The sequence below is a fragment of the Elaeis guineensis genome, chromosome 13 (genome assembly GCF_000442705.2).
Source record: "Elaeis guineensis isolate ETL-2024a chromosome 13, EG11, whole genome shotgun sequence".
In the NCBI taxonomy this organism is placed as follows: Eukaryota; Viridiplantae; Streptophyta; class Magnoliopsida; order Arecales; family Arecaceae; genus Elaeis; species Elaeis guineensis.
In genome coordinates, this window is record NC_026005.2 from 70,221,567 (window position 1) to 70,289,391 (window position 67,825).

At 36.5% G+C, this 67,825-nt stretch overlaps 2 protein-coding genes and 1 long non-coding RNA gene across 3 annotated transcripts; 1 reads left to right on the plus strand and 2 right to left on the minus strand.

Annotated features, from left to right (window-relative positions):
- The first annotated feature begins 32,258 nt into the window (after positions 1-32,258).
- LOC140853431 (methionine--tRNA ligase, chloroplastic/mitochondrial-like) lies at positions 32,259-36,448 on the plus strand. Its single transcript, XM_073248080.1, has 3 exons — positions 32,259-32,337; positions 35,623-35,751; positions 36,098-36,448. The coding sequence occupies exons 1-3, from the start codon at positions 32,272-32,274 to the stop codon at positions 36,260-36,262; spliced, it is 360 nt and encodes a 119-aa protein (XP_073104181.1). The 5' UTR covers positions 32,259-32,271; the 3' UTR covers positions 36,263-36,448.
- Positions 36,449-37,431: 983 nt separating this feature from the next.
- Positions 37,432-55,060, minus strand: LOC140853170 (receptor kinase-like protein Xa21). The gene is made up of 9 exons (XM_073247256.1): positions 54,653-55,060; positions 54,494-54,549; positions 54,100-54,372; positions 53,511-53,860; positions 53,161-53,296; positions 52,838-53,018; positions 42,878-43,204; positions 38,121-40,899; positions 37,432-37,974 (listed from the first exon to the last, which is right to left on the minus strand). The coding sequence occupies exons 1-9, from the start codon at positions 54,998-55,000 to the stop codon at positions 37,628-37,630; spliced, it is 4,797 nt and encodes a 1,598-aa protein (XP_073103357.1). The 5' UTR covers positions 55,001-55,060; the 3' UTR covers positions 37,432-37,627.
- LOC140853442 (uncharacterized) lies at positions 51,781-52,623 on the minus strand. The gene is made up of 2 exons (XR_012136497.1): positions 52,421-52,623; positions 51,781-52,262 (listed from the first exon to the last, which is right to left on the minus strand). It is a non-coding gene; the product is annotated as an uncharacterized lncRNA (long non-coding RNA).
- Positions 55,061-67,825: the final 12,765 nt, after the last annotated feature.

Sequence of the window (67,825 nt, forward strand, 5' to 3'; positions counted from 1 at the left end):
AAGAAGAAGGAAAAGAAAGAAAAGAAATAAAAAAGAAAAAATAGAAAAATAAAAAAGAAAAATAGGGAAGAAAAATAAGAGAGAGTTTTCTCTCTCTTTCCTCTTCTCTCTCTATTTTCTCTCTTTGCCAGCTTCTCTTTATTTTCTCTCTCTAAAAATTTTCTCTTTCTAGATTCTCTCTATTTTTCTCTCTAGACCTTTTCTTTCTCTTTATGGATTTTATCTCTCTGGGATCATTCTCTCTCTCTGGTCACATCATGGACCCTAGGATAAGCTTGAGATGAAAATATGATGATATGAGTTGCTTCGAAATTCATACAATAGATGGATCTCGATCCGATCTTTATTCAAAATTATAACATCGATCATGGTTAATCTATTTTGAGTCATTTTGATAGGACCTCTGATGATCTCGATCATGATTGCTTTATTTGGAGGGTATGAAAATTTTTTTATTTTCTCTCTCTACTTTTTCTCTCTAAAATTTTCTCTCTCTTCATAGATTTTCTCTTTTTAAAAGTCTTATAGATTAATGGAGGGTCTAGACACTAAGACAAATCTTAATTTTGGTTAATCCTAGGAGAGGTCCTGGATTTGTGTTATTAGAATCGATTATCAGTAATTTTTCCATATATGATTTGTATATTTGATCAGGATCATGAAGAGATACGATTGATTACATAAGATTTCAAGTGGAATATCTTGTTTGTGAAATTCATAAATTAAAGAAGAACATTGATTTCTATGTTTGAATCAGTCATCGATAAAGATAAGAATCCCTATACATGATCCCATTATATATATGCTATTTTACTGTTAGTTTTGCATCATTGGATTTGAGATTGATGAATTTGTTATATCTGAGATACTGCTATTTGTTTATATGATTTTGAGCATGAGTATGTTATGTCAATACATATATATCAGTGATTGATGGCATGATTATATGGGTATGACATATCTGTTTTGATTACACTACAAAAATGAAGTCAAATATTATAATTCCATGAAAATGAAAAGAAAGAGAAATATGGTTTGGACTGGCCTTGTCATGTAAAATAGCCTGTCAGGAGCTTATACCTAGGACAGCCCCCACAGGCTTATATATGAAAGAATTTGATCCAAGAAAAATCATGAATGATTTGATCCGAGAAAGATCATAGCCACTTTGATCCGAGAAAGATCATGAATATTTCGATCCGAGGAAGATCACAGAAATCGATCCGATAAAAGATCATCGCATGATCCTGATAGTCCAAAGTCAAAAAGAAAAAGATTAAAGATTATGTGATAATGAAAAAAGAATAGAAAGACAAGACATGAAACAATCCTTGAATAAAATTGTTTCATCCATTAACATATAATGATGCATTTCTTTTGATAAGACAGATAATTTATAAATATTTACTGAATATTGAACATCGAATTTTATATTTTATTGCTTATCCTTATTTTTAGATTATATTATTATATTGATGTGATATGAAAATTTTTATCGAACCGTAAAGCTCACACCTCTTCATTTTTTTTTCTTCTTAGAGTTACAAGTTGTGCATAGTTGGCTATGGTATAGATTTGTGAGTGAACGGATGCATAGATAGAGTACCATTGATACCTGATCGAAAGATTGAAAGAATTTAATTTATAATTATATAAATTTTATAAATTATTATTGAAATTAAATATTATGGTTGTTAAGGTTGTAATGATTTAATTTTGGCCTTGCATATTCTTTAGAGCTTGCTCTAAGGGATGTGCGGCTATCACGTATCCGATCCGGATGTTGAGTTCGAAGCGTGACAGATAATAAAAGGAATGATTTTATTGATAATAAAAGGATGTTAGAGATCTTGATCTAATCTGATCATAGCCAGATAATTTTTGCTTGTAGGCTATTTTATTGCAGATAATGTCAAGAAATCTTAAATATCTCAAGTATATTGTTGATAGTTTGATAGTTCTGTTATTAGTCCAAAATATTACGATTCTTCAAAAAAGTGGAGAAATCAATAAGAAAGGATGAGTTTGAGATTTCAAATAATTTTTATTATAGCAAGATCATGAGAAATAAATAATATGCAAGATATTATTGGAAGTGTGAGAATGACATGATGAGTGTATATTTTTATGTATGTATCTCAAATAATATAACTTAATTTCGAGGATGAAATTATCTGAAGGGGGAGAATGTAACATCTGGTCCTTTTAGGCCTTGGACCAGGCCCATATAAAAGCAAGCCCATATAAAAAAAAAAGAGGGGAACGGGAAGAAGACTCCCGATGGGAGTCTTCTTCTCTGATGAATCCCGGATGGAAAAGAATTCTAGGACCCTTAGAGCTCCAGGACCCTCTATAAACAAAACTTCCCCCTCCCTCACGAGCCTCCACCGGTGATTGTTAAGCCCGATTCCTCCCTTTTCTTCGTGGAAGCCACGGCAATCTCTTCTCATGTTCGTCAGAAATCAAAGGTCGAAGAGGCCACCGGAGCTCAGGTAAGGTTTCAATTTTTCTTCCTCTCCCTCTTTCCTTTCTCCCCATGGCTTTAGACCCCTCGTCGGCCATCGAGATCGTCGGAAAACCCATGAAGCGTGAAACTCCTGTTCGGCTGGCCACTTTTCTCTCTTTTTCGGCCATCGACACTGTTGATTGCGGCATCTCATCCTCAGGATCGGATCCCCATATCTCTCTCTCTCTTCCCTAAGAGTGCTTGGCTGCCGGCGACCAGCCAATGGCCGAAAATCATGAAGAAAGGGGTGGGTCCCCAATTTTTTGAGAAAAAAAAAGAGGAGGAAATCTCATCGGCCGAACCTCGCCGCTGGTCGGCCTTGCTCTGTCACCGTCGACCAGATGCTGCCCACCTCATCGGAGCCCAAGCCACTGAGGGGGACCTCACGGTCTTCCCCTGTTTCGGCCCAAGGGAGGCCACGAGAAGAAGAAGAAAAAGAAAGAAAAAGAAAAGAAAAAAAAAGAAAAAAAGGGAAAAATAAAAAAAATAGGGGAAAAAAATAAGAGAGAGTTTTTTCTCTCTCTCTTTCCTCTTCTCTCTTTATTTTTTCTCTTTGCCAGCTTCTCTTTATTTTTTCTCTCTAAAAATTTTCTCTTTCTAGATTCTCTCTCTATTTTTCTCTCTAGACCTTTTCTCTCTCTTTATGGATTTTATCTCTCTGGGGTCATTTTCTCTCTGATCACATCATGGACCCTAGGATAAGCTTGGGATGAAAATATGATGATCTGAGTTGCTCTGAAATTCATACAGTAGATTGGATCTCGATCCGATCTTTATTCAAAATTATAATATCGATCATGGCTAATCCATTTTGAGTCATTTTGATAGGATCTCTGATGATCTCGATCATGATTGCCTCATCTGGAGGATACGAAAATTTTCTCTCCATTTTTTCTCTCTACTTTTTCTCTCTAAATTTTTTCTCTTTTTATGGATTTTCTCTCTTTAGAAGTCTTATGGATCAATGGAGGGTCTAGATACTTAGACAAATCCTAATTTTGATTGATCCTAAGAGAGGTCCTGGATTTGTGTTATTAGAATCGATTATTGATAATTTTTTTATATATGATTTGTATATTTGATCAGGGTCATGAAGAGATACGATTGATTGTATAAGATGTCCAGTGGAATAACTTGTTTGTGAAATTCATAAATAAAAGAAGAACATTGATTTCTATGCTTGAATTAGTCATCGGTAAATGTAAGAATTTCTGTACATGATCATCATTATATATATGCTATTTTACTGTTGATTTTGCATCGTTGGATTTGAGATTGATGAATTTGTTATATCTGAGATACTGTTATTTGTTTATATAATTTTGAACATGAGTATGTTATGTCAATACAAATGTATCAGTGATTGATGGCATGATTATATGGGTATGACATATCTGTTTTGATTACACTACAAAAATGAAGTCAAATATTATAATTCCATGAAAATGAAAAGAAAGAGAAATATGGTTTGGACTGGCCTTGTCATGTAAAATAGCCTGTCAGGAGCTTATGCCTGGGACAGCCCCCACAGGCTTATATATGAAAGAATTTGATCCGAGAAAAATCATGAATGATTTGATCCGAGAAAGATCATGAATATTTCGATTCGAGGAAGATCATAAAAATCGATCCGATAAAAGATCGTCGCATGATCCTGGTAGTCCAAAGTCAAAAAGAAAAAGGTTAAAGATTATGTGATAATGAAAAGAGAATGGAAAGACAAGACATAAAATAATCATTGAATAAAATTGTTTCATCCACTAACATATAATGATGCATTTCTTTTGATAAGACAGATAATTTATAAATATTTGCTAGACATTGAACATCGAATTTTATATTTTATTGCTTATCTTTATTTTTAAATTATATTATTATATTGGTGTGATATGAAAATTTTTACTGGACTGTAAAGCTCACACCTCTTCATTTTTTTTCTTTTCAGAGTTACAAGGTGTGCATAGTTGGCTATGGTATGGATTTACGAGTGAACGGATGCATAAATAGAGTGCCATTGATACCTGATCGGAGGATTGAAAGAATTTAATTTGTAATTATGTAAGTTTTATGAATTATTATTGAAATTAAATATTATGGTTGTTAAGGTTGTAATGATGTAATTTTGACCTTGCATATTCTTTAGGGCTTGCTCTAAGGGGTGTGTGGCCATCACGTATCCGATCCAGATGTTGGATTCGGAGCGTGACAAGAATGCTTTGCTTTACGAGAGAGGTTGAATAGTTGTGGATAAACATCTTTTAAGTGGTGCTACTCCAAACCAATGAATAATACCTATTGTCCATTTCCGACTGTGAAATGCACACTTTGTCTAAAAAATGTGGAGACTTTCACTACACTTTTCCATGCCTCTGAAGCAAATTTAAGGCTCTCTGGTTTCTCCTGACAAGGCAACTTTTTCTTGTAATGCAGATTAATAATTAACTTCCTCCTGGAAACTCCACTGTTACATGGACAGCAGACCAATCATGATCCACCGATGACCGAAGATGCTGTATTGAAGCTAACTGATGAAGGGCTCAAGCTCCTCCTACAACACTCTGAAGGGAGACTTATATCCAACATTTTTTTTTTGAGACTGACTCATCTCCAACATTTCCACAGCCACCGATACTTCCTCTGCTTTCGGGTTCGATTCCGGGAACTTCGTCATCTATGACTTCAACTTTGACGTCATATGGCAAACCTTCAACCGTCCAACTGACACAATCATGGCAGGTCAAGTGCTACTTGCTGGATCTGAGCTCGTTTCTGGCGTATGAGGAACCAACCACTCGAGTGGGAAGTTTCAGCTAAACATGCAGATTGATGGGAATCTCGTTCTCTATCCTGTGGCATCACCAGATAGTCCACGGGATGCTTACTGGGCCTCCGGAACAAACAGAGATGGCTACCTGAGCTTATATCTCGATGATAAAGGTTGGTTCTACCTACACCACGGCAATGTTACATACAATCTAACCAACTTCCTGGTCTTAGCATTCAGGGATTTCCTGGTCCATGCTTGTAAAGTTGAAATCTTCCTATCTTTTCATCTTTGAACTGATTGTCATGTAGAGCAGACATTTCATTAAAGAGATCATTCGAGACTAGGCAAATTGGCTTCTCAATAGATAAAATTGTTGAAAATAAATAAACTTAATTGTGCATTGGATCAAGAGATGCTGGTCGAAGATATTTTTTGTGTTCTCAAGACACCTTGTTTCAAGGGAAGGTATTGGAATTAGTAAACTAAATTAATGTTATCTTGTTATTAGCAATGACTCTTGGTATTTTCTATGAAATACACTTAGAATTCCTCTCTTTGTATAAAATCAAAGTGTCATTCATAAATATGACTCTTGGTATTTTGCGTAGAGGATTGTTGAAGAGTTGTAAAATCATCTATGTAAAGGGATATACTTGAGTCACTTTGAGTCAAGAGAGTTGAAGGAATATCAAAACAAAGCTAAAATTCTCGTCTTGCAAAGAGCTCTATCCTCTTCATTCCTTGTGAGAAATACTTCAATACTCCTCTCTTCCTCTATCCACCATAACAAAGTGGTATCAGAGCTATGGCTAATGTATGGGGACTTTCACAATTTCCTCTTCCTCGTCTTACCAACACCAACTATGAGAATTGGAGTATCCATATGAAGGCGTTGCTTGGATCTCAAGATATTTGGGACATAGTTGAAAGAGGCTATGAAAAAGTCAGAGAAGAGGATACTCTTACGGTGCAACAACGAGAGGTCCTGCAGGACAAGAGGAAGAAAGATAAGAAGGCTCTCTACTTCATCTATCAAGCCGTAGATGAGTCAGCTTTTGAGATGATTACGGCGGCCACCACCTCTAAAGAAGTATGGGAGATTCTTCAAAATGCATATAAAGGAATTGAGAAAATGAAGAAAATTTGCCTTTAAACTCTTAGAGGCAAATCTGAAGCCCTACAAATGAAAGAGTCCGAATCCATCTCGAATTTCTTTACAAAAGTCTTGACCATTGTAAACCAATTGAGGAGAAATGGTGAGACACTTGATGACAATCGGGTCATGGAGAAAATCCTACGATCTTTGGACCATAAATTTGATTATGTTGTGGTGGCCATTGAAGAGTCCAAAGATTTGGACACTATGACGGTGGATGAGCTTATGGGTTCGCTTCAAGCCTATGAGCAAAGAATACTAAAGAGAAGACAAGAACCATTGGAACAAGTTCTACAAAGCAAGCTCTCCGTCAATGACAAGAAGGATGAGTCAAGAAGCAAAGTAGCCAAAGAAGCTGCGATCGTGGTCGAGGATGTGGTCGTGGTAGAGGGTGAGGTGGAGCCTATGGTCATGGTAGAGGCCGTGGTGACCACAACAATATTGAGGAAGTTAACCAAAATCATGGAGGAAGAGGACAAAAAGGTAGAGGCCGAAGGTATGACAAAGGTCAAGTTCAATATTACAATTGCAATAAGTTTGGATATTACTCTTTTGAGTGCTACTCTAATCAATCTAATCAAGTTTATGAGAAAGCAAATTATGTCAAAAAAGATGATGATGAAGATGACGTGCTTCTACTAGCACGAAAAGGAGGAGATGCTACCAATCAAAATATGTGGTATTTGGACTCCGATGCAAGTAACCACATGTCCGGGCATAAAAAAATTTTCATGGAGCTTGATGACTCAGTGAATGGCCACGTTTCATTTGGAGATGCTTCTAACATAAAGGTGAAGGGCATTGGTAAGATACTTATTCTACTCAAAGATGGAAGCCAATAATTTATTTTCAATGTCTATTATGTGCCGGATATAAAAACCAACATTCTTAGTGTTGGGTAACTCTTGGAGAAAGGATTTGATATGCAACTGAAGGAAAGAAGTTTTTATCTAAAAAAATAAAATAAATTGATTGCTCAAGTTTCTATGTCAAATAACTGCATGTTTATGCTAAATATAAATCATGTTATTGCTAAATTTTTAAGTGCATGTATGAAGGATGTTTCTTGGCTTTGGCATTTGCGGTTCGGATATATAAACTTCGGTGCTCTAAAACTCCTTTCAAGTAAGAGAATGGTGAAGGGGCTGCCCTATATTGATGCCCCTAATAATATATGTGAGGGGTGTATTCTTGGCAAACATCCAAGGAGGATCTTTCCAAAGGAGTCTTACAATAAAGCAAAAACACCACTTCAACTCATCCACACTGATATTTGCGGACTGATTACTCCTAGCTCATTTGGAGGTCATCGTTATTTTCTAACTTTTATTGATGATTTTAGCAGAAAAATATGGGTGTACCTCTTGAAAGAAAAGTCAGAAGCATTTCAAGCTTTTAAAGAGTTTAAAGCTTTGGTGAAGAATCAAAGTGGCTATAGCATCAAGGCGTTGTGGTCAGATCGTGGAGAAAAATTCACATCCAAAGAGTTTGAAGCTTTTTATAAATCTCATGGTATTTGAAGACCCTTGACCGCACCATACTCACCTCAGCAAAATGATGTCGTAGAAAGAAAAAATCGGACTATACTTGACATGGTCCAAAGTATGCTTAAAACAAAAGAGATGCCAAAGGAGTTTTGGGATGAGGCTGTCAATTGTGCCGTCTACTTACTTAATAGATGTCCTACAAAAAATTTGAAAAAGATAACACCACAAGAAGCATGGAGTGGTTACAAGCCCAATATGTCTCATTTGAAGGTGTTTGGGTGCATAGATTATGCACATATTCCATATCAAAAGAGAAGCAAGTAAGATGATAAAAGCTTGTCATGCATCTTCATCGGATATGATCTAAAATCCAAGGCCTACAAATTCTATGAACCAAAGAAGAAAAAAGTCATTATAAGCCAAGATGTAGAGTTTCAAGAAGACGGCATTTGGAATTGGAACACTAACATGGTGATAATACAAGATGAAGAGCAAATCAAGGAGCAAACTAAAGAACCAACACCACCTTCATCTCCTACTTCATCGGATAAAGAAGGTTCAACACCATTAAAGACAAGAAGCATTCAAGATTTATATGAGGTGACAACTCTCCTAAATCTTATTTATCTTTTTGCTAATGAAGAAATAATTTTTTTTGAAGATGCTATCAAAGATGAGAAGTGGAGGAAAGCCATGAATGAGGAGATAAAAACCATAGAGAAGAATGAGACATGAGAACTCACTTCTCTACCAGAAGGGCTTGAACCGATTGGAGTAAAATGGGTTTTTAAAGTCAAAAAGAATGCACAAGGTGAAGTAGAGAAATACAAAGTATGACTTGTGGCTAAAGGCTACAAGCAAAATGTCAGGATTGATTACGAGGAGGTTTTTGCTTCTGTTGCTCGAATGAAAACCGTTCGTTTGGTGATTTCTTTGGCAGCTCAAAATAAATAAAAGATTTTTCAACTTGATGTCAAATCAGCCTTTCTTAATGGCTACTTGAATGAAGAGGTATACATTGATCAACCTAAAGGTTATGTCAGTAGTGGGCAAAAAAACAAAGTGGTGAAATTAAAAAAGATGCTCTACGGTTTGAAGCAAGCACCTAGAGCTTGGAACTCAAGAAGTGATACATATTTCAAAACTAATGGCTTTATTCAATACCCCTATGAACAAACTCTCTATGTCAAAAAAAAGGATGGGAATATATTACTTGTCTCATTATATGCTGATGATCTTATCTTCACCGGCAATCCTACACAATTGATCAAAGAATTCAAACAAGCAATGGCGAAGGAGTTTGAAATGACTGACATGGGACTTATGTCCTATTTTCTTGGCTTAGAGGTGAATCAATTAGAAAATAAATTTTTTTTTTCCAAGAGCACCATGCAAAGAAAGTGGTTAAAAGGTTCAAGATAGAAGAATGTAATCCTATTAGCACACCAGCGGATTGTGGTGCAAAATTGTCCAAGAATGATGAAGGCAAGGTAATTGATTCTACACTCTACAGAAGCTTGGTAAGATGTTTGAGGTACTTGACATGTACAAGATCAGATATACTATATGGTATTGGTCTGGTGAGTTGATTCATGGAGGAACCAAAATCAACCTATTGGAAGGCGGCTAAGAGAATCCCACGTTACATTCAAGGTACTCTAAGCCTTGGTTTATTCTATTCTTATTCTAATAACTTTCAACTTGAAGGCTATTCTGATAGTGATTGGGGTGGAGATATAGATGATCGAAAAAGTACTTTCGAATTTGTATTTTTCATGGGTGATACGGCATTCTCATGGATGTCAAAGAAGCAATTGATTGTTACTCTCTCAACTTGTGAAGCCGAATATATTGCAGCATCTACATGTATTAGTCATGCAATATGGCTAAGAAACTTGCTAAAAGAAATTAATTTTGATCAAAATGAAGCTACACAAATTTATAGTGATAGCAAGTCGGCAATTGCTTTGGAAAAAAATCCGGTTTATCATCAAAAGAGCAAACATATAGATGTTTGCTTTCATTCAATCTGGGAGCATATGAAGAACAAAGATGTGGAGCTTATTTATGTAAAGACTCATGATCAAATTGCAGACATTTTTACTAAACCACTTGGAGTTGATCTCTTCAACAAATTCAAAGGTCTACTTGGTATGAAGGATGGAAGATAATTAAGTTTAAAGGGAGGTGTTGAAAATAAATAAACTTAATTGTGCGTTGGATCAAGAGATGCTGGTCAAAGAAACATTTTGTGCTCCCAAGACGCCTTGTTTCAAGAGAAGGTATTGAAATTAGTAAACTAAATTAATGTTATCTTGTTATTAGCAATGACTCTTGGTGTTTTCTATGAAATGCACTTAGAATTCCTCTCTTTGTATAAAACCAAAGTGTCATTCATAAATATGACTCTTGGTTTGAAGGGTTGTAAAATCATCTATATAAAGGGATGTACTTGAGTCACTTTGAGTCAAGAGAGTTGAAGGAATATCAAAATAAAGATAAAGTTTTCTTCTTATAAAGAGCTCTATCCTCTTCATTTCTTAGTGAGAAATACTTCAATACTCTTCTCTTCCTCTATCCACCATAACAGAAATATCATTGAGAGCTTTTTTTTTTTTGAGGTTGAAAGGAGGCTGAGAGAACCAGCCACCTATATTTATTAAGGAGAGCCTATTTACAGAAAGAGAAATAGAGCTGGAATTGGGGAGGAGAAACATTGGACTAAAGCTCAAAAACTTCATCGCAGGTACAATGATACAGCAGAAACAATAACAAAACTACAAAAAAGGAGCTGACCGTCCTTCCTCGATAGATAAGTGTATAAAAAGAATAGAACATAAGATTGGAGAAAGCAAATGGCCAAAACCCAAGGAAAGAGTAAAAAATAGACAAGAGGTATAACCATGCACCACTTAGTTTGCCATTGATTGGAGTGGTAGGGCTCTGATCTTAACCTATAACTTGTCATGCTGAGAAGAGAGTTTTTCTTTGCAAAGATGCACCCAATCTTTGAAGAAGAGAATAACTTCATTGGTCAAGGTAAATGGAGAACAATATTTGTTGAGGAAAATTCGTAAGTTCTTTTTTTTTCCGCAACCCAAGCGTTGGGATAAATTCGCACACAAACACAAATAATAATGCTACTGGCACGAACGGACATCAGAATCACACCTCCAACACAGAACGAAAAAAAATTTTAGGAAGAAGAAGAACACACAGATTTACGTGGTTCGAAGATCAAAATGATACTCCTACATCTACGGACGGAGGCGAAAAATTTTTACTATGTGAGAATCAATAGTACATCAAAGAGAAGCTCTCAATCTCTCTATTTTTCTGATTCTCTCTCATGAAATTTTTTTTTTTCAGCAGAACAAGAGGAAGAAGATCTTAAAAAAAAATTCCGCGTGTGGGGGGTTTGCATAACCGCCCCCACCACATTCGTGGAAAAAATCCCACGTGTGGGGGGGGTTTCATAACCGCCCCCACCACATTCATGGACGGAAACAGAAAGGGGAGAGTCCCAGCACGAAAGGGGAGAGTCCCAACGGACTCTCCCTGCTCTGTTGACCGAGTCAACCTGACAAATCTCCACCTTTGGCTTGGTCAACATGAATGTTCTTCACAATCTTGATCTATCTCCTCAAACTTAAATTCTCACAAAAACAATAGTAGAAAATTCTCATCTCCTTCAAAACCCCGAAGGATATCCTCAAGTGCTGTAGACTTCAACCAAATCCAAGCAATGCTTGAACTTAGCCACTAGAAGAGGTTTTGTCAACATGTCAGCTGGATTATCTTTAGTACCAATTTTCTTCACAATAATATTGCCCTGTGCAATGACTTCTCGAATAAAATGGTACCTCACATCAATGTGCTTCGTTCTCTCATAAAACATCTGATCTTTTGTGAGATGAATAGCACTCTAACTATCACAGTATATAATAGTCTCTTTCTGTTCCAAACTAAGTTCTCCAAATAAGCCTCTTAACCACATAGCTTCCTTCACTGCCTCTGTTGCTGCCATAAACTCTACTTCTGTAGTAGATAATGCAACTGTAGACTAAAGTGTAGCTTTCCAACTAACAGCACAACCACCAACTGAGAAAACATAACCAGTAAGAGATCTCCTTCTATCAAGATCTCTTGCAAAGTCTGAATCAACATATCCAGACAAAAATCACCATTCCTGCCAAACTCCAAACAAGTGTCCAACGATCGTCGGAGTTCTTCTCTGATTTTTTCATTTGAAGCCGCGGCCCCTCGACTCGTGCTCGCCACGATTTCATGCTGGTGGGGGTCATTGGAGGCTGTGGTAAGTCCTTCGTCCTCTTCTTCCCTTCTCTTCTTTCTTTCCCGTGCCGATGGGCATGACTGCCGGTGACAGAAGTCATCGAATTTCGTCAGAAAAGGGAAGCTCTGTTCGGCCTCTCCCTTTTCCTGGTTTTTAAGGTGCCGACGGTCATGCTGACTGCCGGCTCTGGCCCCTCCAAACTCGGAAAGGTCGTCCCTTGCCGTCGGCCACCGTCAGGCAAGGTACGATCATGAACGGCCGATCTAAGGTACGGGGACCTCTAGGTCCCCTGTTTCGGCCAAAGAAGGCCATGGGAAAAAGAAAAGAAAAGGAAAAAGAAAAGAAAAGGAAAAAAAATATAAATATAAATAATAATAATAATAATAATAAATAATACACATGAGAGAAAATTTCTCTCATCCCTCTCTAAAGTCTTTCTCTCTCTAGAATTGGACTTTCTCTCTCTAAAAATTTTCTTCTCTAAGAAGCCCTATGAATCCCCTATTAGGCCATCTTCTCCACTCCTAGGGACTATGATCTTAAATCGGTTTAGAGTCGAAGAGAGAGATTTATTGGACTGATCATCAAATCGATCATCTCCTTATATTATGTAATTTTATTAAATATATGAAATAAAATTTATTGATGATTTAATATTTTAAATAGGACTGTCCGATTCTTTTAAGGAAGATTAAAAGGTCCAAGACGATTGAGGTAAGTAGATCTTATGCTCCTTATTTATTTTTAAATGATCATATTTTTATGCAAAGAATTGCTATTGATGAAATCATAATTTTTCATAAAATAAAGATCGGCATATGTGATATGAAAAAGTATATTTTATTATGAGCATTGATTTTATAAATATGTCTTATGAAAATAGCATGATTATGAAGCATGAATTTTATTATTTTTTTATCTATGTATATGTATGCTTTAAGAAAAAGATATAATGATTTCAAAGGCTCTCAAATGGCTGTGAATGAATTTCTTCGGGAAGGTCGACATCCGGAGCTAGCATCCACACGAAACATGATCCTGCCAGTAGGTATAAAGTTGGCACATGAATTAAGAACACTGTCGATTAAGAAACATGACCCTGTCACGGGTATAATAGTGATCTTAGCATGAATATCTGTGAGCAATATTTTGAAATATGACATGAATACATGATGAAAATGATTTACGATTCATAATTGTGAAATATACATGATTCATGTATGATGAGCTTATAACTTATTTTATTATATGTTCTATGAAATATTTATTTTTACAATAATTGTTATTTGCTAAATGATGCATTAACATAAAAACTTATACTTGATCCAGTAAGGAAGTGAAAGTCTACTTACTGAGCTGGTGTAGCTCATATTCTTTTTATTTTTTTTTTATGTACAGAGAAATAAGGCTAGGACTGATGGAAAAGCAATCCAGGCTTGAGGATCAGCAAAGCAAGCTTAAAAATTTTTGCACTAGGAATTTAGTTTATATTTATGGATTGCAGTCATTATGAATTTTAAGGTTTGGTTTATTTCATCTTTGGATTTAGATGCTCTGAACCAGTTTTGGTTTAATTAAATATTTGAATTGAACTTTATTATTATATTTATTTATGATACACCTGTTATTATATTTAAGAAGATGAATTTTGGCTTCGTATTCTCGTGGGTCCATCCCTCGGTAGCATGGCCGTGTTATGTACCGGATTTGGGGCGTGACATTTTATGGTATCAGAGCAATAGGTTTAATTAAGGGTAGAACTTAAAACCTAACAGTGGGTAGTTAGGTTATGCATAGTTAGACTCTGACTTAAATTATTAACTGTACTGCAACTCTGTTATAAAATAATATAATAATATTGGCATTTGAATAGGAAGCGATGAGCGATAGGGAGGGCGAGACCTTGGTAAATATGGCTGCTAGGACAAGAGGAGCAAGATTGACGTCGCGGGGAGCTACCAATCAACCAATTGAGCGGGCTCCTGACGCACCGGCCACTCAGACAGATATTGCTGGTGTATGTCAAGTGGTGGCTCAGCTTATCCAACAGCAGGCACAAACTGCTCCTCGACTGACATTATCTATGGAGTCATACTACGAGAGATTCAGAAGGCTCAACCCACCTCTATTTGAGGGTGGATCTGATCCTATGGCTGCAGAGACATGGATTCGAGAGATGAAAAAGATGTTTGATGTCCTGCAATACCCTGAGAATGTGAAGGTCCGATTAGCCATTCCTATGCTAAAAGGGAATGCTGAGTTTTGGTGGACTGCAATAAAAGCTGCCTATAGGAATAATGATGATCAGCTCACTTGGGAAGAATTCAAAGAGATATTTTATGATCAGTACTTCTCGGGGACAATGAGATTGATAAAAGAAAATAAGTTTCTAGCCTTAAAGCAAAAGGATGATATGATGGTGTTAAAATATGCTAACAAATTTAATGAGCTAGGCCGCTTCTGTCTCCAGTTTATGGAGTTCGAAAGGAGTAAAGCTAACTGTTGCTCCTAGATTGATTTTGATGATTACAAATCAGATTGAAGGGATACAAATACTTTTAAAATAAAAAAAGTCCTTATGATCTTCAAGGGCAAAATCATAATTTCACTCAAATCTTGATTTGATAGTATCATTTGGTAGAACAAGTGATTTGAAATCTATTGATGAAATTTCATTGTGTTTGGACTTATATTTTTGAAGTTATGAAGGTTTGAAGTGCATGAGTCGACTCATGAGTCAACTCATGGCACTGTGAGCTGATTGGCACGCAAAAATCCTCCTTGGCACGCTAGTTTTCTGGCTTGGCACGACCTGTGAGTCGACTCATGAGTCGACCCACAAGGCATGAGTCGACTCATGAGTCGACCCCTGCTAATTTGAGCCAAGAAATTCCAGAAAAGCATTCTCTGGTTTTTGCAACAGAGGTCGACTCATGAGTCGACCCCTGAAGCAGAGTCGACTCATGAGTCGACCCCTGCGACGGAAATGTCAGCAACGGCTATTTTTTTGCCCGTTTTAATTACCATTTATGCTTCCTAAAAATCCTCTAACGGCTCTTTATCTGCCTAAATTGTTTTCTCTTGCTTCTAATGCCACAAAATGCTTAATTTGATGAAAGAAATTGCAGATTAAATAGCGGATCAAACGTGAAATCAAATGAGAAAGAGAAAAAGAGAAAAAGGAGGAAAAAGAGAAGAACAGAAGAGAGGATCCGAAATTTGCAAGAAAAAGCCTGAGATCAACGAAATATCCATAGAGAAAAAGAGAGAGGATCCACAATATACCAGAGAGATTGTGAAAGAGAAAAGGAAGATCTTTCAAGGAGAGAATTCTTCACGCCTATCGTTTCAACCTTGATCTAGAGATCATTCAAAGCTTTCAAGAGATCTTCAATCAACAAATCAACCTCTTCTCAAGCGTTCAACCGTTCATTCATCTTGAGAAAATCTGAAAAAGGTGTTCTTCATTTGAGTAAAGCTTTTATTGTTATATTTGCTCATTTAAGGAGCTGTTATTGTATTCATCTGTGCTCTAAATATTCTTACTCTTTGTGAGTTTTTGCTCTTGTTTTTGGAGGATTTCCAAAACAAGGAAAGGTTGATCCGAACCTGAAATCGGAGTGTTTTGGGTTTGCTTGTACCCGGGAAACAAGTGTTCTAGCTTGGGATAGCTAGGGTCGGAGTTTCCGACGTCTTGTATTCTAGCTTGGGATAGCTAGTGTCGGAGTTTCCGACGTTTTGTATTCGGGTTGAATACAAAGATAGTGGATTGAAATTCCCAAGTGGGATCTTGGGGAGTGGATGTAGGTGCAAGGTTAGCACCGAACCACTATAAATCTTGTGTTTGTGGTGTGCTTTATCGCTTTATCTTATTTCTTTATTATATCCTTGCAATACTACTTTAGGTAATTAATATTGATTTAAAGCCATTGTTTTGTTCTTCATAAGTTATTTGTTGGGCTTAAAATTTTTAGAAACCCAATTCACCCCCCCTCTTGGGTTGCATAGCTGGGCAACAAGTGGTATCAGAGCCAGTGCTCTAGCCCTTCTTTGATCTAACAATCAAAGAGCCAAAGATCTATGGCAACCCATGTTGGAACTTCTCTAGCTGAGGGGCAATCAACAAACCGACCTCCACTTTTCAATGGGTCTAATTACACCTATTGGAAAGCTCGGATAAAGATTTTCATACAAGCACTCGACTATGATATGTGGAGTATCATAGTGAATGGTCCTCACACACCCACCAAGATTATAGATGGTGAGGAGTCAACCAAATCCGAGAAAGAATGGGATGAGGTTGACAAGAAATTGGCACAATTAAATGCCAAAGCTATGAATGTTCTTTATTGTGCACTAGATGCTAGTGAATTTAATCGTATTTCTACTTGTGCATCTGCTAAAGAAATATGGAATAGGTTAGAAGTCACCCATGAGGGAACAAATCAAGTAAAAGAGTCTAAAATAAACATGCTTGTACATAAATATGAATTGTTCAAAATAGAGCATGATGAGTCCATAACTGCTATGTTTACTCGTTTTACTGATATAATCAATGGTTTAAAGAGTCTTGGCAAATCTTATACTAACAGTGAACTTGTAAGGAAGATTCTCAGGTCACTGCCAAGAACTTGGGAAGCCAAGGTGACTGCCATCCAAGAAGCAAAGGACTTGAACACTCTACCTCTAGAAGAGCTTCTTGGATCCTTGATGACTCATGAACTTAGCATGATGCAACATCAAGAGGATGAAATCAAAAAGAAAAGAACCATTGCCCTCAAATCCACAACTTCACCTGATTATGAAACAGATGACTCTGAAGATGAAGATCAGGATAAGGAGATGGCTCTCATCACCCGGAAATTCAAGAAGTTTCTAAGAAAAAGGAAACAGGGGATGAGAAAGAAATTTACAAAAGAGGATCAAAGCATAGAAAAGGAGAAAGATCAAACCCCTATATGCTACGAGTGCAAGAAGCCAGGACATTTCAGATCCGAATGTCCTCAATTGAAGAAAGGTCCAAAGAAATTCAAAAAGAAGGCAATGATGGCGACCTGGAGTGCGAGTGATGACTCAAGCTCCGACGAGGAAACCTCAATCGAACAAGCCAATCTGTGCCTGATGGCACATGAAAATGAGGTAACTTCTGAATCCACTAGTGAATTTACTTTTGAAGAATTGCATGAAGCTTTCTATGAGTCAATTGATGAATTAAAGAAACTAGGGAAGAAAAACAAAGAGCTGAAATTGGAAAATCAGTCCTTAGTGAAACAAGCTGAAATTCTTTCAATTGAAAAATTCACATTGATTCAAGAAAATCAAAACTTTAAGGATGAAATTAACAGGCTGAAATCTATAGTAGATAAGTTCACCTTAAGTTCAAACAAGCTAAATATGATCCTTGATAATCAGAAAGCTATATATGATAAGGCTGGACTTGGTTATAAACCCCTGAAGAAACAAAAATTTTTGAAGGATATTTATGCAAATTATTCAAGCAAAAAGCCTACAAATATTACTTATTTTAAATGTGGAAGAATAGGACATAAATCACACACATGTCTTATTAACAAATATGCAAACACAAAGAAAATATGGGTTCCAAAAGGAACCATTCTGACTAACCTGAAAGGACCCAAGAAAGCTTGGGTACCTAAGACAGAAACTTGATCTGTGCTTGCAGGTGTGTCTAGCATCCCAAGAAGGAAACAGGAAATGGTATCTTGACAGCGGATGCTCGAGACACATGACTGGTGATGAATCACAATTCATCACGCTTGATGCTAAGGATGGAGGGATGGTCACCTTTGGAGATAATGGCAAAGAAAAGATCATCGGGATAGGTAACATTGGTATCACTCCCTCCAAATACATTGAGAATGTTTTACTTGTTAAAGGTTTAAAGCATAACTTACTCAGCATTAGTCAATTCTGTGATAAAGGGTATAAAGTAAGTTTTGAATCATCTGTATGCATTGTGACGAGTCCTATTAACGATGGCATTAAATTTATAGGACATAGGCATGGCAATGTTTATATGGTAGACTTGAATGATTTAACTAAATTAGACATGCAATGCCTAGTTTCCTTAAATGCTAAAATAAATGAGACTAGTTGGCTGTGGCATCGTAGACTTGCACATATTAGCATGCATTCTCTTTCAAAATTAATCAAAAAGGATTTAGTTTTCGGTTTGCCAAAATTGAATTTTGAAAAGGATAGAATTTGTGATGCATGCCAATTAGGTAAACAAACTAGAGTATCATTTAAATCCAAAAATACTATTTCAACTTCTAGACCTTTAGAGCTCTTACATATGGATTTATTTGGACCAACTAAAACCACTAGTCTAGGAGAAAAATGATATGGATTTGTAATAATTGATGATTACTCTCGTTTTACTTGGGTTTTCTTTTTAGCTCACAAAAATGAAACTTTTCAAATTTTCACGAAATTTCATCGAAAAGTCACTAATGAAAAAGGGTTTTCAATTCAAAATATTAGAAGTGATCATGGAACAGAATTTAAAAATCATGACTTTGAAAATTTTTGTGATGAAAATGGAATTGGCCACAACTTCTCTGCTCCTAGGACACCCCAACAGAATGGGGTAGTTGAAAGGAAAAATAGAACCTTAGAAGAAATGGCCCGTACCATGCTCTGTGAAAGCAACCTTCCAAAATATTTTTGGGCGGAAGCTATTAACACAGCTTGTTACATTTTAAATCGTGCTTTAATAAGATAATTTTTAAAGAAAACCCCTTATGAACTTTGGAAAGGAAGAAAACCAAATATTGCATATTTTCATGTTTTTGGTTGCCGATGTTTTGTATTAAATAATGGCAAAGAAAAACTTGGTAAATTTGATGCAAAATCAGATGAAGCAATCTTTCTAGGTTACTTCTCCACTAGTAAAACATTTAGAGTGTTCAACAAAAGAACTTTAGTAGTTGAGGAGTCCATACATGTTATCTTTGATGAATCTAACGATCCTCCTTCAAGGAAGAATGAGGGTGTTGATGATGCAGATCCACTAATAGAAGATATGAAGGAGATCACTCTGAAAGATTCAGCAACTCCAGAAGACAAGGATCAAGAAGATGAACAAAATGAGAAAGGTGAAGAAATTCAAGAACAACCTCAAGGTACAAATGACTTACCCAAGGAATGGAGGTATGTTCACAACCACCCTAAGGAATTAATTATCGGTAATCCTATGCATGGGATAAAAACACGTTCTTCACTTAGAGATGTACTTAATCATTGTGCTTTTGTATCTCAACTTGAACCTAAAACTTTTGAAGAAGCTGAAAATGATCATAACTGGATTAATGCTATGCAAGAAGAACTCAGTCAATTTGAAAGAAATAATGTTTGGACCTTAGTGAAAAGACCTAAAGATTATTCAATAATTGGCACAAAATGGGTCTTTAGAAACAAGTTAGATGAGCATGGAAATGTAATTAGAAATAAAGCAAGACTGGTTGCTAAGGGATATAATCAAGAAGAAGGAATTGATTTTGATGAAACCTTTGCACCTGTTGCTAGATTAGAAGCCATTAGACTTCTACTTGCTTATGCTTGCTTTATGAAATTCAAACTATTTCAAATGGATGTTAAAAGTGCATTTTTAAATGGATATATTTCTGAAGAAGTATATGTAGAACAACCCCCTGGATTTGAAAATCATGCTTTTCCCAATCATGTCTTTAGATTAAATAAAGCTTTATATGGTCTAAAACAAGCACCTAGAGCATGGTATGAAAGGCTAAGCAAATTTCTACTAAATAATGGTTTCTCAAGAGGCAATGTAGACACAACCCTATTTATTAGAAGAAACCAAAATGATATGCTAATTATACAAATTTATGTTGATGACATAATTTTTGGGTCTACTAATGAATCCCTTTGTCAAGACTTTGCTAAGCTTATGTAGGGAGAGTTCGAGATGAGCATGATGGGAGAACTCACTTTCTTTCTTGGACTCCAAATCAAACAATCAAAAGAGGGAATCTCCATCACCCAAAGCAAGTACACCAAGGAACTACTCAAAAGATTTGGAATGGAGAACTGCAAACCTATTGGCACGCCAATGAGTCCCTCAAGTAAGCTTGACAAGGATGATGAAGGTAAAAGCGTAGACTTAAAATACTACAGAGGTATGATTGGCTCATTATTATATCTAACTGCAAGTAGGCCTGATATCATGTTTAGTGTTTGCTTATGTGCAAGATATCAATCTAATCCTAAGAAATCTCATTTGAATGCTGTTAAAAGAATCCTTAGATACTTAAATGGTACACAAACTATAGGGTTATGGTACTCTAAGGACTCACAAATTAATTTGTTAGGATATTCTGATGCTGATTTTGCTGGATGTAAATTAGATAGAAAAAGCACAAGTGGAACTTGCCAATTTCTTGGAGTTAACCTAATCTCATGGTTTAGCAAGAAACAAAATTCGATGGCACTGTCTACGGCTGAGGCCGAATACATTGCAGCCGGAAGTTGTTGTGCTCAAATCTTGTGGATTAAGCAACAACTCGAAGATTTTGGAATCAAACTTAATGAAACTCCAATAAAATGTGACAATACAAGTGCCATAAATCTATCTAAAAATCTAATACAACACTCAAGATCTAAACATATTGAAATAAGACATCATTTATAAGAGAACATGTTCAAAACAAAAATATAATTTTTGAATATGTTTGCACTGAAAATCAATTAGCCGATATCTTTACAAAGGCCCTTAGTGAGGATAGATTCTGTGAAATTAGGAGAAATCTAGGAATTCTAGATCCATTTGCCTAAACTTCTCTTAATTATTATCAAATATTCTTAGAGCTCAATTTCCAACAACTATCCTGGTTCCAAAAGCTCAGTTTTATCTCTCTAAAAACTTATCATTGAGCAAAATTCTTTCTCCCAAAATTTTGAATTTTTCTGGAATTTATTTGTATTTTTCCTGATTTTCTGAACTTCATGAGTCGACCCCCATGAGTCGACTCAATGGCAAACTTGTAAATCCCACCAACTTCCATCGGGTTCATTGTTTTTTAAAACGGAAAAACCTGTTTATGAGACGACTCATCTTCTCGTCGTTCTTCTTCCGAAAGCCGTCCTCTCCAAACTTCTATTTTGCTCCAAATCCAAGGATCAATTTCGAGGCAATTCTCCCTCCTTCTCTCCACCAAAAATCGCCTCCTTGAAAAGGACTTTTCTGTGCTTTCTCGCAGTGATAGGCGCGGGTGGAACGTGCCCTAGAACTTCACCGTTCATTCAAAATCTACTTCTTTTCTCCACCAAAATTCTTCTTTACTCTTTTGTGATCCCTCCTCCACTGAATTCAAGTCTTCTTGTCTGCTACTTTATTGGATATGGCTCCAAAGATGAAACTTCCCCAAAGGAGGAAATCAATCCGAGAGCCTGAGGAAATTGTCCGAAAGAAAAGGCATGCTCAGTCTTCCACTGTTCCCAATCCAGTTTCAGTACCTGCTCAAGGTCCCTCTCAATCCTCCATAAGCCCCAGTGTAAATCTTCTTTCTGATAGAAAAGTAGAAACCGGAAAAAATATAGATTTTCGGTTCTTTGAGAAAGAAGGCTTTACTTTTGCTACCAAGATCAAAAATCAAGGATGGGAACTTTATTGCTCTCTTAAGGAAGTCACCTATGTTGATCTAGTCAGAGAGTTCTACCAGAACCTAAATTATGGAAACGGGTCTGTGACTTCAACTGTAAAGGGGATTGACATCTGTTTGGATTCTAGGATATTGGGAGAGATACTTCAGTTGCCTAGTGAAGGATACTCATATATGGAACTCCCAATTAAAGAAGAAGGGATCAGAATTATCTTAGGAGAAGATTTTTCAGGAAGTTTAAACAGATTGGAAGCAAAGCTACTGTCCATTGAGATGAGGGTCCTGCATCAGATTGTGACAAAACTATTCTTTCCTAGGAGTGATAGACATGACTTACTATCTGGCAGAGATGTATGTGTCATGTTTCATATCATCACTCAGACCCCCCTAAACCTCCCTGCACTTATGATAGAGGCCATGAGAGAAACTTTGAACAGATCCAAGGCACACTTGCCTTATGGTATGGCCCTTACTAGAGTTTTTAGGAGGTTTGGAGTTAGCTGTGAGGGGGAGACACCTACCAAGCTCTCACATGTGGACACTTTCAACCAACACAGCCTGCACCGAATGGGAATTACAAAGACTGTTGGTGGTTGGATCAAGGGCTCTGAAGAAAGAGCTGAGGAGAGAGCTGAGGAAAGAGCTGAAGACAGAACTGAAGGCAGAGTAGAAGAAGAAGGTCCATCTTCTCCTGTACATGATTTCAGGGCAGCTTCACCAGATACCCAGTTCATTCCTGATACTGAGGCTGGCCCTTCTGAGTTTACTAGGATACCCACACCAGTGTATCAGCCAGAGAGCAGAGCACCTCCATCAGAGTTCAGACTGGCTGATGATCAGATCGAGCATATATCTCAGCGTGTGGCTTCTTTGTTGTCTAGCCAGTGGAGTAGTACTTCTTTTGCACCTGGAGCTACTTCTTCTGATCAGACCATTACTCCCCACATCTCCACTATATTTCAGATGATTTCAGATCAGTCCGTCAGGATACAGCAGCTTGAGGATACAGTCTGGAGACTTACTGGCAGAATTCTTGACTTGCAGGGGCAAGTTCTTGCATTGGCCCATCCCCAGCCACAGGAGTCTACTATTGAGGTCACAGACCTCACTGCAGAGGCTGGAAGGCTCAGAGGAGCATTAGAAGGTGGATATGAGCTACTGAGGAAAGAGATCAGAGGATCGAGTGAGCATGCTACCACCCAGTTCACTGCTCTACTTCAATCTGTTTCCAGAGCACTGAACGTACTTGATTCTATCAGACTCACCCTTTCTGTTCAGTCCCTAGCATCTCAGCGTTCTCAGCCACCCAGTTCATCTCGTTCTCCTGCTCGTGCCAGCACTTCCACTCGTGGCAGAGGCAGACGGGGTAGAGGACGTACTTCTGATCCATCATCTCCTCATACTATATCTGATGACTCTGATCATTGACTTATCTAGATCTTAGGAGTTAGTATCTTGTTCTAGGATCTATACCTTGGGGCCATGTATTGACATTTAGCTGGTTGAATTTTATGTATTGAAACAATTATAATATTAATGGAATCATCTTTTACCTATATTTCTACCTCTTTGTAATGATTATATTTTGGTTATATTTCAATCTCTGATACATCTATTGAAATATTATCTTCTCCTTGTTGTTGTTTGCTATTGATAATTGCTATATTAAGGGGGAGCAAACATCTGTGAAAAACTCTAAAGAGAAAGAAATTAAAGAATATTTCAGAAAAAGAAAGGAAAGAGTTAACTATGTTTGATGATGTCAAAAAGGGAGAGAAATTAAAATTAAACAAAAATTGAAATTAGACAAAAAGCAAAACCCTAAATTATGAGAAAAAAAGGGGAAAAATTAAATTAAAACAAATATTGAAGAAATTAAATAAATATTAAAGAAATTAAACAAATATTGGAGAAATTAGACAAAAACAAGGATTGAAAGATTAAACAAAACTTTGAGAAATTTTTGGTATCAAAATTTGGTATCAGACAGAACTTTAACAAAAAGTTATCCATCAAAAGCAAAATCATGAGTACAATGCAAATAAGCATTTTTTTTATATAAGCTCTGATATTCAAACTTGCTTTTGAAATTTTACTCACCTTGATACATCGATAAGAAATTTGTTTTACTCTGATACATCCTACAATTTCTTTCAACTTGATCTGATACATGATAACATTTGATCCGATACAGTGTGAAGGTTTCTCTAATATATTATAACATTTGCTCTGATACTGTATGAAATTTTCTCTGATACATTAAAAATTTTCTTGCTCTGATACATTATAAAATCTTTTCTGATATCATTGTAAAAATTATTTTTGCTCTGATACATAGAAAAAGTTATTTATCTTCTCTTGCTCTGATATATCTTGAACTCAAAATGATCTAATACCCTTTTCAAATCTTTAAGAAAATGGACAAACTATTTTTGCATTTATATTACATGCCAAAAGAATCATACTCTTTTCAAGCATATACACCTATAATGGATTCTTTTGAAATTAATGCATTAACATAAATATTTTTGTTCAAATATTTTGTCATCATCAAAAAGGGAGAGATTGTTGCTCCTAGATTGATTTTGATGATTACAAATCAGATTGAAGGGATACAAATAATTTTAAAATAAAAAAAATCCTTATGATCTTCAAGGGCAAAATCGTAATTTCACTCAAATCTTGATTTGATAGTATCATTTGGTAGAACAAATGATTTGAAATCTATTGGTGAAAATTTCATTGTGTTTGGACTTATATTTTTGAAGTTATGAAGGTTTGAAGTGCATGAGTCGACTCATGAGTCAACTCATGGCACTGTGAGCTGATTGGCACGCAAAAATCCTCCTTGGCACGCTAGTTTTCTGGCTTGGCACGACCTGTGAGTCGACTCATGAGTCGACCCACAAGGCATGAGTCGACTCATGAGTCGACCCCTGCTAATTTGAGCCAAGAAATTCCAGAAAAGCATTCTCTGGTTTTTGCAACAGAGGTCGACTCATGAGTCGACCCTGAAGCATGAGTCGACTCATGAGTCGACCCCTACGACGGGAAATGTCAGCAACGGCTATTTTTTTGCCCGTTTTAATTACCATTTATGCTTCCTAAAAATCCTCTAACGGCTCTTTATCTGCCTAAATTGTTTTCTCTTGCTTCTAATGCCACAAAATGCTTAATTTGATGAAAGAAATTGCAGATTAAATAGCGGATCAAACGTGAAATCAAATGAGAAAGAGAAAAAGAAAAAGGAGGAAAAAGAGAAGAACAGAAGAGAGGATCCGAAATTTGCAAGAAAAAGCCTGAGATCAACGAAATATCCATAGAGAAAAAGAGAGAGGATCCACAATATACCAGAGAGATTGTGAAAGAGAAAAGGAAGATCTTTCAAGGAGAGAATTCTTCACGCCTATCGTTTCAACCTTGATCTAGAGATCGTTCAAAGCTTTCAAGAGATCTTCAATCAACAAATCAACCTCTTCTCAAGCGTTCAACCGTTCATTCATCTTGAGAAAATCTGAAAAAGGGGTTCTTCATTTGAGTAAAGCTTTTATTGTTATATTTGCTCATTTAAGGAGCTGTTATTGTATTCATCTGTGCTCTAAATATTCTTACTCTTTGTGAGTTTTTGCTCTTATTTTTGGAGGATTTTCAAAACAAGGAAAGGTTGATCCGAACCTGAAATCGGAGTGTTTTGGGTTTGCTTGTACCCGGGAAACAAGTGTTCTAGCTTGGGATAGCTAGGGTCGGAGTTTCCGACGTCTTGTATTCTAGCTTGGGATAGCTAGTGTCGGAGTTTCCGACGTTTTGTATTCGGGTTGAATACAAAGGATAGTGGATTGAAATTCCCAAGTGGGATCTTGGGGAGTGGATGTAGGTGCAAGGTTAGCACCGAACCACTATAAATCCTTGTGTTTGTGGTGTGCTTTATCGCTTTATCTTATTTCTTTATTATATCCTTGCAATACTACTTTAGGTAATTAATATTGATTTAAAGCCATTGTTTTGTTCTTCATAAGTTATTTGTTGGGCTTAAAATTTTTAGAAACCCAATTCACCCCCCCCTCTTGGGTTGCATAGCTGGGCAACACTAACAGATTCGAACAAGGCCTAAGATATGAAATTCGATCCCGTCTGTCTTCTCATATTTTTAATAACTACAAGGACGTACTGGAGTGAGCTTTGAAAGTGGAGTCTGAATTGAAAAGAGCAGATCTAGAAAGAGGAGATAAGAAGAGACCGAGATCAGCAGAAAATCCAAAGGATCAGTAGAAAAATTTTAAAAATAATAACTCTGATAAGAAGAAAGAATCTACATCCTGCTCCTATTATGAAAAAAATCATAATGGACCTTGTCTCAAGAGGATAGGAGCATGCTTCTTATGTGGTGAGAAAGGACATATAGCTCGTGATTACCCAAATAAGAAAAGAGATGACTCTAGACCAAACAAACCAGTTGATCAAAAACAGAAAGGAAATGCACGAGTGTTTACTTTAAACCAGCAGGAGGCCAATGCAAGTGATCAAGTGATGACAGGTATTATCCCAGTCAATTCTATTCATGCTCGTGTGCTATTCGATTCTGGCTCTTCTCACTCTTTTATACCTCTCAAGTTTGCTACTTCTTTGAATTGTGTACTTGAAAAACTAAATGAACCATTATATGTTAGCACACCTTTTAAAAATATTGTTGTTGCTAACATTATTTTTAAGAATTGCATAATCCAAATAGAAGAAAAAGAATTAGCAACAGATTTGATTTAGCTAAACATGTATGATTTTGATGTTATTCTTGGGATGAACTGGTTATCTTCATACCATGCACATATTGATTGTTTTAGAAAAAGAGTGGTATTTCAAATTTTGGATGAACTGCAATTCTTCTTTCAAGGCGAAGTTCATAATACGGAACCCAAACAATCTTTGGGTATTATCTCAATCATGAATGCAAGAAAAGCTTTGAGGAAAGGATGCAAAGCATTTTTGGCCCATGTAGTAGATGCCGAGAAGGAAAAAATAAAGTTGGATGATATCCCTATTGTCAAGAAATTTTCTGATATTTTTCCAGATGAACTTCCCCGACTGCTCCCAGAGCGTGAGGTTGAATTTAAAATTGATATCACCCCAGGAATCGGACCTATATCAAAACCTCCTTATCGGATGGCTCCCGTAGAATTACGAGAATTAAAGGATCAACTGCAAGAACTTTTGAATAAAAAGTTTGTCCGACCAAGTACATCACCCTGGGGAGCTCCTGTGTTATTTGTGAAAAAGAAAGATGGGAGCATGCGTTTATGCATTGACTATCAGGAGTTGAACAAGGTAACCATAAAGAATAAATATCCTCTTCCTCGAATAGATGACTTATTTGATCAACTTCAGGGTGCACAAGTTTTCTCCAAAATTGACTTACGATCAAACTATCATCAACTAAGAATTAGAGATGAAGATGTACCTAAGACTGTATTTAGAACAAGGTATGGCCATTATGAATTTTTAGTAATGCCTTTTGGACTAACCAATGCACCGGCTGCTTTTATGGATATGATGAACAGGATTTTCAAGCCGTATCTGGATCAATTCGTTGTTATTTTTATTGATGATATCCTAGTTTATTCAAAAAATATAGAGGAACATGAGAGACATTGGAGGATCGTGTTTCAGACCTTAAGAGAAGAGAAGCTCTTCGCCAAGCTTAACAAGTGTGAGTTCTGGTTGGATAGTGTTGTCTTCCTCGGCCATGTAATATCTAAGGAAGGAATCTCAGTCAATCCAAAAAAGATAGAAGCCGTGGTGAATTGGCCTCGTCCGACTAATGTGATGGAAGTTAGAAGCTTCTTAGGCTTGGCTGGTTATTATAGAAGATTCGTCGAAGAATTTTCTCAAATTGCAATTCCTCTAACCCGCTTAACTTAGAAACGAATAAAATTTGAATGGAGCAGTGAATGTGAGCAGAGTTTTCAAGATCTGAAGCAACGATTGGTATCTGCCCCAGTTCTTACTTTACCATCTAATAAGGGAGGATTTGTCATTTATAGTGATGCTTCCAAGAAGGGATTAGGTTGTATGTTGATGCAGAACGATAAGGTCATAGCTTATGCTTCTCGACAACTAAAAGCCTATGAGCAGAATTATCCGACACATGATTTGAAATTGGCAGCTATTATTTTTGTTTTAAAGATTTTGCGACACTATTTATATGGAGAATCATGTAAAATTTTTACTGATCATAAAAGCTTGAAATACTTATTTACTCAAAAAGAGCGGAACATGAGGCAAAGAAGGTGGCTTGAACTATTAAAAGATTATGATCTAAATATTAAATATCACCCTGAAAAAGCTAATGTGGTGGCAGATGCACTTAGTAGGAAGTCTTCAGCGAATGTGATGACTCTACTATCCTTTCAGCAATAAATTCTAAGGGATCTTGAAGATTTACAAATTGAAGTGACTTGTACTGATGTTAAGAATGTGTTAGCACATTTAATGGTACAATCAGTATTGATCGAACAGATAAAAGCGGCTCAACAAAGTGATATTCATTTATGTCAATTTAAGAAGGACATAGAGAAAGGGCTACGGACTGAGTTTAGGCTACATACAGATGGAACTTTTTATTTTGGGAACAGATTATGTATACCAGGAGATCTTGAACTAAAAAAAAAAAAATTGAAAGAAGCCCATAAATCCCGTTTCTCCTTTCATCCCGGTAGTACAAAGATGTATAGAGATTTAAAACAACTCTTCTGGTGGAATGGAATGAAGCAGGAGATAGCTCGGTTTGTATCTCAATGCTTGGTATGCCAGCAAGTGAAAGCCGAACATCAAAGACCTGCTGGTTTGCTAAGACCATTAGAGATACCAGAATGGAAATGGGAGCATATCATGATGGATTTCGTTACTGGACTTCCAAGGACAATAAGAAAAAATGATACAGTGTGGGTGATTGTTGATCGGTTTACTAAATCAGCTCACTTTCTACCTTTTCATGTTGGCACTCTACTTGATAAGTTAGCCCAGATGTATATTGATGGAATTGTACGCCTGCACGATGTTCTAATAAGTATTGTGTCTCATCGAGATCCATGATTCGTATCTAGATTTTGAAAAAGTTTTCAAAATGCTTTGGGGACAGAATTAAGGCTTAGTACTGCATTCCATCCCCAGACCGATGGCCAATCTGAAAGGATAATTCAAACTCTTGAGGATATGTTAAGAGCTTGTGCTTTTGATTTCGGAGGACATTGGGATAATCATGTGACATTGATTGAATTTACATATAACAACAGTTTTCATTCTAGTATCCGGATGGCACCCTATGAAGCCCTATATGGAAGAAAGTGTAGATCCCCTCTGTATTGGGATGAAGTAGGTGAAAAGAAATTAATAGGTCCCGAGTTAGTTCAAGATACTAGAGACAAAATTTATTTAATCAAGAGAAGACTCAAGGCAGCACATGATAGACAGAAGAGTTGGGCAGATAGAAAAAGAAGAGAATTAGAATTTTAGATCGGTGATCACATTTTTCTAAAAGTATCACCTACTAAGGGTGTCATGAGGTTTGGGAGACATGGCAAGCTGAGTCCACGATATATTGGACCTTTTGAAATTTTGAATCGAGTAGGAGATGTTGCTTACGAACTAGCCTTACCACCAGATTTATCCAAAGTGCACAATGTCTTTCATGTTTCACTACTGAGAAAGTTTGTACCTGATCCAAATAGTGTGATAAAGTATGAGCCATTGCAAGTTCATGAAGATCTAACCTATGAAGAATTTTTTCTCCGAATTATTGATCGAAAAGAGCAAGTTCTAAGACGGTGTATTATTCCGTATGTAAAGATTCATTGGAGCAATCATGAAGAGAGAGAGGCCACATGAGAGCTTGAAGATGATATGATGATGAGATATCTACACTTATTTGAAAATGAAGGTATGTTAAATTTCGGAGACAAAATTTTTTTTCAAAGGGGGTAGAATGTGATAACCCGGCCTGATGGGCCAAAAGCCCACTAAGCCCACTTAGGAAAAAAAAAATAGGGAAGAAGACTCCCGATCGGAGTCTTCCCCTTCCCTGGTTCCGATCAGGAATCGGAGTCCTAGGGCCAGTAAAAGACCTTAGGACGAGCCCTATAAGAACCCCCCTCCTCTCCTTTAAGAGAGGACACAACAGTCACCGACGATCGTCGGAGTTCTTCTCCGATTTTTTCGTTTGAAGCCGCTGCCCCTCGACTCGTGCTCGCCGTGATTTCACGCCAGTGGGGGTCATCGGAGGCTGTGGTAAGTCCTTCCTCCTCTTCCTCCCTTCTCTCCCTTCTTTCCCATGCCGATGGGCATGACTGCCGGCGACAGGAGTCGCCGGATTTTGTCAGAAAAGGGAAGCTCTGTTCGGCCTCTCCCTTTTCCTAGTTTTTAAGGCGCCGACGGTCACGCCAACTACCGGCTCTGGCCCCTCCAAACTCGGGAAGGTCGTCCCTTGCCGCCGGCCACCGCCGGGCAAGGTACGGCCATGAACGACTGGTCTAAGGTATGGGGACCTCTAGGTCCCCTGTTTCGGCCAAAGAAGGTCATGGGAAAAAGAAAAGAAAAGGAAAAAGAAAAGAAAAGGAAAAAGAAAAAGAAAAAAAGAAAAAAAAAAAATATAAATATAAATATAAATAATAATAATAAATAATACACATGAGAGAAAATTTCTCTCATCCCTCTCTAAAGTCTTTCTCTCTCTAGAATTAAACTTTCTCTCTCTAAAAATTTTTTTCTCTCTAAGAAGCCCTATGAATCCCTATTAGGCCATCTTCTCCACTCCTAGGGACCTATAACCTTAAATCGGTTTAGAGCCAAAGGGAAGATTTATTGGACTGATCATCAAATCGGTCATCTCCTTATATTATATAATTTTATTAAATATATGAAATAAAATTTATTGATGATTTAATATTTTAAATAGGACTGTCCGATTCTTTTAAGGAAGATTAAAAGGTCTAAGACGATCGAGGTAAGTAGATCTTATGCTCCTTATTTATTTTTAAATGATCATATTTTTATGCAAAAAATTGCTACTGATGAAATCATAATTTTTTATAAAATAAGGATCGACATATGTGATATGAAAAAGCATGTTTTATTATGAACATTGATTTCATAAATATATCTTATGAAAATAGCATGATTATGAAGCATGAATTTTATTGTTTTTCCATCTATGTATATGTATGCTTTAAGAAAAAGATATAATGATTTCAAAGGCTCTCAGATGGCTATGAATGAATCCCTTCGGGAAGGTCGACATCCGGAGCTAGCATCCATACGAAACATAGCCCTGCCAGCGGGTATAAAGTTGGCACATGAATTAAGAACTCTGTCGATTAAAAAATATGATCCTATCATGGGTATAATAGTGATCTTAGTACGAATATCTGTGAGTAATATTTTGAAATATGACATGAATACATCATGAAAATGATTTACGATTCATAATTGTGAAATATACATGATTTATGCATGCATGATGAGCTTATAACTTGTTTTATTATATGTTCTATAAAATATTTATTTTTACAATAATTATTATTTGCTAAATGATGCATTGACATAGAAAACTTATGCTTGATCCAGTAAGGAAGCGGAAGTCTACTTACTGAGCTGGTGTAGCTCATACTCTTTTTATTTTCTTTTTCATGTACAGAGAAATAAGGCTAGGACTGATGGAAAGGGAATCCAGGCTTTGGGATCAGCAAAGCAAATTTGAAAATTTTTGCACTAGAAATTTAGTTTATGTTTATGGATTGTAGTTATTATGAATTTTAAGGCTTGGTTTATTTCATCTTTGGATTTAGATGTTCTGAACCAGTTTTGGTTTAATTAAATATTTGAATTGAACTTTATTATTATATTTATTTATGATACACCTGTTATTATATTTAAGAAGATGAATTTTGGCTTCGTGTTATCGTGGGTCCATCCTTCGGTAGTATGACCGTGTTATGTCTCGGATTTGGGACGTGACACATGCAGCTACTTTTAACTTTAAAAATTTTAGGATTGTATGAAGATGGGAAAATCATTGGGAAATACACTCGAACCAAAGAATCTGGTGGATAGATTTGGAGCTGATGCTGTCAGGTACTTTTTTTCTTGCGAGAAGTGGAATTTGGGAATGATGGGGACTATTCAGAGGACCGTTTCATAAATATAGTCAATGCACATCTTGCAAATACAATCGGTATGTTACTTGGCTACTAGAGTCATTGTTGGTTGGAATGTTTACTATCTTTTTCTGGTAGTATGTAGCAACAGTGGAGTAATTCTCAACCCAGTTTATATGCTTGTTTGGATTCCCCTTTTATTTGGGTTGCTTGTATTTATATGCACAGGAAAACTTCTCAACCGTACCCTTAGACTTTTAAAGAAGAACTGCCAGTCCATGTTGGCTTTTGATTCTAGTATTGCAGCAGAAGGACATCCGTTCAAAGATACTGTGGAGAAGTTGGTAAGGATTAGTAACATATTCTTGAAGCTCTCGTCTCTTTTGAATTTAGTTTTTGTCATTTGGAGTCTGCTCCTTAATGCTGTCATCAGCATGCGCTACTTAGTTGAATCTTTTAATGAGTTTTTCTTGTTATCCTGATTCCTTGAAAACACAATTTAATATGGAGTCCATGGAGTTCTAAATTTTCAGAGAGGTAATCCTCAGTAAACCTCATTAACACCAAAAGATCTTCTTATACATGTCTTATGGTGAATGGCTTAGACAAGAAAACCAGTAAAGGAAAAAATAGAGTTCTGAGTGATATTCGTGGACCTATGCAATGGTATTTTATCTGCATTTCTACCACGTTTTGACATGTGCCAGTGGCTGCATCTGGACTGTTGCATAAGACTATCATTGTGTTTTGCCAAGTGATTTGATGGAGAAGTGGGCCTTTACCTGATGGCTGATACCTTGTAGAGGACCTCATATGAGATTTTTTTTGGTGGGAATTTGTACAGAATTAGGCCCCAGTTTGTCTTTATATGTGCATGCATGATGAGTAGGGGGAGGATGCCTGAAACTAGCATGCTATTTGGCTTTTCTTTTTCTTTTTCCTAGTCTAATAATTCATTTCTTTTAGTGTCCTGTTTGTCTTGGTTCCTGGCTTAATACTTCATAGTTTTCTTCTTTGGCTTTCACAGCTTGTCTAGATCTATGTCCACTGATGATTGCTTCTTAAAAAGTTGTCCTTCTGAACAAGCATTGTGAACAAGGTTCACCCTCTTAGTATGGACCCCATACCAATATCACCCTGGTACATTGTTGGTATGCCCGGTATCGGGGTTGGCTTGGCGTATGAACACTTGCAATGCCCCTGTACTGCCTACTAGTTTGGTATAGTTACAATGTGATGGGAAAACATAACCAGTTTTCTGCCTTTGAGGTACTGAAAAAAGGGCTTTTTTTTTCTTTTTTTTTTTTTTTTTTTTTTGCTGAAAATGCTATCACTGTACTATAGCCATATGAATCAAAAAAAGTGATGAGGAAAAAGGTAGGTGTAGATCTTTGGTTGACAAAAGATCCCCAATAGACTGGGTAATTTTGTAAAGTTGTTTGAATTGAAAATCATAAGCAAAAACAGATACTTAGAGTGATCATGATATTGTGGTGGGCTTTGGATGCATTTTCATTTTGGTGGAGCAGAGTGAGCAATGAATGGACTTGAAGAAACTGAACAACTGCATGGATGAAAGACTCTTGGTTGACTGAACTAAGATATAGGGGTGGAAGCGGTTAGTTTGACGGTGGGGTTTGGCTTTGATTAGACTGGTATACTAAGATTGCTCGGCTTGATTTAAAACCTTCCCACCTGCTCATAAAGTCCCCCTGAACCTTTATACAACTTGGTAGATTTGTTTAACTATATGTTTGCTATACCACCCCATACTGCCCGAAGTGAAGCACACTATACCATATTGTTCACATATCGATATACCATATTGCTTCGTACTAACACTGTTGTACTGTATTATATCACATATTGATACTGTAATAGAATGATACCAGTATAGGATCTGGTATCGAAACGGCGAATCTTAGTTTAACATCTAATTTGAGGATTGAGTCAAATTGGATGAGGAGCTATCCGCGGCCTCCATTTTTTTTTTTTTTTTCATTCCTCTGACACTGCATGTAACTTTTACTAGTCTTACAGCTGGCAGCAACTGCATAAAATCTTAAACAGGTGTTAATGATGATTTCAACATAAAGGAAGTTTAAATAGTCCTTATATATCTTGATAATATTGTTTGAGCATCTTTTTTTGTTTTTGTCAGTCAAGGTTTCAGATATGATAAAAATATAGATTAAGGAGAAGAAAGAAAATTAAGAATCTCGAGTGACTTTTTTATGTCTAATTTGATATAATTCCATATGAGTGCATTTAACTACGTTTGCATGGTCCTGAGAACTGGTTTAAAACCCAAAATATTGTTCCGGATCCCCTATAAACATGGCCTGTAACTGATGTGAAGCCTTTTATAGTTTACTCATGTTCTGACTTATTGATCATAAAATTCTTATTACTACTAAAAGAGTTATACTGATTTTCCTAAAATACCAGACCATGTACCAATAACTTTGGCGTGCAAAAGAATTCGTCTACCTCAATAAGGTTTTCCTAAAACTGCTCCATTATTTAAATTCCTAAATTATGAAGAAAATCAAGACCCAGATCTAAACATTGAAATGCTGGATACAATCTGGGGTTCAATTTTGCTACATTGGTGGTGTCTTTTCCTACCTGATTTGGTAACTAATTTACTAGATACTGTGCTAAATAACTGGTCTCAGTTGATGTGATTGAATCCTATGATATTCTTGAAGCTACCATTCCTCCTATCTCATGCCCTTCTTTGATAACTAGTATATTAGCACGTGCCATGCACATAGGGATTATATGGATCTGTGCCATGCATTTGAGTGTTAGGCAGAAATTAGTTTCCACCACAATCAGTGAATGGTGGATAGATGTGATTGCTTACTTAATTTGATAAATCTCTCTTTACGCATGTACAGATCATGTCAATAAGAGTTATAAAGGAAGAGGCATACTCTTTATACTTAGAGAGTTGTTGAAGTATTGGGGTTCTAATGGACACGGCATGGAGAGAAAATATGATGATCTCGGATCCTGGATTTCTCTTAACTCTTTCCATTTCACGGGTGATCATGTGAGATGGTTAATTGAAGGACTGTTGGTTGTTCTGGAGTTCCCGTTAAATGTATTAGATAGTAGATGCATTGATTAATGCTGATCATAATAATTGTGTGGTTTGGCAATGTCTGCTTATTTAGATTTGTTCACACATCTCTACATATGTCAGTAAATTTAATTGCTACAGATAACAAAAGACCCGATATTTTCCAGTGGTATTTTTATCTAGAAAAAATATCGGATGTTGGGATCCTCACATGAATTCTAGATTTCTAGTCCTTGACAACAATAATTTTATGCTTATGCCAAAGCTTTGAGAAAAGAACATCACCTTAACTTAGTGAACAGACGCAATTACTTTTTTTTATAATCTATCAATGTTTTAATTAATATGACAGTTAATAGCATTGGCTGGTGAATTTTTTCACAAGTTTACTGTGCTACCTATTTCACACTTCTATTTGACAGCCTTGGCTGTGAACATCTTCCATGGAAAGATCAACGAATTTGTGCTATTAAATGCTAAAGGATTGGTGGGAAATGCAAGGTTAGAGTTGCTAATCATTTCATTGTTCATTTATATGCAGGACCTTGTAATTATATTGGAGGCAATTAGGATTATAGCAATTGCTTTACGTCCAATCACTCCAAGCCTATGTTTGAGAATATACATGCAACTTGGGTTTTCAAAGGATCAGTTTGAAGCAGTGACCTGGGTACTTTCAACTCTTTATGCATCTTCTTTCTCATGCAATGTATACTTCTGAGCAGCCTTGTGCATGAAGGAACATAACTTTTCTTGCATCCATAAGTTTTTCTATTTAGTATAGTACTATGCTATGCTTGACCGTCTCATAGGAAATAGCGATAGCATTTATAATATATAGATTAGAGAATCAATATTTATCGTGTTGCATCTGTATGCATGATCTTGGCACAATCTTGCATCAAATTTTGGGATTTGGTCCTGGATGTGCATAGTTGGTAGCAGTCAATTTTATTATTTTTACAAATTTCATTGATATTTACATTTATGATTATCTTTTTGCCTTCATCATGTAGAGTGATACCAAATGGGGTGGGATGAAAGCCGGTCAGATAATGGCAGATGCTAAGCCAGTGTTTGCAAGGATCGAAAATAGAAAGGAAGGAGAAGATGAAGTGGTTCTCAAGGTGGTCAAGGATAAGAAGAAAACTTCTCGTAGTCAAGGGCTTGTACAGGCTTAACAGCAATATTTGGCACTTTCTACCATAGCTTGGAGGCTTTTGGTCGATGTGGAGATGGCACATGATTGACAGGGTTTGCTTGAATGTGACCGCCACAGGTTAAGCAGTCCTGAGGCTTTTTGTTGAGATCTGTAGCTAATTATGTGATGGTTGCCTCCAACTCTTGGTGATTCTTTTATAGAACTTGGTTAAGATAATGTGAAAAATTGCCTTCCAAATTCTATTTCAATAGTGTTTGTGTTCTATTTATGCATGGTAATCCTTGTGTTCCAAGTATACAGACAGAAGTCTACTTCCTCATATTAGTTGCTTTGCCGTGAAATATAAGAGCATACTCATGAGACCTACCAGAATGGTCTCCAAATGCTGATCCCTCCAACCTTAGCTGTTTTAATAGTTGTGGTGATGCCTCTGCTCTTATGTTGGCTAATGCATTAGGAACCATGTGTTGTGTCCAAATAGGAGGACAGCCATAATGTTCAACAATTTTTTGTCTTACCTCCTATGTTTAATGTGCTCGCGGCCTTATGTATTCTTGCTACATACTCATTCAATCTCATTTTAGACTTGGAAAATGATCTTCAATCTCTTTGGAAGTCTGTCTCATAAATGGCCTGATCTTGAGCAGTTTAGGTTTCCATAGATGAGTAAGTGCTTAAGTTGGTTCGATGAAAATCATGAATCAGCTGATTGTTCTCATGTGCTAAAAGTGTGACAGCTGGTTTCTGAAAGTTCTATTTCCTTTTCTATGTCACTCATCTAGTGATAAAATTAGAGCATCCTTCTTCATACTGCTCCTGGATGGTCATCAAGGTAATTCAGATTTAGAACTATATCTTCTTCGTAATGAAAGGTTCAGGCTCATGAGCTTTGGCCACCTCTCCTTCTCTCTTTTATTCCATTAATTATTTCACTGTTGTTTGCTATAACCCCCTTTTTATAATATCGGATGACAATGTTCCAGTGGACTAGTGGGTCGTGCTACTAAGTACATAATAATTCTATCGCTCGACTGTCGGTACCGTAGCGTGAAAACTATTAAGCCATATATATAAAAATATTATAGTCTCACCAAAGGAACTCTATGTTGATATTAAAATGCCGGCATTGGATGTAAAATTCTCTTAGATTCGAAACTTCCATTTATAAGGAAAAACATAAATGCCAAGATAAACACAATTGTGATGTCTATTACCAATTCTTTGGAGCCACAATCACACAACAGACAACAAACTTCCAACTCAAGTCTCGTAGAAGTTTAACACTAGGAAATAGGTTTAGAAGACTAAAAATTATAGCTTGACAACTATTAGAGGTAAGATACTACAACAGACTTTACCTTCCACATAAGTTTCATCTGGTCTTCTAATGAACTCTAGTTCCAATGTAAGCATCCCTGATTGTATGCATAGTGGTTACAAGATCACTCATGTTCAATCTTTCTCTTGCTAATTCGTGTGAGCAAGCAAGACCAATTTTGGCAATGGATACTAAGCATTCATGAGTTTTACTTTCTTCCTCCGCAAGCGGCATTAGGGGATCTACAATTGTAATGATTCTATCAGAAAAAGCTATCTCGACAAACTTTCGAAGGCTTAGGCCGTCTTTGAATATATCATCAACAGGTCTCTTTCCAGTGAGTATCTCCAAAAGAAGAATTCCATAGCTATAAACATCACCGGAAGTGGACACTGGACCACCTGTGCCATATTCTGCAGTCCATATATTTACATGCTTGAGCAAAATGTATTAATTCAACATCAACAATTTAAAAAAAAGATGAAAAGAAAAGTTCGGCATGGACATCTTAAATTGAACAACTATGAGCCAAGAAGATAAAGATGAAAATAAAATATACCTGGAGCTATATATCCCAGGGATCCTCTTATCCGAATTGAGCTATTCTTATCTGTTAAGGAGCTAGGTGTAGCTTCAGATATGAACCTTGCTAGACCAAAGTCCCCCACATGAGCAACCATCTCATTATCAAGCAGTATATTACTGGGCTTTAGATCACAATGAACAATAGCTGGCCGACAATTATTATGAAGGTAGTCTGTTGCCTCAGCCACATCGATAGCTATGTTCAACCTTTGAAGTAGGCTTAGTCTTTCTAAATGATTATGCTGATCTAACTCTGGATGTAACCAATTCTCTAGACTTCTATTCGGAATGAACTCAAAAATTAGAGCTTTGAAATCATTGCCTCTGAAATCAACCATTGAGCAGGAAGTCATGATCTTGACAAGATTACGATGTCGAGCGCTTTTCAGGACCTCACATTCAGCTAAAAAACTCTTCGAAGCTCCTCGATATTGAAGGTTGAAAACCTTCACTGCAACAATAGTTTGCTGAGGACCCAAGATGCCTTTGTAGACTGAACCATACCCTCCTCTACCGATGAGATTAGTGGAAGAGAATCCATCGGTTGCTCTAACCAGTTCAGTGTAAGAAACTCTGGGGAATTGGTCCTCCAATGGAGTTACAATGGGAGCATTATTTTTTTTGGACTTTTGCTTGTGTCGAAGGATGAAAAAGGAGAATAGAAGGCTCACACACGAGACTGCTCCAGCTACGGGAATCACTATTTTCAGTAGTAGAGGCCACTTTCTCTTTTTGTATGATCTTCCTTGGCATGCGGGCAAGTGCAATGCTGGAACACCCCCACAGAGTCCATTATTTCCTTCGACTGAAACTCGAGTTGCATTTTCGAAGACCCCCTTTACAGGCACTTCTCCTTCGAGATGATTAAAAGACAAGTTCAAATTTTCCAATATATTCAAGTCTTCGAGAAAAGCTGGAACAGGACCTGTTAAATTGTTGTGTGAGAGATGTAGTACTTGAAGGGCCTTTATGTTGCTCAAGGTTTGAGGAATTATCCCTTGGAATAAATTGTTGTCCAAATATAACTCCTCCAACATCTCACAGTCACCAAAAGTGCTGGGAATATTGCCAGACAGCCTGTTCCAAGAAATATCAAGAATTGCTAGATGATTCAAACTTCCGACCTCTAGAGGAAGAGATCCAACCAATGAATTAGAAGATAAACCAAAATAAATGGATAGGGAAGAAAGGGTTACGATCTCTTTGGGTATGGTTCCACTAAGATGATTGTTAGAGAGGTCCAATAATGATAGGTGTTGAAGGTTTCCCAGGCTTGGAGGTATGGGGCCTTGCAGGTAATTCTGACGCAAAAGGAGTTGAGTCAATAGAGTGAGATTACCTAGGGAGAATGGAATCTGCTCTGTAAACCTGTTCATATGCAAGCCGAGGTTCTCTAGCCTTGAAAGCATCCCGATACTTTCTGGAATAGTACCGGAGAGATGGTTATCCTCCACACCGAGCACATTCAGGTTGGCCAGGTTTCCAATTCCATGGGGAATTCTCCCCGAGATTTGGTTTCTTCCCATAAACAAGTATTGGAGATGTGAAGAGAGGTTGACTACTGAGTTGGGTAACATGCCTCCTAGCATATTTTTATCCAGTGCCAGCACCTCTAATTGACTGCAGTTGACCAAGGAGTCGATGAATTCCCACTCCCTGGCATTCTTTGCCTCGAGCTGATTATTTTCTAGATTTAAATATTGTAAGCTTGCTAATCTTCCAAGTTCCGACGGCACCCTTCCACTAAAGTTGTTACTTGACATGCCAATGGCATGAAGTCCCGTGGCATTAGCTAGTGTAGGAGGAATGGGTCCATCAAATTTGTTAGCATCCAATAGAAGGCCCTGAAGATTAGGAAGGGTGACACCAATGTCTGGTGGAATGCTCCCTTGCAGATCATTACCTGCCACTGCGAAGTGAGTGAATGATGACATGTTGTAAAGCTGGCCAGGGATTGTACCTGTCAGATTATTGACAGACACTTGCAGATATTCTAGGCTTGTAAGCTGGCTAATCTCCTCCGGAATGCTGCTATGCAGATGATTCATAGCGAGATGGAGTATTGTGAGCGATGACAGGTTACCGATTGAAGGTGGAATGAATCCACTAAGGCTGTTGTTCCAAAGATCCAGCTCACCAAGCTTTGTAAGGGAGGCAATGTCCCCTGGAATCTTTCCTTTAAGCTGGTTGCTCGACAAGTCAAGAGTTAGTAGCTCAAAGCAGTAAGTCAGGTTCACAGGGATGACCCCTTGGAATGAATTGAAACTCAAGTTGAGATGTTTTAGGCGGCGCAAACGGCCTAACTCCGGTGGAATCTCGCGGATGAAACCATTGCTTTGGAGGTCGAGTCGATGAAGGAAGGTGAGGTTTCCAATGGAGGGAGAGAGAGAGCCCTCCAATCCGCAAGAGCTGAGGTTCAAGGCGACGACCCTCTGCTGGTGCTTCCTGCTGCATGCGACGCCCACCCAACTGCAGAAATGGATGGTGTCGTTCCAGGAGGCTAGAGCTTTCGACGGATCATGAATTATTTGATGTTTGAAGGCAAGCAGTGATAGATAGTCGGTCTTGTTTCCGAATGGAATAGCTCCCATGGCATCAACCCCAGATGGCACCAACAAGCATGAGGAGGACCAGAGGAAGAAGAAGATCAACCCCATGTTTAGTATCAGTAGTGGAAGTTCCATGCTCTGTTGTGGAACAGAAATTGTGCGGCGCTGCTTCATAAATATTGTTTGGAGGTGGCGAGAGCTGTCCTGGTGAAGACTGAACAATTAGTCAACATTCTTCCTTTTTCTTTTTTATGGTAATGGAGGCAGAAAGGTGTGAGAACAGGTTTGCAAACAGAACAATGAAAAATATAAGGGAGAAGTCTACAGCTAAGAGAGGATTTACGTGCGATTTGATAAAATTGAAGAATCTCAAATAAAAATAATAAACACTCTTTTCTTATGGTGGAAAGATGACAAGAAGAATACTTGCTTCACACACCACAATGGACAAATCACCTTCCTATTTATAGATGCCTAGATGCCTTTTTATATTCCATAGCATTTAATTCATGCATGGAATACTAAGAAGCATTTACAGAATTCTATGTATTCTTCATCTATCAAGAAGCCTATTCCTTTTTACAAGGAGGCCTTTCAGATTTCCAAGAGACCCTTTAGTTTTCCAAGAGGTCTTTTAGTTTTCCAAAGTCATTTAATGATAAGTTTAAAATAATCCAACAATTCCCCCTTTAAACTTGTTCATCTTGGTGCTATGACTCCAAGCATCTTCCTCAGCCTTTGATAGTCTTCACTTTTGAGTGATTTTGTGAATATATCAGCAACTTGTTCCTTTGATTTGCAATACACAACCTCCACAATTCCTTTTTTGACTTGATCACGAAGAAAAATGGAATCTAGTGTCGATATGTTTGCTTCTTCCATGTTGGACTGGATTCTTGGCTAACTCAATAGCAGATTTGTTATCAACATTGATCTTTATAGGCTCCTTTTGTGGATGACCCAATTCTTCTAGCAAATTTCGCAACCATATAGCCTCACATACACATGATGCCGCTGCAACATACTCCGCCTCACATGTAGATAGTGCCACAATAGATTGCTTCTTTGAGCTCCAAGAGAAAGCATTAGCACCAAAATAAAAAACATAACCGGAAGTGCTCTTCCGTTCATCAAGATCTCCACCCCAATCACTATCAGAAAAACCAATTAAACTTGCATCATTGGAATGAGCATAAAACATACCATGATCAAGAGTTCCTTTAAGATATCTAAGAATCCTCTTTGCCGCCATCCAATGTGACTCCTTTGGATGCTCCATATATCTACTAATCAAACCAACTCCATAAACAATATCGGGCCGACTTATAGTGAGATAGCGAAGACTTCCAACAAGACTTTTGAAGATAGTCGAGTTCACCTCCTTGCCTTCTCCTTCTTTATTAAGTTTTTCTCCATAAGCCACCGGGGTGTTTACTTCCTTACAACTCTCCATTTTGAATTTTTTTAGAATGTTTCTTGCATATCTCCCTTGAGAAATGAAGATGCCATCTTCTCTGTGCTTTACCTCGATGCCAAGAAAATAGGACATCAAGTCTCCACCCGTCATTTCGAACTCCTTGCCCATAGCTGCTTTGAATTCATAAATCATTTCCTTGCTGCTACCTGTCACAAGAAGGTCATCTACATATAAACATATTATCAAAATATCATCTCCTTTTTTCTTCACATAGGTGGCATATTCATAGGGGCACTTGACAAAGCCGTATCCCTGGAGATAATGATCGATCCGTGTATTCCATGCTCGGGGTGCTTGCTTCAACCCATACAAAGCTTTTCGTAACTTATACACTTTATCTTCCATGCCTTTAAGGATATAACCCTCCGGTTGCTCAATATAAACTTCTTCTTCAAGGTAGCCATTGAGAAATGCTGACTTCACATCCATATGGTACATCTTCCACTTGTGATGAGATGCAAGTGAGAAGATAAGCTTCACGGTGTCAAGTCGAGCAACTGGTGCAAAGACTTCATCATAGTCGAATCCCTTCTTTTGCTTGTAGCCTTTGGCAACAAGACGAGCTTTGTATCTTTCTACTTCTCCATTAGCAGTGTGCTTCACTTTGTACACCCACTTAACGTCTATCGCCTTTTGTCCTTTTGGAAGTGTAGTTAACTCCCACGTATTATTTTTCTCTAGGGCATGGATCTCCTCCTTCATTGCCTTTCTCCATTCAGCTTTCTGCACTGCTTCATCAAATGTTAGAGATTCAACATCAGCAAATAAACAATATAAATCAACTTGTTCAACTGCTTCTGTTTCATCGTAAAGATCATTAAGACTTCTAAATTTTCTTCCATGACTTCTTGTTGATATAGAATGACTTGAAGAAGCCGGTGTAGCTTGTGGTGGTGGAGATGATCTTGCTGGTGATAATATTGGTTGGACAGCCTCCACTTCTATGTTCTCCTTAGTAAGCTTTGGGATTTGCATTTGCACACCATCACTAGCCATTTCTCTTAGGATCAGTCTTCTCAACAAGACAAGGCTCTGATACCAAATGATAAAATTGAAGAATCTCAAATAAAAATAATAAACACTCTTTTCTTATGGTGGAAAGATGACAAGAAGAATACTTGCTTCACACACCACAATGGACAAATCACCTTCCTATTTATAGATGCCTAGATGCCTTTTTATATTCCATAGCATTTAATTCATGCATGGAATACTAAGAAGCATTTACAGAATTCTATGTATTCTTCATCTATCAAGAAGCCTATTCCTTTTTACAAGGAGGCCTTTCAGATTTCCAAGAGACCCTTTAGTTTTCCAAGAGGTCTTTTAGTTTTCCAAAGTCATTTAATGATAAGTTTAAAATAATCCAACACGATTTCCGCACACCGAGGACTCCTTCACGCTCCCGTCTCGCTCTCAATCTCGCTCAGTCTCTCTCACAGATGTTCTTTCTCACTCTCTTGCCCCCTTTCTCTGCTATGACATTCTTTTTCTTGTTGCTCTCTCGTTCTCCGTCCCTCTCATGACTCTCTCTCAGTCTCTCCTACATCTCCTTTCTCTAAACTTGTTCCCGAAGAGATTCGCTATGTCCTGTGACAAAAAAATAAGATCAAACTAGTAATCTGTTTCTCTAAAAGAAATAAAAAATTAATTAAATCTTTGATAGTTTTAAAAATTTTAAAAATTATTTTAAATTATTAGCATATTGCTTAATAGACCCATGTAAGTGGGTGGTTTTGAATTGTTAGGTTTCGAAGCATGTGTGTGACTGGATTATATTTATTTTAATTTTTATCATTTGTATGGTAAGTGACTTAATATTTTTTGATATATTTTTTAAATTTTATTAATTTTTACATCTCTTTAATTGAATGATCAATCATGTTATATTTTATTTACAGTATGAAAATTAAATATATATTTCGATACTTCTGTAGATAAATTAGTTTAATATATAATTTATTTTGATATAGTTAAAAAAAATTTTAAATTATTAGCATATTGCTGAATAGACTCATGTACGTGGGTGGTTTTGAATTGTTAGGTTTCGAAGTATGTGTGTGACTGGATTAAACTTATTTTGATTCTTGTCATTTGTATGGTAAGTGACTTAATATCTTTTGATGTATTTTTAAAATTTTATTAATTTTTGCATCTCTTTAATTGAATGGTCAAGCATGTTATGTTTTATTTACAGTATGAAAATTAAATATATATTTTGATATTTCTGCAGATAAATAAGTTTAATATATAATTTATTCTGATATAGATTTTAGAAAATACTGCTGCCCAATTCATATAATTATTTTCTTCAAATATTTAGCATAGCTATGATTTGTTCTGGCTCCATCAATGAGGATTGTATATTGGTTCTGTCGATTTGTAATATGAGAAATTGGTTTTGATACTACACCATTAGTGAACATAATAGTAGTTATCTAAGGACCCCGTATCTGATATCTATTACGCGTATCAGTTGGTTGTAATCAACCCATCCACTAGGTCATGTGGCCATAGCCAATTCTAGTATTAGTTTTTTAAAAGTATGTTTTTGAAAAAAAAAAATATTTATTCTCTGATATGTGATAAGAATTGAATATCACCTGATCAACTATACAAAATTAGTTTTATTATGAATCAATATGCTTTAACCCTTCTTCAAATATTTTGTCACTTATTGAGCGAGCATCGCTCATTATTGTTCTTTCTCTATTTTTCAGATTCTGGATTTGGGAAAGTGTGCTGGTTGTCCGGAACATTTAGAAGATTTTAATTTGCAAGAATTAAGGATGTCTTGTTATTGATTTAAAAGTATTATGAAATAGATTTATCTTTTAGATAATATATCCGTGGGATTCATTTTATAGACATACAGCATCTGTTAAGCACTCGGTTTTGGCATGTTACATATAATATATTAGAGAAGACGGGTTGAGAGGTGGAAGATTTATCAATTGCAGGTAGAAACATGTACCTTTCGAGGCTTGAAAGCGGACATTGACCGATCTTTCGGTGCACCCCAGAAGCCGTGGTTAGACGTGTGGAAAGGGTTGCTTTGAAAAGTTAGTCCTTCAATCATCAAAAAAAGAAAAAGAAAAAAAAAGTAAGTCCTTCCTTTCTTTTGTTGGTAAGTTCTTCCTTTCTTTTAAAAGTAAGTCTTTCTTAGTCATTGTTTAGAGGATTAGGTTACAGTCACCCAATCATTTACCTGAAGCAGAATAATTTAGAATAAATTAAAGAAATGTAGGAAAGATGGGGTGCCACGGCACAATGAAACGTGTGGGTCAGTGTGTGGACTGGGCTATTTTCACACAATTTGAGGGAACAGAAAAGACAAAGGCTTCTTTCTCAACTTGATCCTGTTCATTTCTTGTAGAAAGCAGAACTGTTTAGGATTTTTGGATCAGTTCAATCTTCCAGGCAGTAAAAATATTAATATTTTATAATATATTTTCATTTTAGATTTTAGAAGAGTGCAATTGAACCTCATTAAGACAACTGGAGCGAAGATGGAGTTCGCCCAATTCATCCACTCATTGGCAAGTTTCTAGCTCGAGGTGGTTCCAATATATCTAATATTGTCAAAGCTTTCTTTCTTTTTTTCTTTTATTCATTAAAATGTAAAAAACTTTCTCAAAACCAATTCTAAAGAAGATACCCTTAAAACTTGATCTTTTCAAATGCGAGATGATCACAGGAGTTGATATGCAGTTTTCCAAATATATCGATCTTAGTTATTGATATCAGATGGATTAATCAAGAAAGTTAATAGTTAACAAATTTAACGGTTAATCTTTTTCAAGAGTCCAAGTCAAAATTAATTTAAATGAAATCTAGAAATCTATTAAGGAATTTAATAATAACTTCTATTTTCTTATTTCCGAAGAGAGCAAGTTGGATTTCGTTTTCTTATTAAAGCTAGGACACCCACCAAACCTTTTCTTTTTCTTTTTCTTTTTTTTTTTTTTTTGTTCTTTTGAATGGCTTAATCAAGAAAGTTAATGGCTAACAAATTTAATAGCTAATCTTTCCCGGAATCCAAATCAAAATTAAATTAAATAAAACAAAAGGAAGTTAATAGTTAACAAATTTAATAGCTAATATTTTTCAGGAGTCCAAATCAAGCTGCTTATCTACTCTTCAGTCGTTAATTGTTTAGATTTAGTTGAGCATAAATTATGAACAATCTCAATGAATTTTAAGTTTTGTGAATAGATCTGATCACAGGCTATACTTATTTCTTTCAAGTTTGCCCTGGTGCAAGTTGTTCCTCAAAATAACACCATTATCTTTGATTAGGTAGGCTTTTCATGGCCATTTAGCAAATAGGTTGGGTTCAAGTGTGAAATCCTCATTTTTCTTAAAGTCTATTCCAATCCAACTTATTTAATAATTGGGTTGGAATCGTCACTTATCAACTTTAACAGTTGGTTCCTCCTAGCACCTTTTCTTCCCATTTCATTTTCCTAACGAAATGAGTGGTGGGTTCCCCGCCGTTCTGCTTGGATTAACAAAGACGGACTGACATAGTCACAAAACAACTCCTTGACGCTTATGTAACTTATTAATTCATTTTTATGGAATCAGTTCGACGAACACGTTATAGACCTAGTCAACCCAACACCTCTGTGGAGCCCTTTTCTTCGTCTCTCTTTTTTTTTTTTTGTCGAAAACCCTATCACTGTACCATAATGTGATCAGTAAGGAAAAAGGTAGGTGTAGATCTTTGGTTGATGAAAGGTCCCTAATAGACTGGGTCATTTTGTAAAGCTTCTTCAATTGATAATCATGACAAAAAACAAATGAATGTGAGTTCCCCAGTGTTACGCTCAAAAAAAAAAAAAAAAAAAGAAACGGAGGAATAGGATTGACATTGTTACAAAACAACTCTCAAGACTTATGTAACCTATTAATCTATTTAAGATCTATTTTAAATACTTTTATTTATGGAGTCAGTTTAGGCTAACAAGTTACGACCCACCTAGCCTTAACCCAGCACAACCTGTTTATTAAATAGTTTCGTGTATGGGATTGGGTTAATCTATTTAATAAATAAGTCACACTCTGTTTTTGATTTCTTGTTCCTTTAGTCTTGTGCCTTATGTAGCTAAGTATGCTCGAGTCAAGTTTTTCTTAAGCGCAGCATGAAACAAATTTTGAGCCTCGGTACCAAGTTCAAGTTTGACTCAATTAATTTTGAATTAGGCCTAACTAGACTAATGCCCTAGCTAAGCTCGAGTTTCTTGTATCATTTAACAACCCTACGATGAGATTAAGGAACAATAAAGATGCCTAACTCATACAACATCAAAAGACTTTTTTTTTTAGTATACAATATAGTATGAAAAGTTAAAATATAAAATTCTAATGCAAGTGATCAGATTATTAGAGCTCTCATTTGTTTACTAACTAGAATTATGCACATGAAACTAATCTACATGAAAAAATTGAACCACAGAGTGAGGAAAGAAAAGAAAGGAGAATAAATACATGGGAGTGGAGATGCATGGAAGAATGTTCGTGTTTTGAACTGCTAGATAAACTTCAATTGTTAATAAGACTGGAGTCCTTGGACATGGGGGTAAGTTCGCTAAAAAAGGTGGAGAAACATGTGGTGAAGCTGAAATGCAAAAGTGGCCACCGGAGAAAGACAATGCATCAATACTGTAAGATGAAATGCTACCCTTCCATCTTCTAGTAGAAGGTCAGTGTTTTTGAGCTCTGACCACCTCCCCATTTCCTCTCTCTGTCTACATTCCATCACTTTGTTCTACAAGCCAACCATATCACACTAGCATAGCCCCACAGACACTTGTTTTGACTGGTTGCAAAACTCCCTTGAGGTTGACATGACAATGCACTCATTTGATCAAATTTCTCATAGGCTCAACTTATATTTACAGAGGAGTATATACATGGTGCACAAACAATTTGCTCATTTGTTATTCCTTTTAGCTATTGATTTTTAAGCTATTAGTTTGAAGGAATACATATGCATGTGAAAAAAAAGCTTCCACTCTTGTGAGAACAAGACCAAGAGAGTGATTGTATTTTAGGATGATGAGATCTGTGATCAGGTGCTTGGTACGAGATCCTACTATGTTAGGGATCTATAGCATGGGATCACTGCTCCCTCATTCTCACGCTCGTCCAGAGCTGACATCCATATTGCCTGCGATGCTCGACTAATGAAGGTGCAGAGACAAGCTGAGCAGTGAGCTGATAAATTGACTGCACACGTCAATGAGTACCAGCGGCTCCGATCCAGATGATAAAGCAGATAGCGCAGATGGAACAGATGATGTAGCTGATGAGACAGTAGCAGGCCGGTTCGAGTTCATCCGAGCGTCTCCTTCCCCAGTCCATTCTCCTTCTGCAGATGCCGATACTTGACGACCTATTTGTCTAGCTATTTATTTTTATTTTAGACCTTTTATAATTTTAATTTAATATAATAAAATGATAAAATTTATTATGTGGATTTTTTATTTTTATTTTTTTATTTTTAATTTATAAAAAAATATTATAAATATAAATTAAATATATACATTCGTAAATTATTTTTAAAAAAATATCTGTAAATTATTAGAGATGAAATTATTTCAACGAAATATTGGTCACCAAAAAATATATTAGCGATGAAAAATTGATCTAAATAAATTTTTTAATAAATTTAAAAATATTAAAATTTTATATTAAATTAATAGCTTCAAAAATATTTTCATCGTAAATAATTAAAAATTTATTATCGATAAAAATTTACGTCAAGAATTGTGATATTTGTGACGTAAAATTTATGTCGCTAATATGTTTTAAATTTGATTTTCATAAAAATTTTTAATTAAATTAATAGTGATAAAAATATTTTCATCGTAAATAATTTTATTTGTGATGAAAAGTTTACATCGCTAATATTTTTTTAAATTTAATTTTCATAAAAATTTTTAATTAAATTAATAGAGACAAAAATATTTTCATCACAAATAACCATATTTGCGATAAAAAAATTACATTGTTAATTTTTTTTAAATTTAATTTTCATAAAAAATTTTAATTAAATTAATAGCGGTAAAAATATTTTCGCCGCTATTAATTTATTATTTATTAGCGATAAAAATTTACATCAAACAATATGATATTTACGATGAAAAATTTTCGTCGCTAATACTTTTTTAAATTTAATTTTTATAAAAAATTTTAATTAAATTAATAGTGACGAATAAAATTCATCGTAAATAATTATTTTTTTATTAGTGAAATAATATTTTATCATAATTTTTTTTTATGATGAAAATTTTTTATCGTCAATAGTTTTCGAAAAAATGATTTTTTTAACGATGAAAATTTTTCATTAGAAATATCTATTATTTGCGATGAAAATTTTTTTCCATCGTAAAAAATTTTCAACGATGTGATTATTTGTGACTAAATATTAGCGATGAAAATTTTGTCGCTGATAACTATTAGCGACGAAAATTGATTGTTAGCGATGAATTTTTTTGTCACTAATATTCTATTTTATTATAATGAAAGTTACAGTTGCTAATCATTTTATCATTCATTTATATGCAGGACCTTGTAATTATATTGGAGGCAATGGGGATTATATATAGCAATTGCTTTGCGTCCAATCACTCCAAGCCTATGTTTGAGAATATACATGCAACTTGGGTTTTCAAAGGCTCAGTTGGAAGCAGTGACCTGGGTGCTTTCAACTCTTCATGCATCTTCTTTCTCATGCAATGTGTACTTCTGAGCAGCCTAGTGCATGAAGAAACGTACAGCTTCACGTAACTTGTTTTGCATCCGTAAGTTTTTCTATGTAGCATGCATCCATAAGTTTTTCTATGTAGTATAGTACTATGCTAGGCTTGATCGTCTTATAGGAAATACTGATAGCATTTATAATATATAGATTAGGGATCAATATTTATCTTGTGTTGAATCTGTATGCATGATCTTGGCACAATCTCGCACCAAATGTTGGAATTTTGGTTCTGGATGTGCATAGCTGATAGCAGCCAATTTTATTATTTTTACAAATTTCATTGATATTTACATTTATGATTATGTTTTTGCCTTTATCATGCAGACTGATACCAAATGGGGTGGATGAAAGCAGGTCAGATAATGGTAGATCCTAAATCAGTGTTTGCAAGGATCGAAAATAGAAAGGAAGGAGAAGATGAAGTGGTTCACAAGGTGGCCAAGGATAAGAAGAAAACTTCTCCTAGTCAAGGGCTTGTACAAGCTTAACAGCAATATTTGGCACTTTCTACAATAGCTGGGAGGCTTTTTGGTCGATGCGGAGAAGGCAGATGATTGACAGGGTTTGCTTGAATGTGACCGCCACAGGTTGAGCAGTCATGAGGCCTTGTGTTAAGCTCTGTAGCTAATGATGTGATAGTTGCCTCCAACTCCTGGTAATTCTTTTATAGAACTTGGTTAAGATAATGTGAAAAATTATCTTCCAAGTTCTATTTCAATAGTGTTTAGTATCTTATGAGACAGTAAAGAACCTGTTGAACTTGGAGAAACAGGAGAACCCTCTTCCTTTAGTTTTACCAGTGTTTGTGGTCTATTTAATGCATGGTAATCCTTACGTTCCAAGCATACAAACAAAAGTCTACTTCCCTATATTAGTTGCTTTACCTACCAGAATGGTCTCCACATGCTCGATCCCTCCAACCTTAGCTGCTTTATTACTTGTGGTGATGTCTGTGCTCGTGTTGGCTAATGCATTAGGAACCATGTGTTGTGCCCAAGTAGGAGGACAGCCATAATGTTCAACCATTTTTTGTCTTACCTAAGCTACCTCCTGTGTTTGATGTGCTCACGACCTTGTGTATTCGAGCTACATACTCATTGATCTCATTTTAGACTTGGAAAATGAGCTTCAATATATTGGAAGCTTGTCTCATAAATGGTCTGATCTTGAGCAGTTTAGGCTTGCATAGATGAGTTAGTGCTTAAGTTGGCTCCATGGAAACGATGAATGCATGAGCTCATGCTCCACCTTGACCTGAAGGTTCAACTCTTTGAGATGCCAAAATTCTGAATCAGCTAACTGTTCTCATGTGCCGAAAGTGTTAAAGCTGGTTTTTGAAAGTTCTAGTTTCTTTTCTATATCACTCATCTAGCGACAAATTTGGAGCATCCTTCTTCATACTGCTCCTGGATACTCATCAAGGTAATTCAGATTCAAAACTATATCTTTTTCCTAATGAAAGGTTTGGGCTCATGAGCTTTGACCACCTCTCCATCCCTCTCTTTGATTCCATTAATTCTTTCACTATTGTTTACTATCACCCACCTTTTATAATATTGGATAGCAATGTTCTAGTAGACTAGTGGGTTATGCTACTAAGCGCATAGTAGTTGTATCACTGGGGTTGTGGGGGTGATAGTATGATAATCGTTAAGCCATATCTATAAAAACATTTTAGACTGGCCGAAGGTACTTTATGTTGATGTTAAAATGCTGGTATATATTGGATATAAAATTCTTTTAGATTTGAAATTTCTATTTATATAAAAAAATGTAAATGCATAGATACACACAGTTGTGATATTTATTACCAACTCTTTGTAGCCACAATCACACAATAGACAACAAACTCACAACTCAAGTCTCATAGAAGTTTAACACTAGGAATAGGTCTAGAAGATTAAAAATTATAGTTTGACAATTATTAGAGGTAAGATACTATGACTTTACCTTCTACATAAGCTTCATTTGTCTTCTAATGAACTCTAGTTCCAAGATAGGCAGCCCTGATTGTATGCATGGTGGTTGCAACATCACTCATATTCAGTCTTTCTCTCACTAATTCATGTGAGCAAGCAAGACCAATTTTGACGATGGACGCTAAGCATTCATAAGTTTTACTCTCTTTCTCTACAAGCGGCATCAGGGGATCCACAATTGTGATAATTCTGTCAGGAAAAGCTATCTCGACAAACTTTCGAAGGCTTAAGCCATCTTTGAACATATCATCAACAGGTCTCTTTCCAGTGAGCATCTCTAAAAGAAGGATTCCATAACTATAAACATCACCAGAAGTGGACACTTGACCACCTGCACCATATTCTGCAGTCCATATATTTAAATGTTTGAGCAAAACGTATCAATCCAACAATTATCTTCAACATCAAAAATTAAAAAAAAAAAAAAGATGAAAGTTTGGCATGGACATCTTAAATTGAACAACTATGAGCCAAGAAGATAAAAATGAAAATAGAACGTACCTGGAGCTATATATCCTAGGGATCCTCTTATCCGGATTGAGCTACTCTTGTCTGTCAAGGAGCTAGGTGTAGCTTTGGACATGAACCTTGCTAGACCAAAGTCTGCCACATGAGCAACCATCTCATTATCAAGCAGGACATTACTAGGCTTTAGATCACAATGAAGAATAGATGGCTGACAATTATTATGAAGGTAGTCTATTGCCTCAGCTACATCAATCGCTATGTTAACCTTTGATGAAGGCTTAGACTTTCTGAATGATGATGCTCATCTAACACTGGATGTAGCCAATTCTCTAGACTTCTATTAGGAATGAACTCAAAAACTAGAGCTTTGAAATCATTGCCTCTGAAATCAACCGTCGAGCAGGAAGTTGTGATCTTGACAAGATTACGATGCCGAGCGTTTCTAAGTACCTCACATTCAGCTAAAAAGCTCTTCGAAGCTCCTTGATATTGAAGATTGAAAACCTTTACTGCAACAATAGTTTGCTGAGGACCCAAGATGCCTTTGTAGACTGAACCATACCCTCCTCTCCCGATGAGATTAGTGGAAGAGAATCCATCAGTTGCTCTAACTAGTTCAGTGTAAGAAACTCTAGAAAATTGGTCCTTTAATAGAGTTACAATGGGAGCATTATTTTTTTTAGACTTTCGCTTGTATCGAAGGATGAAAAAGGAGAATAGAAGCTCACACACAAGACTGCACCGCCTATGGGAATCACTATTTTCAATAGTACAGGCCACTTCTCTTTTTGTATGATGTTCTTTGGCATGCGGGCAAGCGCAATTCTGGAACACCCCCACAGAGTCCATTATTTCCCTCGACTGAAACTCGAGTTGCATTTTTGAAGACCCCCTTTACTGGCACTTCTCCTTCGAGATGATTGAAAAGACAAGTTCAAGTTTTCCAATCGATGAAGTCTTCGAGAAACAAGGGAATAGCCCTGTTAAATTGTTATGTGAGAGATCCAATTTCCTGGAGGGCCTTCATGTTGCTCAAGGTTTGAGGAATTATCCCTAGGAATAAATTGTGGTCCAGATGTAAGTCCCCAACATCTCACAGACACCAAGAGTGCCGGAATATTACCAGACAGCATGTTCCAAGAAACATCTAGAACTGGTAGATTCTTCAAACTTCCGATCTCTTGAGGGAGAGATCCAACCAATGAATTAGAAGATAAATCAAAATAAATGGATAGGGAAGAAAGGTTTACGATCTCTTTGGGTATGGTTCCACTAAGATGATTGTTGGAGAGGTCCAAGAATGATAGGTGTTGAAGGTTTCCAAGGCTTGGAGGTATGGGGCCTTGCAGGTTATTGTAAAGCAAAAAGAGTTCAGTCAATCGAGTGAGATTGCCTACAGAAAATGGAATCTCCCCTGTAATCATGTTAAGATACAGTCCAGACTCTCTAGCCTCGAAAGCATCCCGATACTTTCTGAAAGTACCGTGAAATGGTTATCCTCCATAGAGAAACAGGTTGGCCAGGTTTCCAATTCCATGGGGAATTCTCCCTGAGATTTGGTTCTTCCATAAGCAATACTTGGAGATGTGAAGAGAGGTTGGCTATTGAGTTGGGCAACATGCCTCCTAGCATATTTTGGTCCAGTGCCAGCACTCTAATTGGCTGCAGTTGACCAAGGAGTCGATGAATTCCCACTCCCTGGCATTCTTTGCCTCGCTGATTGAATTCTAGATTTAAATGCAAGCCTGCTAATCTTCCAAGTCCACGGCACCCTTCCACTAAGTTGTTTTGACATGTCAATGATAAAAGTCCCGAGGCATTTGCTAATGTAGGAGGAATGGTCCATCAAATTGGTTACCACCCAACAGAAGGCGATGAAGATTAGGAAGGGTGATGCCAATGGTGGAATACTCCCTTGCAGATTATTAGACGTCACCGCCAAGTCAGTCAATGATGACAAGTTGTAAAGCCGGCAGGGATTGTACCTGTGAGATTATTGACAGAAAATTGAAGTTGTTCTAGGCTTGTAAGCTGGAATCTCCTCTGGAATGCTACCATGCAGATGATTGATGCCGACTTCGAGTGTGTTGAGCGTTGACAGGTTACCCATGAAGGTGGAATGAATCCAGTAAGGCTGTTGTTGAAAGCATCAGCTCACCAGCCTTGTAAGGGAGGCAATGTCCACTGGAATCTTGCCCTTAAGCTGGTTGCTCGACAAGTCAAGAGTTAGTAGCTCAAAGCAGTAAGTCAGGTTCACAGGATTACCCCTTGGAATGAATTCAAACTCAAGTTGAGATGTTTTAGGCGGCGCAAACGACCCAACTCCGGTGGAATCTCGTGGATGAAACCATTGTTTTGGAGGTCGAGCCGGTGAAGGAAGGTGAGGTTTCCAATGGAGGGAGAGAGAGAGCCCTCCAACCCGCTGGAGCTGAGGTCCAAGGCGATGACCCTCTGCTGGTGCTTCCTGCTGCATGCGACGCCCTCCCAATTGCAGAAATGGATGGTGTTGTTCCACGAGCCTAGAGCTTTCGACGGATCATGAATTATTATTTGATGTTTGAAAGCAAGCAGTGATAGATAGTCGGTCTCGTTTCCGAATGGAATAGTTCCCATGGCATCAACCCCGGATTGCACCAACAAGTATGAGGATGACCAGAGGAGGAAGAAGATCAACCCCATGTTAGTATCAGGGGAAGTCCATGCTCTGTTGTGGAACAGAAATTGTGCAGCCCTGCTCCATAAATATCCCACCCATCTCGCTTTGATCCACCTACCGCCTAAGGCGGTACCGCTTAGGACGAGGGCCCTGGTTCATTGGGTCCGGGCCAGGCTATCACATTATGCGTCTTTGGCATCGTTGAAGAGATGTGCGACGGTCATCCATCTCTCAACCCGCCATCCACGTTTACCACCTTTCAGGATACGTGATTTATTGCGCATCAATGCGTCCGAAAAAAATAAATAAATAAATATTAGGGAGTGAAATTAGGGTGGCAATTGTATCGGATCGATTATAAATGATTCAGATCAGAGATCAAGTAAAAAAATATTAAACTGAATCCGACCTATTAATAAACAGATCAGATTTTCAAATTTGAACCTACCATTTAATAAAGATTATCAGATTCGATCCATTTAACTTGTTTATTAAACAGATAATTATTTATCCGTCCAACCCGATTCACCCATTTAACCGTTGATTTGTAACCCATTGAACCTATTTATTTCGAACCTATTTATAAATCTTAGGCCTTTACACCCAATACTGTTTGACCTGTTTAAAATGTTAATCTGAATTATTTAATCCATCACAAGAAAGATCCAAATATAAACATCAAAATCAGCCATCTAAAACAAGAAATAATAATAACAAATTTTAATTAATTTCATAATTAAACAATAACAACAATCAATTATACAATGTTACATGATTACATAAATCTAGTATCCATTATCCAATGTTGTATAATTACATGGAAGCCAAATAGAATATTAAATACAAAGAAGCTCTAGTCTCGCGCCATCTAAATTGATGAACAAAAGTAGCAAAAGATGCTGAGTAACAAAAGAGCTCCTCTTGATCCCTACATAAAAAATGTGATTCTAAGGAACACAGAGCACCAGCATATGAGTATAGAATAAGATTCAAAAATCTTACTAATTTAACAACAATGAAATACATTGTGTTCAGTGATAAAGTTCAAGATCTCACATTATTGAAGGTGGCACCAGCATCTAAAAGCTACAGTAGAGCACAACAGATATCAAAATCAGATAACAACAGAGCACCACCAAGCATTGGATAACAATGAACAACAAAGCACCATAGAGCACCAGCATTTGAGCATGGAACAAGAATCAGCATATGAGAATAGAACAAAAAACCAAGAGCATACCGGCATGGTTCCACAGTTCCATCCCCAGTTCAAGAAATCTAGCAAAACAGAGAAAAGGGAGGTGAGAGAGAGGAAAAAAGAGAGAGTGGGGTGGGAGGGAGAGGGAGAGAGGAGGGAAGGGAGTATCAGAGCCCTCCATTCCCCTTCCAGCCCTTCTCGACTCTCCTCTAGACCTGATTGCCATCTTGAAACACTAATCTCAATAATATGAAAAAAATAAAAAAGAATTGAACAAAACTAAAACAAAAGAAGAAGAAAGAGTTTAAGAAAGAGAGAGAAGAGAAATCACTCACCGTCATCAAGTAGAAACCCTAATCTTGAAGAAAGTTGAAACCTCTAGTCTCCGCTTGGAGGAATGAGGTCACTCACCAGTCAAGAGTCATTGAAGAGGTCCAAGACATCGAAAATAGTGAGAGAAAGAAGGAAGGATCAAAGAAAAAATCGTAGATTCTCATGACTCCTCAGACCCTCACTTGCGGTCATGATGGGAGACAACGTGGTATGATCCGGGTGATCTAGTGCATAGGGGAGGAAGAAGCATGGTTAGGGTTAGGGTTGGCTGCTGTTGGGAAGGAAGAATAGGTTAGGGTTGGCCACTGCTGGGGAAGGAAGACGAAATGAAGGACAGAGGGTTTGACTGTTTGAGCCTTTAAGGAATTTATTTATCACCCGACGGATCTGAAGAGCCGAAGAAGGACTCTTTTCACTTTTGAGGGGGCTAAGCGCCTGAACGGGCCACATGTTGGCCCAACAATATTGGGCTAAAAATTTATTTATCACCCGACGGATTCGAAGAGTCAAAGAAGGACTCTTTCAACTTTTGAGGGGGTTGAGCACCTGAGTGGGCCGCGTGTTGGCCCAACACTGTTGGGCATCTTGGATCCATTGCAGCTGGCCTGCCCAACAGGTTGGCAGGTTACACGACCCGACCTGACTCATCCTGATCCATATATTAAATGAGTTAAATAAGTTAAACAGGTCAGCCACCTGAAATCTGAATCCGATCTGAATAATAAACAGGTGAAACGGATTGACCTATTTACAATCCGAATCCGTTTAAACCAAATCCAAACCTATTTATGATAGGTCGAACGTAGATCGGGTTGCGGGTCAGATCATATTTTATCACCCCTAAGTGGAATAGGCAAACATATGTTTTCTTATCGCATGACGTGGAGAAGGAGAGGTCTAGTCCACACCTTTTTGCCACACATGACATGGAAAAAGGGTGCATTTTTGCACATCGAAGACTCTTTCATGCTCTCGTTTCTCTGTCGCTCTCACTATCTCTCTCACAGATATTCTTTCTCACTCTCTTGTCCTCTTTCTCTCTCCTATAGTATTCTTTTTCTTGTTGCTCTTCATTCTCTGTCCCTCTCATGATGCTCTCTCACTCTCTCCTACATCTTCTTTCTTCTTCTCTAAACTTGTTCTTGAAGAGATTCACTATGTCTTGTGACAAAAAATAAGATAAAATTAGTAATTAGTTTCTCTACAGAAAATTAAAAATTGATAAAATCTTTAATAGTATTAAAAATTTTAAAAATTATTTTAAATTATTAGCATGCTGCTAAATAGACTCATGTATATATGTGGTTTTGGATTGTTAGGTCTCCAAGCATTTATGTAACCGAATCAAATTTATCTTAATTCTTATCATTTATATTGTTAGTGACTTAACATTTCTTGGTATGTTTTTAAAATTTTATCAATCTTCCCATCTGTTTAATTAAATGGTCAAGCATGGGAATTAAATATGTATTTCGATATATACGTCCACAAATAAATTAGTTGATATATAATTTACTCTGATATAGATTTTAGAAAATATGGCTGCGCAATTCGCATAATTATTTGCTTTAAATATTTAGTATAGCTATGTTTTGGCTTCATCAATAGGATTGTATATTAGTCCTGTCAACTTATAATCTGAGAAATTGATTACGACACTGCACTATTGAGGAATATAATAGTAGTTATCTGAGGATCTATTATCTGATATTTATTTTTCGTACCGGTTAACTGTGATCAACCCATGCTACTGGGTTATATGGTCATAGCTAATTCTAGTATTAGTTTTTAAAAAGTATATTCTTGAAAAAAAAAAATTATTATTCTATGATATGTAATAAAAATAGAATATCATCTGATCAATTTTATGAATTTAGTTTTGTTATGAATCAACGTGTTTGAAGCCATTTTGAAGTATTTTGTCACTTATTGAGTTAGTATAGTTTATTATCATTTTTTTTTATTTTCAGATTTTGGATTTGGGAAGCGTGCTAGTTGTCTGAAATATTTAAAAAATTTTAATTTATAAAAATTAAAATTATCTTGTTATTGATTTAAAATTATTATAAAATAAATTTATCTTTCAGATAATATATGTGTGGGATCCTTTTTATAGACATACGGCATATGTTAAGCGTTCGGTTTTGGCATGTTAGTACGTTACAGATAACATATTAGAGAAGGCAGGTTGAGAGAGGGAAGATTTATCAATTGCAGGTAGAAACATGTACCTTTCGGGGCCTGAAAACGAATATTGACCGATCTTGCGACACCCCAGAAGTCGTTGCTTAGACGCGTGGAAAGGGTTGCCTTGAAAAATAGGTCCTTCAATTACCAAAAAAAAAAAAAGTAAGTCCTTCCTTTCTTTTTTTATTTTGATAAGTCCTTCCTTTCTTTTAAAAGGAAGTCTTTATTGGCAGTTGTTTAGAGGAGTGAGGTTACAGGCATCCAATCGTTTACCTGAAGAAGAATAAATTAGAATAAATTAAAGAAATGTAGGAAAGATGAGGTGCCACAGCACAATGAAACGTGTGGGTCAGTGGGCTGGGCCATTTTCTCACAATTTGGGGGAACAGAAAAGACAAAGGCTTCCTTCTCAACTTGCTCCCGTTCATTTCTCGGAGAAAGCAGAACTGTTTAGGATTTTTGGATCAGTTCAATCTTCCAGGCAGTAAAAATATTAATATTTTTATAATATATTCCCATTTTAGATTTTAGAAGAATGCAATTGAATCTCATTAAGACCACTGGAGCGAAGATGGAGTTCGCCCAACTCATCCGCTCGTTGGCAAGTTTCTAGCTCGGGATAGTTCCGGTATATCTAATATTGTCAAAGCTTTCTTTTTTTTTTTTTTTTGCTAAAATGTCAAAAACTTTCTGGAAGCCAATTCTAAAGAAGATACCCTTAAAACTTGATCTTTTCAAATGCGAGATGATTACAGGAGTTGATATAAAGTTTTTCAAATATGTCGATCTTAGTTATTGATCTCAGATGGATTAATTCAGAAAGTTAATAGTTAACAAATTTAACAGTTAATCTTTTTCAAGAGTCCAAGTCAAAATTAATTTAAATGAAATCTAGAAATCTATTAAGAAATTTAATAATAACTTTTATTTTCCTGTTTCTGAAGAGAGCAAGTTGGATTTTGTTTTCTTATTAAAGCTAGGACACCCACCAAACCTTTTTTTTTTTTTTTTTGTTCTTTCCAAATGGCTTAATCAAGGAAGTTAATGGCTAACAAATTTAATAGGTAATCTTTTCAAGAGTCCAAATCAAAATTAAATGAAATAAAACAAAAGGAAGTTAATAGTTAACAAATTTAACAGCTAATTTTTTTTCAAGAGTCCAAATCAAACTGCTTATCAACTCTGCAGTTGTTAATTGTGTAGATTTAGTTGAGTATAAATTATGAACAATCTCTATGAATTTTGCGTTTATGAATAGATCTGATCACAGGCTAGGTGGCCTGCAATTTGGTGGGCTTGGGCACTAAGAATAGGCTTGTTCATATCATCTTTTCTAAATTTCTATAATCCGATTCGACAGTGGATAGCTACACAACACCTTGAATGCACGGCAACTTCATCAGCACTTGTTCTTCCCCTTTCTCCAAACGATCTCTTGTTTATGTTGTTCAATATTGTTTTTTATTATTTAATTTTTTAACAATAATAAATATCAATGCCAACCAATGGCCTAATTAGGAAAAAAAGAGCAAGCAATATGGAGTATTGACTTGGTGGACATATACTTGTCGTTAGTCAATACTTATTTCTTTTAAGTTTGTCCTGGTACAAGTTGTTCTTCAAGATAACATCATTATCTTTGATTAGGTAGGTTTTTCATGGCCATTTATCAATAGGTTGGATTCGGGTGTGAAATCCTCATTATTTTTCTTAAAGTCTATTATTTAATAATTGGGTTGGAATCGTCACTTGTCAACTTTAACAGTTGGTTCCTCCTAGCACCTTGTTTTCCATTTCATTTTCCTAATGAAATGAGTGGTGGTTCCCCACCGTTCTGCTTGGACTAAAGACCTAGTCAACCCAACACCTCTGTGGAGCCCTTTTCTTCGTCTCTTTTTTTTTTTTTTTTTTGGCTGACAACCCTACACTGTACTATGACGTGAAAAAGGTTGGTGTAGATCTTTGGTTGACGAAAGGTCCCCAATAGACTGGGTAATTTTGTAAAGCTTCTTCAATTGATAATCATGACAAAAAACAAATGAATGGTGAGTTCCCAGTGTTACGCTCAAAAAAAAAAATGAAAAAACAAAGCAATAGGATTGACATTGTTACAAAACAACTCTTAGGACTCATGTAACCTATTAATTTATTTAAGATCTATTTTAAATACTTTTATTTATTCAGTTTAGGCTAACAAGTTACGACCCACCTAGCCTCAACCCAGCACAACCTGTTTATTAAATAGTTTCGTGTATGGGATTGGGTTAATCTATTTAATAAACAAGTCACACTCTGTTTTTGATTTCTTGTTCCTTTAGTCTTGTGCCTTATGTAGCTAAGTATGCTCGAGTCAAGTTTTTCTTAAGCTCAGCATGAATCAAATTTTGAGCTCGGTACCAAGTTCAAGTTTGACTCAACTAATTTTGAATTAGCCTAACTAGACTAATGCCCTAGCTAAGCTCGAGTTTCTTGTATCATTTAACAACCCTACGATGAGATTAAGGAACAATAAAGATGCCTAGATCATACAACATCAAAAGACTTTTTTTTTTTTAGTATACAATATAGTATGAAAAGTTAAAATATAAAATTCTAATGCAAGTGATCAGATTATTAGAGCTCTCATTTGTTTACTAACTAGAATTATGCACATGAAACTAATCTACATGAAAAATTGAACCACAGAGTGAGGAAAGAAAAGAAAGGAGAATAAACACATGGGAGTGGAGATGCATGGAAGAATGTTCTGTTTTGAACTGCTCGATAAACTTCAAGGGGATGTTTGGTTCAATCAAAATTGAAATGGGAATGAGAATCGAAATGAGTTGGAATCGGAATCGGAATGGCCAAATCCCTCGAAGTGTTTGGTTCGTGATCGGAATTGGAATCGGAATGGATGATTCCCATTGTTGTTGTTTGGTTCGTCTAAAAATAGGAATCGGAATCAATTAAAATTTCCATTTTTACCCTTGAACTAAAAATTTTCAAAAACTAAATTTTTTTAAAATAACAAATAGATAACAATCAATTATTATCGGATAATCACTCCTGCTAGTTTGACAAGAAAATAATAAGAAAAATTCTATAAGGGCATCCGATTTGAAGATGCAGACTGTCCAATTCTAAGAGAGTGAGACAAGGGGAAGATTAACAGCTACTATTCATCTTGAATCATAGAACACAATGGCACAAATGGTTATATTTTCACAGCAGTTTATTATGTTTGTGCCTCCATTGCAATAAAAGAGCAAATCAGAGATGTAATATAGGAGAAAATCAAAGAGTTAACAGACACAACGGACATCCATCTAGACATACACACTCACAAACATCAAGTAAAATCAAGTTCATGTCAATTACTCTCTCATGCAGATAACATTGTTTTCAAGCAGATACTGTATATTAGCTGGTCAGCAAAAGGCTTGCTCATAAAACACTCTGTACTTTTTCTTTTTCTTCTGTCGATCAGACTTGTCATTCTGGATTTGGATAACATCCCCTCCATCCTTCGATCCTGGGTTGCATCCAACTATCTGAAGTTTTACATAAATCAAGATTGCAAAATGCATTTCACACATCGTTTGGCGAATCTCTCAAACTCATGGCAGATAATTGTCTGTAAAACTTTTCAGATCTTAACTTTTCTCGAGGTTAGGTCTGCAAAAAAAAAAAAGTCTGATAATTTCTATCAATAATCATGCATCATGAATATCTAACTATTAGGGAAAAATATACGTTATCTTTTTTTTTTTGAGTAACAGGGTAACCTGACTATATATTCATAAAGAGAACAATATACAGACAAGAGAATGAAATTCTCAACAGCATCCAAACCAACTGTCAGACTAATATACTATACATCCAGCAACCCTGTAAGTTCCTTGTAAGTCAGCATGCAAAATTGTAGAGAGAGTAGCATCAATTTCATTGAATTGCCAAGACATATTCTCCTGCAAAGCATATTTAGCAATATAACAACAGCTTGATTTGCTGTCTATGGGATATGTGAATATTTTTTTCTGAAATAGCTAACTTGATAGGATGCTGCCAATATACAGATCATAACACCTACAGGAGCATATTTGTTTGTCTAACCTACATAGATTTAGAAGTAGCATCAAATGAATGCTAGCCATCAATAATAAATATTTTCAGAAAAGGATTGGTTTGCCCAATCTTGTTCCATCAGTGTAATCAAGCAACAAGAATAGGAAGGTAAACAAGTCTATTTTCTATATTTATTTATCAACATCATATTAGACTACTGAAGTTAAAAATAATTCTAAATTGATCTACTCAAAATAAATTTAGCCCTTACCTCATCGAAATACGTATTTTGGAGTCCGAAGATGTGAAAGCAGATGATACCATAATTTTGTACCATTTCAAGACCTAAACCGCACATTATTTGTCATATCAAAATTATTAAGATCCAAATAAATTATAAAATCCTGTAAATGATATATATCGTAGCCAAATATAGGAGTAGATATGCTAACAACCTCCAAATTTAATCAAATCTCAGAGTCCAAACAAAACAAACATAATCCAATTCATTGATCCAACATCATCATGACCATGAAAATCTAAGCAAAAGATTCTCACATTTTCATAACAAAAAGTCAAGCACTCCAACAATAGCATCACATGAAATACTAGTGTCTAAAACCTGATACACCAATGCCTGAGTCAAGAAGGGTAAGCACGTACTGCCTCTTCAACTGTGGGAAGGGAGAAGAACACTGCACTCTTGCTAGGCTCTGTTGTGAGAATATCAGCCGCCTTTATCACTTCACCACTAGTCAATGCCTCCAATGTAAGTAGCTCTCCCACTACTCTCCGCATTCTTCTCAGCCATCTCTTGCTCACGTGCCATTGCTTCAGCTATAGTACCAAAATGCATATCCATGTGCGACAAAATGTCTCAAGGTTCATAGACATGGCCTCTAAAGTCTCCTTCATAGGATCGGATTCTCTCGCCATCCTTGCCTCCTTCTGTTGGACAACTTTCTGCTTCTTTGCCTTTCTCGAGCTGCTACCAGATGTCCTCTCTATCGAAGGAGGCTGTGTAACCGAGTGGCCTCCATCGTCCTCATCCATGCTAAGGTCTATTGGATCTTTACCACTCAAAATAGCTGCCTCTCTCTCTCTATATTTTCAATAGCCTCTACAAATGTTTCAGCACCCTTTCCTGTCGCCCTATCCTTTCCATAGATCTCTTCAAGTACATCTAGATAAGGAAAAGCTACTTCCCACAAACCTTTGGCAGACTCATGCACCTGTCATTAAAAATCATATATATTAAGAGATGAATAACAAACAAAATATTATTTGAGTTACAAAAATAATATTTATAAAATGTACCTTGCACCACTCCATGTACCATATTTTATCACAAGAGATCATCTTTTTTTGATCATTCCATGTGCATCCTGTTTGTGATAATATCTCTATAATAGCACTATGCTTTTGCTTTAGATATTTTATCCTGGATTCAATATGTGGAGTAGCCTTCAAACCACAACCAGGTAGTTTTTCTTCAATCATTTTCTCCAACTTATTCATATATCCATTCTTAAAACCACCCTCTCCTTTCCATATGGGATCAGTGAACAACTCCTGAAGGCATTCCACTAACACCGCATCCTCATCATTTTTCCATGGACGCTTGTTCTTTCCTCTGCCACGATTAACTTGGCTACATTCATCAGATTCATCCTATAATAATTATAAATTATGACTTTAATGATCATAACAAGTATAGCCATTATCTTAAAATAACATATATTATAAGTATATAACAATAATATTGTTAAAATTCAAATATGAAGTACACAAACAAGTAGAACCATGTAACAAACAGATTCATAATAAGTAAATAATTCCATAACAAGTCCATAACATACTAGATCCAATGTTCTGATATTCAACTAAAATACTTGAACAAAAATAAAAAATATAAAACACAATCAACTCATAAAAGATGTAGATCTCCAATTGTTAAACATTTGTTGAGCTAGAATGTTTCTGAAATTGGTCCAATGGTAGATGTCTCAAGAGTGGTGATGTACTCAACTTCATCCTCTCTCTGTTCTTCCTCTCTTTCCTCTTCCTCTTCATTTTCTTCCTCTTCTTCCTCTTCTATAGGGTCTCTATGCATATACCTTCTTATTAAGTTGTGAAGGAGACAGCAAGCCATAATAATGCGACATTGGGTCTGTATAGAAAAAAATGAAGGGCTCCTAAGAATTGCCCATCGTCCCTTGAGCAATCCAAAATATCTCTCAATCACATTCCTAGCTTGAGCATGTTTCTTATTGAAATATTCTTCTGCAGACTGTGGTCGTCCATTTCTCCACTCATTGAGATGATAACGTTGTCCTCTATACGGGCAAGAAATCCCTCTCCGTTGGTGTATCCGGAATCAACCAGGTAATAGCAACCTTGACATATAAAATGAAATAGCATTACATATTGTAATTATAACACAAGAAAATTAAAATGAGCTTCATTTGTATGTTTGTGTTCATCAATATATATACATACCTTGAGGCACTCTTAAACCATTTGGTCTACTTATAGCATCTCGAAGCACACGGGCATCATGTGCAGAACCTTCCCAACCGGGCAGCACATATATAAATTGCATGTCAGGCGAACAAACGCCTAAGACATTAGTTGCAATATCACTTTTTCTTGTTCGATACCTTGGTTTGTCCTCGGCAGAAACGATCACTCTAATGAATGTACCGTCTAATGCTCCTAAGCAATTCTAAAACACCAAAAAAAATTTAAAAATATTTAAGTAATAAGAAAATAGAATAAGGTGTATTATCATATACCTTGAAACATCTCCATGCATCATCCGTGCAGTCCGCTGCAATGGGCTCAGGGTTTTGAATAAAACTCTATGTAATTTCAGTATGGCTTTAAGACATAAGTGAAACTGTCGACTCACTGTTTTCCACTTCTATCAAAATAATTTTCAATTGTCCTATTTTTCTGATGGTGGGCTATTGTGTAAAGAAACATACTAACAATTTTTGTAAGGACATATTTCGGGAATCTCCTAATCCCCAATATCTCTAAGCATCTCACAGAGTATACCAAAATTCTTCTATCCATTCGGAGTTGACTCACACATATTCTGTCATTCTCATTAATAAGCTTACCGAGGTTTTTAATTCTTAACAATTTTCTCTTTCTTTTTTGCTATCAACTGATGCCTCCTAAGGTAGATAAATCCCGTGAAATACCAAGTCAAATATACCACAAACATTACCGCAAACATCATACACATAATGCTAATGTAACGCATTCTTCTCCTTCTCAAATCCATAGGGCGACGAGCCATTTCCTGTGTACACAATTATCCATAGTATTATCTTTTAGCAAAAATATTGATAACCAATAAAACAAAATTAGTAAATAAGAGCCAAAAGCTTTATTATAAAATAAAAAAGTACCTGGTTACAAATATTTTGCTAATATTTGTAACATGTCCAAAAAAACCAAGGGATAGGAAGATGAGGGGGAAAACATGCTAGTAAGGTTGAGGACCCAACAGAAGCCTGACTACCTTGTTAGAAGGTGGACATTATGCTGAAATCTAATCAGGATTACCGTATCTCTCAGAAAAGAAAACTCTGCATGGTTGTCCCTCTAGAGCATCTGACATGTAGTATTGTTATCTCACAGTTTTCTGAAAACTGTCCTTGATACAGAGAAGGTAAGCTTCATTAAGGACGAAAGGAAAAATAACTGAGACATTAAGAATTCTTATCTTTTTCTTTAAGAAAGAATACCAGCAGCTTGGGCAAACATAGAGCAGATCTTAAGTGTCCCACATTAGAACTCTGTATTAAAATGGCAGTCATGAGAGAAATTTGTAAAGTTCTAATCTTAACCTGACTCAAAGATTAAAATATAAAAATAAAACCGCACTTGTTAAAAAGCTAATGGTTTTTTCGTGAGATGTTCCTGACTACTTTAATTTTTTTTTTTTTTCAGAAGAACCACAACAACAACATGTCATTTCTAATCTATGTCTAATTTGTTGGTTTCTGTCAGATATTTTCAACTCTTCGAAACAGAATTGTCTATTAATTTTTTTTTAAAAAAAATTATCTATGAAATTTCATTTTTCTTGTGTATGTATGTGCCCTGTTGCCGGATCTAATGGCTTCTGCTGTGTCAATCAGGAACGACAACAAATAATTCTTAATTTTGTTTTTCTACTATGAAGATTCCAATGAAAAAGTCCTCAGAAAAAAAACATAGATTCATCAAAGACAAATAGATTTCATCCAACATCTATGATTACTCCCGATAAGAAAGAAAATCTCCACTTGTTTTCTTCTCAAAACAAATGATACTCTGCATCAAATATCTCCAACACTTTCCAATACAGAACTATTTCCTATTGGAACTCCTTCCTTTGTTTTTCCACATCTAGTTTCTCTACTTACAAACAAATGTAGACTCTCATATAAAAGAACACAAACATGACTCGGTTCCATAAAATAGTTAATAAAACCAAAATCCAACACGGCAAGAGAAAAGATCGAAGAGAGATCACCAGTGATTCAGTTGTCACCAATAAGTCTTCACTAACCAATAGAAGGAAGAAGAGATCAAACCTTGAAGAAACAAGAACGCACCGACGACGGCAAGAGGAGAGCTCCAGAAGTTGAAAAGAGAGACGGAGAGAGATGGAGATCAGATCAACCGATGATGAGAAGAGGAGAGGAGAGGTCGGCGCCGTCGACCGTCGGCAAAAGATGGAGGATCGCGACGGCAACGAGAGGGGAGCTAGGGAGATCCACCTATGGCTAGGGTTTCTCCATCATTTTTTTTTCTATCGGGTTACAGGGTCCATGGCCATCGGGGAGAAATGAATAGGAGAGTCATCGGGGCCATCCGAGAGAAATCGAGGGGCATTTTAGGAAATTTTATTTTAAACCCTGGAATGGATTTTGAATCCATAGAGAAGACCCGTGAATGAGTTTTAGGTGGATTGATCCATTCCCATTTACCCCGGAATCGGAATCGGAATGGGACTCCT

Coding starts and splice junctions, on each gene's coding strand:
- LOC140853431 (XM_073248080.1), top strand. CDS start 32,272: ATGTTGGCTTTTGATTCTAGTATTGCAGCAGAAGGACATCCGTTCAAA. Junction 32,338..35,622: donor AAGATACTGTGGAGAAGTTG/GTAAGGATTAGT, acceptor ATTTATATGCAG/GACCTTGTAATTATATTGGA. Junction 35,752..36,097: donor AGTTTGAAGCAGTGACCTGG/GTACTTTCAACT, acceptor TTCATCATGTAG/AGTGATACCAAATGGGGTGG.
- LOC140853170 (XM_073247256.1), bottom strand. CDS start 55,000: ATGGGAACTATTCCATTCGGAAACGAGACCGACTATCTATCACTGCTT. Junction 53,019..53,160: donor TACAAAAAGAGAAGTGGCCT/GTACTATTGAAA, acceptor CCAATTTTCTAG/AGTTTCTTACACTGAACTAG. Junction 37,975..38,120: donor CCTGGGATATATAGCTCCAG/GTATATTTTATT, acceptor TATGGACTGCAG/AATATGGCACAGGTGGTCCA.